Source organism: Myodes glareolus, chromosome 2, assembly GCF_982192425.1.
Source record: "Myodes glareolus chromosome 2, mMyoGla1.1, whole genome shotgun sequence".
Lineage (NCBI taxonomy): Eukaryota > Metazoa > Chordata > Mammalia > Rodentia > Cricetidae > Myodes > Myodes glareolus.
This window is the reverse complement of record NC_142027.1, coordinates 121137655-121209743: the sequence shown is the minus strand read 5'-3', so window position 1 is coordinate 121209743 and position 72089 is coordinate 121137655.

Here is a 72089-nt window from a genome sequence, read left to right as displayed (position 1 = left end):
GCTCCACTCAGTTCTCTACTTAAACCTAAAACTTATGAGTACCCTAAAGATGGGTTACTAACCTGGAGTCACCTTGCCCTCCTCAAATTGCCTAATTGATGAAATTCCTGAAATGTCTTTCACTGATACTTTTCCTATTTTGGTTTATGGGGTGAACAGCCAGATCTAATTTGTTGGGACTCTCTAACATCAGGCTCTTATAGCTGAGGGCTCCTGCAGCAACTCTTGCAAGGCAGATATGGATTGACTTCTCGAGAGCATCTCCAGTGCTGTCAAGGACACAGCTTCATGGTTGGTTTCCTACATAGTATTTGACAAGAGGGTATTTCTTCACTAGCTTTTGACAAAAGGATTCATTTTGTTTTGTGTGTTTCAGCTCCAAGGGCTACTGTGGTGCTTTCCTGTTCTCCAGAGAAAGTGCTAGAGAGGGAGGGAAGCAGAGGGGGGAGGGGATAAAAGGAGGGTAAGAAGGAGAGAGAAATGGAGAATGAGAGAGTGGAAGGGAGGGAGGAGAGAGAGCAAGTACAATTGGGGAAGGAGCAAGAGGCAGGAGAGAGGTATCTGTCCATGTTTCCCTTAGCCTCAAAATGGACTGTCGATGTTTTCCTTGGCTATTGTGGAAGAACTAGAAAGCTTTGAAGAATCTTCAGCCTGCATATATCATAATAGAAGAAAAAAGGACAAAGTCCGTTTCCCTTCTTGGTGGACCCAGGAAAGGCATTTGATAAGATCCAAAACCCCTTTAATATAAAAGCAGTCAATGCAGGGGCCTGGAGAGATGGCTCAGCAATTAAGAGCACTTGGTGCTCTTCTAATGTACTCCAGCTCATTCCCAGCACCCAGCTCCTGTAGACCCTTGCTGTGATTTGAATGAAAATGGCCTTCACACACTCAAGTGTTTGAACATGTGATCCACAGCCAGTAGAACTGTTTGAGAAAGATTTGGAAGTGTGCCTTTGTTGAAGGAAGTGTGTCATTGGGGGTGGGCTTTGAGGCTTCAAAAGGTCTTGTCATTGCCAATTTGCATGTCATTGCTCCCTGTTTGTGGACTGGGATGTGAACTCTCAGCTGCTGACCAGTGTCATGCCCACATGCCTGCTGCCATGTTGCCCACCATAATGGAGAAGGCTCCTTCTCCTCTGGAACCATAAGCTCACTTGAATTCTTCTATAAATTGCCTTGGTCATGTTATTGAATTACCTGCAATAGAAAAGTAACTTGGCAGTTTGCTGTTGACCCTTCCCAGTCAGAAGTGGGATGAGAGGCAAAGTCATGACAGTGGATATCAGCCTCATTAAGTCACCCTCTGGCATGGAGCCCTGATGGGTGCAGAGTTGGGAGATAAGATTAGTCCTACCTTCAGATCAGACACCAACACTTGAATTTCCTGTTTTTCTTTGTTGGATGTCTGGGCTAAAGAGATCTGCTCCAGTGATTAATCACATCCATATATCCTTGGATTTTATGTCCCTTCTTCTGGAACGACCTAGGAAAGTTATATCTAAGAAGAGAACATTCTAACTCAGAAAGTGTGAACCCTACACTGAGGCTATAGGTGTTCTTGTCAGATCTCTGGACCTTGAGGGCAGCAGCTACGCACATGTTGGGTAGCCAGTTCCCGTCCTGTGTACTTGAAAGCTGGTTCCATGAACAAATTCTATATATTGAAATTTCAATGTCTGGTAGTGATGTCCAATTTATTCACTGTTAGATTTCTTCAGTTGTATTGAATGACTTTTTAAATATGGCTTTTGCTGACCAGACATGGTGGTATCCGCATATAATCCCAGCAGGCAGGATGCTGAGGTAGGAGGACTACTATTTTGAGGGCCATCCTGGTCTATATAGCAAGCCCTAAGCCAACCTCATTACCTCAAAAGGGCCATGGCTGAGGTTGTAGCTTGCTTTGCCTTTTTTTCAAACCATTTGCTGAGTTTGATTCTCAGCAAGAGAATGGAAAAAAGGGCTGTTTTATTATGTGACTGATTAAAGAATGAACTAAATAGTTCTAGAAAACATAAGGAATCTTATACACACAATCCATTCAACTGCGGCTCACTTAAAAACCTATTACTTAAGAATAATGAACTTACACAAAACGCTTTCTAGGTTGCTATGGTGACTACAGAGGTGTGAGCAGTAGGTGAGATGGAATCTGTGGGTTTTAATTAATTGGCACAAGGGGACTTTGTGTTTCTAAGAGGAAAGTCACTTATTTAAAGAGATTTATTCACACCGGCACTTCAAGAGCTCACAAACCTCTTTCCTTAAAATCCCTCCAAAGTCTGAATGGAAGGGCGCATCACAAAACATCTGACTTGATTTGTGGCTAAAAGCAAATTTAGAACTTTACTGAGTATATGAGTCACTTAAACTTCTGTGCCAGGGTGTCTGGTCCTTTATGGGGAAGCCCTGATCACACTCTTTGGTTCTCCATAAGTACAATGCACACTGGCTTTTGTCCTCAGCTTTGTGCCATCAGAAGAGGAGAGAATGGCAAGAGGTCTGCTGCATGCTTGCTTCCTTGATTTTATTTCACATTTCTGCACTTTGTCATTGGAGGTAGTTCTGAGGCTCATGAGCTCTAGGGATCTTGGAATACTTCTTGCATTGCTTGCATTACTTCTTTGATTACTTCTCTGATTGGAAAAGGCTGATGTTCAATGCCATTGGTGACAAGCAGTTTTCATTTTCCTCACTAATGTGTGACCTTCCATTCATTGGCAAGGCTATCTGCCTTTAGCTAGTGATGCTCTGATGCTAGCCTTTCTTGTGTGTATCTGCAGTAAGTTCTTTCCTTCTATAATTTTCATCATTTACCTGGTAAGATTAACCATTTTTTAAATAAACAAAGATATTTCAAGTACTAATTTACTTAGAGGGTGCTTAGGGACAGAATAGTTTCCACCTCAAGACATTACAGAGAATGCCTCGGCTCAGTAGATCTCCTGGGTGAGCCCAGACTCTACAAAATAAAGTGACTCTGGACCCAAGGGAGGACCTGGATCCCTCAGCGCTCCAGGAGATGATCATCTCAGAAATGACAGTTACAAATGGGATAAATATCATGCTTTGCTCCCTGAGAATCTATACAGCATGGGTTTGTCACTTAGTCTTCTCAAGAGAGAAGGAAATGGAGTCAGAAAGCCCTACCACTCTCCCTCCCAAACAGATATCTCCTATGCCATGAAGAATGATGGAGGAAGATAAGTAGACAAATACACAAATTAGAACTTATAGGTGTCACCAGCAGAGAACATGGAGTAAATTAGGGGAAGCCAAGAAGCAAGCGTAAGAGAGATCAGTTTCCAGGAGCCAAAATACCAAATAGGGAGTTGAGGGGAGGTGACTGTGAACAGAATGGTCCAGAGATTAAGGACAGGTAAGGGCGAGTCTTCAAAGGCACAGAATGGGTCTCTTTGAGCTTTGAGAAAGCAAAGAGGTGTTACAGTGAGGGACTGCACTCTCACAATCGAAAGCCATTTACGTATTCATTCCTTCATTCATCCAAGATACACCCATCTATGTGCTCTGTTCTAGCCCTCCCTAGGTCCTGGAGACAAAACCTTTGCTATGACAAAAATGTGTGTCTTCGTGATGATTATGATTTAGCAGGAGAAATAGAAGATAAGGTGATACATAGGCCTTTCCTTAAATAAGAAGTGTCAAGTGTGCCTGGGAAACTTGAGGCAGAGAAGGGAGAGAGGTGCTGCTCCAATGAGTGGCAGGTTCCTGTCAGGCCATCAGGGAAACTTTCAGGTAGCATGTGACTTACGAGAGATATTCTAAAGGAAAGCCAGAGATGACAGTGTGGGTCTGTGTTCTTGCAGAGTAAGCATTTTATGAACAAATTCATCTACCCTGTCCCTCAGTTACCAGAAGTTAACTCAAAACTCAAACATTCTAAATATTTTACTGAAAATAGTAATGTGGCAAATAAGAGAAAACCTGGACTCCAATACACTCTTATAGGCAGGAAATAATGTACAAATACTCTCACAGTTAAAGGGAGTAAGGAGCATAATGAAATTTAAACCCATCATTTGCAAAAATAAATAATAATGATAAAAACAAAAAAAATCAATGACCTTTATAATAGAAAAGAGAAAATAAATGGGACCCTAACCTCATTGTTTGGAAGGATCAATAATGTTGATGAATGAGCCAGGCAGTGCCGTAATAGAAGACTCGAATCATCAACACCAGGAAAGGGTTAGGTAACCTCACTAATGGGCTGAGGATGTTAATGTGTTGACGGGAGCTATTATAAATGACTGTATAATTGAACACTTGACATCTGGCTGAGGCAGATGTATCTCTGACAGACATAAATCACCGAGCCCATTCAGAAGAAATACATTAACTAAGGAGTCACATATTTGAATTAAAACCATGGTGTTCAACCCTGTGAACAAGAGACAAATCCAGGGTCAGAAACCTTCACCCTCCACGCTGCTATTGTCATCTTCCTGAGCCAGTTTCATCTCTCTCCGTTCTAGACTATCCTTATACACACAGGTAAATGTAGCTCTCATTCTTCATTAAAGAAGCTTCCTTTGGTAGCAGATAAGGGCTACTATGGAGATGTAATTGGTCAAAATACAGAGGATAAGTGAAGGTTTAAGGAAAACATGATATCTGCCCACATGAACCCTTATAGACAGCAGAAAGGGGGGAAGCAAACACCTGGCACATTGTTTTGTGAGAATGAGGCACCCTGATGGTAACCGTGAAGGTAGACCCTTCAAGAAGAGAAGCTTCATTCAGGGGGCTTTAGGGTGATTGGGAAAATACTCTACAAAGCTATATCAAAGTCGGTCTGGCAAAAAATTTTAGAATCATGCCAGATTTATTTCAGGAAGCCAAGACTGGTTCAATATTCATACATCAATGAACATGATTAACAATCTCTGTAGATTAAAGAAGAAAAACACACAACATTTCAATAGATGCCCTAATAGCTCCTGACAGATGCTAATATCAATTTATGACCAAACACAACTTAAAAACTAGAAATAAAACAAAGTACTTTATTTTGCAAAAAATCCACAAAAATCTTAGGCTTCCTATCATAATGAAGGGCAAAATGATGAAAATTTTTTCAGTTAGAATGGAAAAAATGCTGAGTTATTATTTCTAACTCTATTTTCAAACTGTATTTAAAAATCTTACCCAAAGTATGAGGGAATAAAAAAATCAAAGACACATAAATTATAAAGAAAAGTAAAATTCTTATTCTTAGATAACAAAGGAAGTCATATGAATCAACAAAAGGGGAGAAACTGGTGAGACTTTACCAAGGATATTGTACCAAATATCAATATATGTAAGTTAGATTTTATTCCCGTATGGTGGTAGTGAGCTAATTGTGTTACAAATATAAAATAAGTATTGTTACTGTACTACCCAAAACATAAACTACAGAGGCACAGACTTACCAGGATGAGTATGGAATCCATGTTCTGAACATCAGAGGATGCTGATGAGAGAAATTAAATTCTGTCTTGTGTGTTACAAGGCTCCAATAACAAGCCACCATATCTGCCCAGGTGCATTACAGACCAAAGCCCATCTCCATCTAAATCCCAAGAGTTCATGTAGATACCAGGCAGACAATAAAATCACAGAGAGAAGGACTGGAGAGGCGATGCAGCAGTTAATAAGGACCCAGTTCAATTCTAAGCACCCACATGGCAGCTCACAACCACCTGTAACTCCAGTTCCAGGGTATCTGATGCCATCTTTGTCCTCCTGAAGTACTGAATATTAAAATACATCCTCTCTCTCTCTCTCTCTCTCTCTCTCTCTCTCTCTCTCTCTCTCTCTCTCACACACACACACACACACACACACACACACACACACACCCTTAGGCACTAGGTTCACACCCGGAAGTGACACTCTCATGGTGTGGAGAGCCCCAGAACACTGACGCTGCGTACAGGAGCACCACACCCTCATCTTCTCATCTTCTTCTGACTCATTCCAAGACCACACATTTTGCTATAGTTGTGACCAGTCTTTTAAAACTGTTTTTATTTTAAATTCCACCTTCTTTCCTTTTCTCCCTCTTTTCATTTTCTGTTGTCTCATTTCTTTCTTTTGTAGACTCTTACATTGTCCCATGAGCAGCTTTAAGTCAGTTTCCCTCTTTGGGTACTAACTGTCTTACTTTGCTTTTCTGCTATCATAACAAACACCAGAACCAAAAACCATCTCAAGAGAAAAGGGTTTGTTTCATCTTACAAGTCTAGGCCACAGCCTGTCAACAAAAGCAGGGATTTGAGTAGGAGCAGAGGAAGGAACCATGGAAGAAACTGTTGCTGGCTTCATCCCCGGCTTCTGCTCTTTGCTAGCTTGTGTGTATGTGAGTAAGTGTGTGTGTGTGTGTGTGTGTGTGTGTGTGTGTATTTACAAGTGTTTTACCAGAATGAATACCTGTGTACCACATGCATAAAGTGCCTGAACAAGCCAGAAGAATGTGACAGGTCAAGATTATGTGGGACAAGAGTTCTAGATCCTTGTAAACTGTCATGCGAACATGGAGACTACATCTTAGGATCCCTGTAAGAGCATCCAGTGCTCTTAATTGCTGAGACATCTCTCCAGCTCCTCAACTAGCTTCTTCATACAGTTCAAGCCCAACTACCTAAGGATGGTACTACATACAGTGGGCTGGGTCATTTCTCATCAATCACCAATTAAGACAATGTAACCCAAGACTGTTCTTTCATTTCCTGGCCACTCCAGACCTAAGTAATCACATAGAAATTATACTAATTATTACACTCTTTGGCCAATAGCTTAGGCATATTCCTATCTGGCTCTTACATCTTAAATAATTCCATTTATATTAATCAGTATATTGCCACAAGGCTGTGGCTTACCAGAAAGGTTCTGGCATCCTTCTCCTTCGGCAGCTACATGACTCCACCTTCTTTCCCTGCCTAGCTCTATTCTGCCCTGCCATAGACCAAAGCAGTTTCTTTATTAACTGACGTTAATGAAACATATTTCTTGCATACAGAGAGGAATCCCACATCAAGACAAGACAGACAAGACTACAAGATTCTCTCACTTATTCTAGGGTGTATCAAAATGATAGCTGAAGTTAATTATGATAAATATCAAATAAAATCAACAAATGGTGCAGGGCCAATAAAAAGATGTCTAGAACTCCAGATCCCTTCTTACCTCACCCTCCCTTCTCACTCTGCTTATGTTGCCCTTTGCTATGAGTTCTTTCCTTCTGATCACTTCCTATATTAATAACCAGATGGATGTATCCAAGTGCAGAAATCAGAGGTTTAGAATGCAAGACCACTCCTCATTTCCAAATTCAGGGAGTGGGCAGTGTGGGCAAGGCTTGACGAGGCTGTCCCAGTAGCCCAATCTCAGACATCCTTGTGGGGAACCAAAGATACCTAAGAGAAAAACATTCCTCTAAAGAACACAGTAGGACTCCTCTTGGGTTTCCTAGAGAAAAATCTTGTCAGCGTGACCCCTTTGCAGAGACAAGGCTGGGTGTGTCCTGAGATGAGGGAGGGCATCTAATTCTTTTCTACCCGTTTTTTATCCATCCTGTCTTGAAAATCAGCCAGTGTGCATTGGAGGGCCATTCCAGTGGGGCTTTCAACACTTGGTATTGTATTTACTTTTCATAGAAGTGGATTTTCTTCCCTCATAAATGTTCTGTTCTCTACTTTGAGAAGAGATATAGGCATCCGAGTTGTTACCGCTCTACCCCAAAATCTTGTTCTTAAGGTGCACACGCATACCCATAAACTCAAACTCCTAAACATGCTCCCATTGCACAGACGAAAAGCCTAGTAGCAGACATAATGTTCTCAGTTCATCAAAGCACATTGGTAATGCCTAAAGTGTGAGCACTTTCTAAATCTAAAAGACTTATAAAAGATAGAGCAGGAACAGAAAATAATTAATATTTATAGACTCAATTATATAGAAATGGACTTTCTGTGGGCGTGCCAGCTGCCAAACGTTATGAGGTCTCTTCCCTTCAGCTCCTAGAATGTAACTTAGAAAATACATAAAAGTAATTCAAATCTAATTTGATTGTCTTCCTGCACTGGGCTTGGCAGATTCTCACAGCTGGCTTCACCTGAGAAGTCAGACAGAAGATCCAACAGTATGGGTTTAGCCGGATTAAATAATCATTTTTCAAAAGTCGTGCTCTGTTGCATTTCTTGCTGGATTTTTCACAGATCTGGAGCCCAATGGCCTTTGGAAACATCCCTCTCTCTTCATTATTAGAACCTGTCAATGAGAAAGCCAACCACCCGCTTTCAGTTCACAGCGGTGATGGGAGTTTTCCCATAATAGCACATTGAGACCATGTTTCAGATTTTCACCTATGCATATTCTCTTACCACCCTTCCCCAAGCATGCATTTTATTTCCTTTAAGAAGATTAAGGATTAAAACCATTTAAATAATTATTTTGCACATGACAGCTAAGCCCATTTCAAGATGATGGAATGAATGCAAACTGTTAGCTCCTGGACCTGGCTCCCTCAGCCTGGGACCCTTGAGTTGTCTTTCTCTTTCATCTGCCCCCTCTGTTGTACTCCAGAAAGCCACCATTTCTGTCACCCCAACTCCCAACCTTCAATTGTTTGAATTATTTGTTGCACCATATGGCTAATTAGAAATGACACAGTCAGCACATGTGTGAGAGCTGGGATAATGGTGATGTAGTACGAAATTACATATGAAGTTGTCACATGCCCAGAGCCCTTGCATGTTATCACACATGCCTGTGTATCAGGCGCAAGAGAGATGGTTGTGCAGAGTGACTTCAGCAAGTGTGGATGTCCCTCTAATAGAACAGGGTCTTGTCTTTCCTAAAGACCTCAAGTGATTAGCTCACCCTAAGGGCTTTTGAAGGGGACCCTCCAGATTATGAATTGCTCACCTTATGTTTTGCCTAGCTGGAGTCAACTGTACTCATTCTCAGTGTGAGGGAACAATATGAGAGTGTATTTCATGCCAGTTAATACTGGTTTATTAATTTCTGTCTTGAGGCAATTTATTTATGTGTTTCTCTTCAGAACCAAATTCACATCCTTGGCTTGGGATTGCGCTGCTTAGAAATTCTTACTCTTTTGTAAGATTGACCTTTGGCTGTGTTGAATGTGTGAATTCTTGGAAATATGGTTCAGTAGTAGAGCCCTTGACAGCAAGCAAGAAGTTCCCTAACCAATAATAGTGGACATGGTGCCTCTACTGTTAGACATCAGGTTTCCTTTTGGGAGTCTGGGAACAGGGTATGGGTAAAACATCTGTTGATCACTAACCCACATGGAAGACAGCCCATGAGTAATGGATGGTCTTCCTTGGACATACATTATATAAATCTTGCATTTTTTACAGTGTTAGATAGGAAACCCAGGGCCCTGTGTAACATGACGGGCCAGCTCATTGATGTATCTGTCCCGCCCAGCACCCCACAACCGGCAAGTCCCAAAGAAAATCATACAAAGTCTACATTAGGTTATAAACTTATTGGCCCATTAGCTCAGTCTTCTTATTAACTAATTCTTACATCTTACAGTAACCATAATTCTTGTCTTTGTTAGTTATGTGGCTCAGTACCTTTTCCAGTGGGGCAGGTTACATCTTGCTTCTCTGTGGTCAGGGCAAGAATGGAGGAATGGTCTTCCTCCTTCCTAGCCTTCTCCTATTCTCATTGCCCCGCCTCTACTTCCTTTTTGATTGACCTGCCTATTCTTCCTGCCTGGACAATCAGAGTTTTATTAAAATACATGATTGACAGAATACAGATAATTCTCCTTCACCAGCCCTGCACATCATAGGCAGAATGTACTACAATTGAGTTACATTCTGGGAACGAATGTTGTAATTAAAAAAAAAAAAACAGAATGTCAAAGAGAAAGATGCCATATGACAGAGCTCATGTGGAGGAGTTTTTACTAGGGAAAAGGGAATGAGAAAATGAGAAAAGGGGGAGGGGAGAGGGAGACTAGACTCTGGAACAGGAGCATCAGAAGAAAAGAAAGATGCAAAAGGGTGGAAGGGAGAGACAGAGAGACATGCAGAAAAGCAGAAAGAGAGCAACAGAGACAGAGAGAAAAAGAGAGAGGGGAGAGAGATAAGAAAGAGATGGGAGGTGGAGAAGGCCCACCTTCCAAAAGGGAATGTAGCAAATGTACACAGGAGGTGCTCTTAGTGGCTGCAGTTGAGGACTATCTCGTCAGAACCTCAAGGGCAGGACAGTACAGATGCCTGAATACTAAGAGTCAGTCCTTGGTTTTCTACACACACAGCCTTGCTTTGTAGCTCATGCTCACCTTGAGTTATGGCTTGTGGCTGTAGTAGAAGATTTGCCAACAGGCAACATTTTGAATTATAGGGTTAAAAGTTTTAAGGTTCAATGGGGCTCAGAGTTTAGTAACATTAACATTTATAGGTGGTGAGGATTGTGGCTTCAAGAAAGAAGACAGCTTCCACTGCCCTCAAACCTCTGGTGGTGAGTCAACCCCACCAGTAAGGCACATCCTCCATCTTCAGTGCAAACTCATCAAAATCCCCATATCAGACATGTAGCTGCAAGCAACAAGAAATTCTTCCTGCCAGTAATGTCAATGTCATTGGATCATTTTACAAAGAGAACAAGGTTCAGTAGTTAGTATAGAAGACAGGCAGACATCATAGTAGAATAATGTGAGACACTCAAGGGTCAAGGTAGGAAATGACCAAAAGGAACCATTGTCTTGATTTACCTTACCTGATTTACCTCAGACTTTACATTTCAAATTACACTTCAAAGTTTCCTTGAGTTTCTGGGGTGCATGACTGAGAGGCAGACAGATTGTGAACACCATTGCTATGAGTCCCCTGGGACAGTACCATGATCATACTACCCTTGAGGAAGAATGTGAGGAAAGCCCGGGCTCAGAGGTCTGTGGAGTTTGTCAGAGGGTCTTGAACGTTATGGAATCAAACATTCAGAACTATGTGGGGGCTTAAATAATATCACCTCAAGAGCTATGTCTAGGGTGACCTCAAAATGCAGCCCATCAACTATTGCTCCAGCCTTTGCCTGCCTGGCTTTGTCCTTTGCTCAGGGTCATATCCAAGTGTCTCCTGCAGGAGGCTGAGTCTGCATGGCCGTTTGCACTCCCGAGATAGCTTCTGTGCAGCAGGGGTAGGTAACTTGACCAGGTACAACTAGGTACAACTATATATTTATTTTGATTTGTTTTTTATTTTTAATAGCTGAGACTGATATTCACATCACTATGCAGCTGGGGCTGACCTAGCACCTCTAATATTCCTGCCTCTACCTCCAAGTACCTAGATTACCTGTGCGCACTACTGTGCCTTGTTTGTTGCAGGGTGGTTGATGGGACCCAAGGATTCATACCTACTACGCAAGCAATCTATCAATTGTGTTAAATTTCCAGCCCCAAGAACTAGGTTCTTATCTATGTGAAGGTTATCTGTGTTTAATCAGTACTCTGTATATACCCCTGGAGATACTGCCTGTGAAACTTCTCCCACAGCAACCCAGTGGCTTGTTTGGGAATATGTGCCCATAAGGGGCCTGTGTGCCATTTAATACTTGGTTTACGATATAAACCCCAGGCAGAAAGCATATCTCTGTTTTCTTATGAGTCAAATGACCAAAGTGTTTTGCACATAACAAACCTTGGTCCCACAGAAATGCTTGTAGAGCTAAGAAGACTACTTATATAATATCAGAGAGAACTTATGCCCATTGGGTGATCTCCCACAAATGACCAGAAAATATCTATGCCCAAACAGATTAAACACTACAGGTTCTCTGAATGTTCCTTCACAGGGGGACCCAAATGGACAGAAGTGTTTCTAATGGTACTGGGGAAATGCAGTGACCCAGGGTTAAGTATTTTTGAAGTGTTCACAGAATAGTTAGATTTCTTTCTTTGTTTTGCTTTGTTTTTAACACCCTTCTAAGTAAAAAATCCTAAAAAGGATAGATCTTGGAATATGAACTGGAGTCATCTAAGTAGTAAAGAAATTGAACAAAAATCATGAAGGTTGTGTTGACCTGCCAATATTATCACAAAATTCATCACCTGCATTTTCTGAAAAAATAAGTCAGCTACATGAAATTGGGAGTTGTTTGCTGGTATCAGTAGGAGGCAACATGTGGGTCTCTCTCCCTCTCTGTCTCTCTGTTTCTCTCTGCTTCTGTCTCTCTGTCTCTGTCTCTCTCTCTCTCTCTCTCGTGTGTGTGTGTGTGTGTGTGTGTGTGTGTGTGTGTGTGTATGTGTGCATACATGTGTTCCTAAGTGCACACATGAGCATGAAGACCCCAGAGGTTGACCTTGAATGCATGTCTCCATCTTATTTTCTCAGGGAAGATGTCCCACAGAACAGAGAGCTCACAGATTTGGCTCCAGGGATCCACATGCCCCCCCACCTCCTCAGTGCTACAGTCATCACTACCCCTGACTTTTCATGTGAGCACTTGGGACTTGAATTTGGGTCCTTACTGAGAAATCTCCCCCAGCTGATTCCCAGTGTTTCCATGCTCAGAATGTAGCATGACAAACTTTCAAAGACCACGTCAGTATCCTAGGAATTAATGACATGCTTACGTAAACAGCTCTTTTTGGCTTTTTCATAGATTCTTGTTTAAGGTTTTGTTTCCACTCTGCCTGGCTCACATGTCTCCATACTGCCATTGTTCTTTTCTCTATGCCACAGCACTGGGTCACTGGAGCAGAGCTCATTGGGGTCACATGTCAGAAATATTTATCATCTAGACCTTTACAATGTGCTGAGTGGGCTGTTTATCCTTTGAAGCCAGTATTCAAATTGCAGTTTCTTTCAACCGAAACGCCTTGAGTTCACTTACACTGTCTGTTCCAAGACTGAGTTCCGGTTTGGAGGTTCTAGCCTTCCTCTCCTTCCTTTGCCTCTCCTTCCCATTCTTTGCATTTTTATTACTAGATACTCCAGCAAGCTCTCGGTGCTTCCATTTGTCACACCTCAGTCCCATACAGAGACTCTGCTGCCAGCATTGTCATCAGCCAAAGTCCCGTCTCCTTTCCGATTTCAGAGGCATGAGCAGCATGTTCTTTGTCTTCTGAGACTCAGTACCATGACCCCGGCAATCATCACTGAGAGAAACTTTCATATCAGTGTTTCAATGTCAATGTGATCTGGGACTAAAAAGGAGACTGGACCATGTATTCCATCTACTGTATTGGGCTGGACATCTCTACATGCCCTTCTCTCCCCTGGCATCCTCTCCTCTCCCCTCCCCTCCTTTTCCCTATTCGTTCTTTTTCTTCTCCCCGCTTCCCTTTGTCTCTTCCACTCTACCCCCTCCCACTTTTCTGGAACAAGGTCTCAGGTAGTCCAGGTTGGCCTTGAACTTTAATAAGTAACCAAGGATGACCTTGAACTTCGAATTTTCTTCCCTCTGCTTCCTGAGGGCTAGAATTACAAGCTTGCTCCACTGTGCCCAGTTTTGTGCTGTGTTGGGGATGGCATCCAGGGCTTTGTGCATGTTGGTCAATCACTCTACCACTGAGCTACATCCCTAGCCCTCAACATGTTTTCCAAAAGCCAGATACTCTAGCAGGGAGTGCTAGTTTGCTCCTGTAATACTAACATTGTGAGGCAGAAGCAGGAGGGGTTACCATATAAGGCTAGCCTGGGTTATATGTGGCCTGTCTGCACTACACATTGAGACTCTGTCTTGGAATCAAACAAAACAAAATCTGTCAACAGCAAAACAAAAGAAGAAAATTAAGTTGTTTCATAATTACACACGATTTCTATCCAATCCTGTGTTCAATGAGTTTTGATAGGTGGTATGTGTATGTGTCTGGCCCTGGAATTGGAGCTGGGGCCAGAAGAGGGTTTGATCTCAGCTGTTGGCACCCATGAGCTCATTAAGAGCCTGGGAAGCATTTTTATTCTTTTGCACAGTAACAGAATTCTACTTTCTGGTAGAATTTCCTCTAATAAGACATGAAAGATTATCTCATAATTAAAGATTGAAGTTAAGACTCTGATAGCCTCAGGGGAAGTAACTGTGGCTTCATTTGTTTTGAGTCGGGCGCAGCCATGCTGGATTCTCTCCGGAGTGGAGAATGCAGATGAGAAGGGTGGGGGACAAGGCAAAAGGAGAGAAACATGGCCGAGAATGGGTGTGTTGGTTTGCACCTCATCTCGGTCTTATAGAAACCAGTCTTCCTCTGCTGAATGTTTTCCTTCCTCTATTGAGAAGCTCATCTGCTGGTGGTAATAATAAAACTTCGTTAATTCTCCAGGGAGAGGAGCTAGGAGGGAGGGATGATCGCTCGGCACAATGAGCAGCCCAGTTGGTAAGAACCCAGCAGACTTGAACTGGGGCTAATTCCCGGGAGCGCTGAAGAGATGCTCTGTAATTTTATAACCATGTAGACTTTTTTTCTGAGCTGTAGGCTTCTCCAGTGGAGAATCCCTGAAACCCCTGTGAAACCCAAGCAGGGTCTGGGAAAAAAGGACTTGCCTTTTTGCATGCCAGGGGTCTGTCTGGACCATGCTATGTTCCTGGGAGCTGTCAAGCAAGGAGAGAAAATGTTCCTACCGGATGTCAGGCTCTAACTCTCTGAAGAGATCTTTTGTATACAGGTGATCACACAGTTAGAGACCAAAATTAGGATGATCATTTCCTAAGGGGAATGACACTGGTCAGAGTGTTCACAGTCTAAAATACAGGTACAGGCTGGAGAGACAGCTCAGTTTAAAAGCTTGCACTGTTCTTGCAGAAGACCTGAGTTTGGCTCCCAGCACTGATATGAAGCAGCTGACAACTTCCTGTAACCCCAGTACCAGGGGATCTGACTGCCTGTTCTGATCTCTAAAGGCACCTGCATCCATTTTGGGTTCTCATCCCCCCTTATACACACACACACACACACACACACACACACACACACACACACACACACACATACACACAGAGTGAGAGAGAGAAAAGAGAGAGAGAGAGAGAGAGAGAGACATATATTCTAAAGAGAAAACATAATCTCAGAAAAAGAAGACTGAAATGGGTGGCTGGAGAGATGTCTCAGCAGTTAAGAGCGCTTACTACTCTTCCAGAAGATCCACATCCATCAATTCACAACCATGTATAACTTTAACCCTCTCCTGATCCCCAAGGGTGCCTTCTACATATGTGGGATACACTCATACGGAACCATTGGCTCCAACAGACTGTCCCCTTGATCCCGGGTCTCTGAGTTTCACTCCTTGTGTCCCTAGCCACCTTGCCATTTCTGCACATCTGCTGTAAGATCTCAGCATCCCCTCTGCCCATTCTCCCACACAGCGGGGCATTCCATGGGCAGTGAGGACAATAACAATTTTCTACCAATATAGCCCCATTCTTTTCTCATGCTGCACCTGAAAATCCTCGTTCACATTTCCTCCCCCAGTTGTTACTATTATTATTCTCTACCTTGGATACCTAGGCCTTGGTCCATTGATGTTGACTGAATCTAGAGCAAGCCAATTTACCTAACCTGAATGACCAGCAAGTGCCAAGGTTCCTGTCTCTGAATCCCTGATACTAGATTTACAGGCCTGCCTTACCATACTCGGTATTTGTGTGGGTCCTGGTGATCAGAGGAGGTGCATTGATATATGAGCCATCTCCCTAGAAATTAATGAAACATTTAAAAAAAATTTTTTAAAAATTAAATAATTTTGGTGCCTCCCCACACGTGTGTGTGTGTGTGTGTGTGTGTGTGTGTGTGTGTGTGTGTGTGTGTGTTTCACTGTCCCAGGAGGCCAGAAGACAGCATCAAATCCCCAGGAGTTGAGTTACAGTGGCTGAGCATTTCCTGTCGTGGGTGCTGGGAACTGAAGTTGGGCCTCGGCGAGAGCAATATGACCTCTTAACCACTCTCTGGTTCCATCATAGATTAAATTGCTGTGCCGAAAGAGTGCATCCAGCCTCTGCTCCTTCTCCAGAGTTCTGTCTCCTAAAGGCAGACTCAAGGACACCTGCATGAAGTGGGGCTCCTTCTCCCACGGTCTCCTGGGCAAACTCATTGGTCCAGCATCTGCTGCCTCTTCTGACCACAGTGTCAAGTGGCCTTTAGGGCTAGTACACTGTCCTGCTGTGTCCCGGGACTTGTGTTTCTCTACTCACACTCATCTCTCACTGACCTCTCTCCTGTCACGCTTTCTGTCACCAGGCGTTAAGTGAAGCTGAGATAAAGGAAACCGCTGTCCAGTATCCTCCACTGTGGATTTGTGCATGGGAAAGAATGCTAAGCTACTGTCATGTTGGGGCACTAAAAGCAGGGCCAGTTTGGATTAGGTTGCCAAGCATTCTCCTTCATCCAGCAACACACAGGTAACCTGGATGAGACTAACAACAAGCCCTGCCCTGTGACTGGGGAAACCCTGTAAGGCAGACTTTGGCAGATGCTGTGACATATATTTGTATCATTGTGGATCTTAAGATAAAGATGTTCATCATGATGAGGCACAACCTGTTCAAACAGCTGCCAGAAACACTCAGGGCTGTCTCTTTCCTGCGTGAGGACAAATGTCCCTGCAGCTGCTTATCTCCAGGGCTCTGCGGCAGGGATCTCCCCTCATGCCTGCAACCCAGCCAATAACCTCATAGCAAACCTTGCAAAAAAACACATTTTCTGAATTCTAGAGTGAGAATGGACAGACAAGAGAGAGAATGTAAGCCACAGAAGTAGTGACATATGAACCTATACACATACTGTGTGGGGTTGGTCTTGAACTCTCTCGAAAATTCTAACAGTGCTAATTTATATGTTTCAATTTAGACAAATACCTATAACTTTAGTAACCACTATTTTGGTCATTTTAAAAAAATTTGTGCAAATACATACTCTATATTAAACATTTTCCCAGATCTCACTTCCCCTGTGCTCACCCTTCCCCCACCCACTAGTATTTTGTTTCCTAGAGTTTCATTTCTGCTTTCATCTAATAACCTCCATGTTTTAATAAATAAAGAAACAATATTCTTTCAATTTGGTTAATTGCAGCTGGAGAGATTGCTCAGTAGTTAACAACACTGTCTTCTCTTCCAGAGAACCTGGGTTCAGTTCCAATATCTACATGGTGGCTCACAACCATCTGTGACTCCAGTTTCAGGGGATGTGATCACCATCTTCTGGCCTCTATGGGCACTGCACATACATGGTGCATAGACATACATGAAGATAAAATATGTATGAAAGTAAATAAATGTGCTTTTTAAACTTACAATGTTAAAAACACTTACAAGAGACAACATTCTATTCAGAAAAACTTGTTAGTTGGTATTTTTCAGAGGTGAATGGATCATGGTGAAGGGTACTGATCTTGGATTTCAGTTTCTCACTGCCAATATCTAGAGAGCAACTTAAAAGACATGGGTGTCTTTGAGCCTATTGCAGGATTAAAGTTCCTCAGATGATTGTGATGTGGGGTGGAGCTGGGGAGGCTCCCAGAACACACTATGAGAATAATTTAGACGGAGCAATGGCCGGTGTCTATTCGTAACACTGTTTAGGTCTTTGTCCTCATCTTGAGTCTCCACAGCTCACTTTGAATTTCAGGCAGGTTTCAGGGGAGAGAGCAAGGCCCCAGCAATGGACTCCAAGCTCCAAACTCTTTCCCTGAGAGAGCCTTCTGTGCCTTTCTCCATGTGAAAGAGGTGACTTCACATCTTTCTCTTTCAGTGAAAGGTCTTGCCACAGTATGTGTGAACACACAGCTTATTTAAAACACCACCAAATGAGAGTCTACTAACTGTCTTAACTGACAGTGTTAGGGTCTGAGAATTTGGGGATAATACAACACAAAATGACGGGTTTGAACAAACCAAAAATTTATTTAGAAAAAACTGGTATCAGCAAGGTGGTAGGGTTCAGGCTTCAAACCTCATCCCTGAGGCAAGGGCGCCAGATGGTTTTAATGGAAAAACCACAAAGAGACAGCTCCTGAAATTCATCCAGTCATAATGTAATGCAGGGAGAAGTGGTTAGGGACTTTCCATGGTGACACACTTCTAACCTGTCAGGGAGTTCTGTGGTTTGGTGATTCAAACTGGCTCTGGGTCAACCAATCAGAAGACGGTGGAATGCTTGTGATTTATACCTGCGTGAGGGGTTTGGAGAGTTTTGGCCTATCCTCAGGAAACTGTGGCAGAGTGGCAGACTGGGACAAGATAGAGTTTCGGCTGCTAACAAGGATCTTACTCATAAAAGGAATCATAATTACAATCTCTATATCACATGACACATCAAAGGAAACCCATGGAGAGTCCATATGTGCTGGAAGAGAAGAGGGTTCGTGAGTAAACCAGTTTTAGGAAGGTAGTCAGAGGTCACAGAATGCCAGCTTCCAGTCAAGTAAGTACCCCACCAAGTATACTTGAGTCTACATATGTGTAGAGATACTGAGAACACATGGGAATTTGGGTCTGGAACATGTATTGTGTAATACAATTCCTGGGAAGACGTAACCAAGCATCTACTCACCCCAGATAGACAACCAATAATATACCAAAGTCAGAGTATCATCAAAGTCCACCTTGATGAGCCAATGGGCTTTACTGGGGTTACTTATGGGAGCAGAAATGACTCACAAAAACTGGAAACCTAGAGAACTTCAGAGGAAACTGCTGCAGAACAACATGGTGTCAAATCTGAGTGGCGTCTTTTACATCTTAGGCTGTAGATCTAGATATTCAGGACTCTAACAGCAGATGCCAGTCAGGTAATTCCAGATGCATAATTTAAGCTGATTCTCAGTGGCAGGGCTATCTTATGGGCATTAAAACGTTAAAAAGCTATTAGTGCTGGAGAGAGGATGGAATATTTTCTAATTTCATGGAACTGAATTTCATAAGTGTTTTCTGAATGACTATTATGTGCTAGCAAATGGTAAAACTCTGGAAGAGAGCTCAAAGCAAAGCAACAGAAGACAAAGAAAGCTAGAAGACACTTGGTCTGTGAATGCATCAAGGGCAAGGGGATTAAAAATCACAAAGGACCAAATGGTCATCATGTGAGTCATGTGTACACAAGGGAGAGGGGCCAAGCTCCTCTGTTTGATGTGGGGGCTCTGATCTCAAAGGGGAAGATAGTGCTAGAAGTCCCAAGGTGACACCTGTTATGGACGGTATTCCTTAGTTACGCATTGAACTGACCTTTAGCAATCCCATACTTTTGAATTTGTATTTAAACACTAAAGATGCTGAATTCTTGGCTTCTTGATGAGAAGATGTTAAGCTTACACTCTGATCTCTTGGCCCTATATAACTGCAGTAGTCTTGAAATCCAACCTGAGAGGGTTAACAGGAAGTGTGTGCATGCATTGTTGGAACTGTGTTCTTTGGTTTCAGAGAAATGGAAACATAAAGTGATAATGTAAGCATTTTTTGAAGACAATGCTCTAAAGCAGTGCTTCTTAACCTGTGGGTCACGACCCCTTTGGCAAACCTCTATCTCCCAAAGTATTTACATTACAATTTATAACAGTAGCAAAATTATAGTTATGAAGTAGCAATGAAAATAACTTTATGGTTGGGGCATCACCACAACATGAGAAGCTGGATTAAAGGGTCACAGCATTAGGAAGGTTGAGAACCACTGCTCTAAACAGGGGAGATAAAAGGCAGAGAGTGGGTGACTATGAAGACTCTAGCTCCAGCTCGGGCATCTGTTGCACTTAGATACAGTATAATCTTTTTTTGATGCCTGATGTCTTCTCTTAGATAAGGAGTATCAGAGGGAAGGCACTAGGAGGGAATCATAAAGGTAGGAATCCAGATAAACACTGAGAATCCAGGCAGCTCATGGAGAAAAGGCGTAGCGGGTCTAAGCAGCTTGAAATCACGCACAGGCTATGGACTCTGGCTTCTGAGATGACCAGGGTTGATTCAAAGACTGGGTAGTGTGCAGATGTAGAACCTACTGGGGATTGGTACTCAATAATGCTGCATCTTCTTTATGAGAGTGATGGAAGGAAGATGTTTTTCCTTCTCAGTGCTCACAGATGGTTTATGTATCTCTGCAGTCACACACATACATACCATACACACATGTTCCCTTCTGATCTACCTGAACCTGTTCAGCAGGGCTTTTCTCACACTTTGGAGTTGGCTTCAGAAGCTGTTCGAAAATTCTTGGAGTGTCTGGTGACCTGAGGTGTGCGTTTGATCTCTTTTCACCTGCTCTGCTACCTGAAACGTGATGATCAGAGCTGTTCCTTCTGCTCTTCCAAAGGGGTGACAGGTGAGTCTCCAACTCAGAAAAACATGTGTTTCTACATCAAATCTCTGATGTCGTTAGAACTACACAAGCTGGCCCAAGGCAGAATGGGCTTTCAGGAGATAAACAAGATTTAAGATTGTTCTGACAGGGGAATTTCAGCAAGCGATTTGAGTCTAGCTTAGGTGGGGATAAGCACTGGAGGACTACCCATCTGTAGACTGTTTGGGCCTCTTAGTCACTGTTAAAAACATGTTCTTGGAGTCAGAATTTTGTGCAGCATAAAATGAATAGACAAGTTCTAAGCTTACAGCCAGCATATAATAGGTACGGTCCAGATTGTGGCTGTTGGTTTATTGAACTACTGGGAAGGCTGTCAAAAGGAATATCTGTTTTTGCATACATATTGTTAATCTTAAGTTTTATCATAGGACTCCATCCCACTCCTCTTCACCAAGGATGAGAGAGGGAAAGATGCTTGGTTGTCCTTACTAAATATGATTAGAAGATGGACATTGCTGGTCTAAAGTACTCTGTTGGAAAATTCTGGTGTCAACAACAAATGATTACAGCCATCAATGTTTCAATCAGTCAGTTACTTGGTTCACAAATTGATCTATTTGTCTATCCATCCATCAACTTATATGTCCATCCATTTCTCCACATACTTGTGCATGCATCCCCCCATCATCTACAAGCCCATGTGTGCATGCATCCACCCATCATCCATGTATCCATGTGTGCATGCATCCATCAACCAACTCATGACATAGTTCACTGAATTTTAAGTATTACTACCCTGATGAACATTCTCTTAAGAACAAATAATGCAATAGTCTTGAGTCTTTCTTCCAGAAAAAAACGAAAAGGTAGAAAAATGAGTAAAGGCAGCACATAAACAAATGAGATAGTTTTGTCTAGTAATAATAAGAAAAATTGAGGAAGAGGAGGAATAAAAAATGATAGAAAAGAAGACTTTTCATAGTAAATGGCAGTTTGTTTGGTGAGAATAGGGAAGAAGCCAGGAAGATACCGTCTGAATGATGAGAAAATCAAGACCCAAATGAAGAAAGTCAGCCATGTCATAACTGATGACTTATAATCTGTTGTGGTTTGAATGAGAAATGTCTCCCACAGGACCCGCGGCTTTGAGCACTTTGTCTCTAGCAGGTGGTGTTGTTTGGGGAGGTTATGGAACCTTTAGTAGGTGGAGAGAGTCTTACTGAAGGAAGTATATCACTTGGGATTGGTTTTGAGTGTTTATAGCCTCATCTTAATTCCTATTCCATTTCTGTTTTCTGTGTATGTATCTGACCTCTCGGCTTCCTGCTTCAGGCACCTTCTGTCATGCTTTCCTCCTCATCATGGACTCTCCCTGAGAAACTGTGAGCCCTCAAACCCTTCTTTGTGTAAGTTGCTTTTCATTGTGATGTTTTGTCCCAGCAGCAGAAAAGTAACTAATACAGAGACCATTGCAGGTTGTGCAAATAACTAGACCAAACATCCTCTCTTCATTTAATATGAGGTGAGCATCCATGGGATGCAATGTGGCTGTGGCAGAGGATGGTGAGTCAGAATTTGAAGAAAGTGAGATGGGCAGGGGATATATCTCACAGCATTTTATAGGTTATGGTAATGAACCCACATTTCAACAAAAGGATCTTTTGGGGAAGTCCCAATAAATAAAGAACTCAGCATCTCTCTCATGCTTTTCTGCAAGACTTCAATGGCCAAGTGAGACCCCTGTAGTATGTACAGGGGTCAATGCTATGTGATGCTTCACCCTAGCTCAGCACCAGGATGGTGGTGGTAAGGCTAGATCTCTCTCTCTCTCTCTCTCTGTGTAAAGGCTCATTTCAGCTCTGGGGAGACACCTGTTTTGTGACAGATTTTTTTTCGAATACCATTGGCCTTGCCTTGGATGGGAACACAGGATAGATGATTCTGTTCTCTTGGTCATCACTCCAATATCTTGATTCCTGGATATACCCAAGCCCCAAAGAACGTACTTGTTTAGAAAGTTATTTCCTGGATCATGGGAGGGATAAGTGGGGAGACAGAGCTTTTAAATCTTTAAGACTCTGATTTTGGCATTTCAGATTCTGTATCAAAAGTGTTCATGCTTAACTCGCTAGAGCACTTATGACTGGGGAGGACTGTGTGCCAACCATAGGAAAACACATGGAATCAGAAAGCCTCTGTGGAAGCTGCTGACGGAGACGCACACTACGGATGCAGCATGATGTGGGAGGGCCATATAATGAGAGAAAGGAAAGTACACAGGGAGAGATAATGAGTAGCCAGCATGTTTCTACCTTGGCCTATATGACTCTGTGACAGCCATTATATGAACCTCGGTGTATTCATGTGGCAAATGATAATGCCATGGTCCCTTCCCTTTCCAGGGTCACTGATGCATCCATAAACTTAACAGTGGTTTGAAGGATGTGTTATATATTGGAAATGAAGGCAGGGTTTTTTTCTCACTACAGGGGTTTGAATGCAAGTCCTCGTGCATGCTAGGCAAGGACTTTATCATTGATATATCAACCCCCAAATGCAGGTGTGTTTTTAATTTTCATTTTAAAAACCATTTTTTGTGTATGGGTTGTATTGCCTACATATATTTCTGTGCACTACATGTGTGCTCACACAGGTCAGAAGAGGGCTTAAGATGCCTGTAGTTACGAACAGTTGTGAGTCACCTTGTAGGTGCTGGAGTCAAACCCTCATCTTTGTAAGCAGACAGAGCTCTTAATGCTGAGCCATCTCCCCACCTCCCAAAGGCGGGATTACACCAGGTGGGAGGTGAGTGACAGCACAATGAAGTGAGGAAAGGGGTCATGACCCCTGTGCTTGCAGACATGGCAACTGAAACCAGGGTGCCCAGAGATGTGTTCCTGCTCCTCAGTGAAGTGAGTGAAGTGAAGCTGAAGCTCAGTGAAGGCTGTTTCCATCTTGTCTTAGGAAGAGACTCAACTGTCACCAGAGTTTATTAAATGATTCCTTGTATACTGGCAAACTGGGAAGGAAGGAGACATTTGTTTCCCTGGGTATTTAGAACCATTGTAAACAGTGAGGCACGTTAGAAGCTCGGGGGGTGAATTCCAGCCTTCCTACTCTGTGGGTGTCTGCTGTTAGGAGACACAGTAGCTCCGATTGCAGCATTTTTGCCCATGAATGTGGGTGTGAGATTGAGAGTAGAGAGCAGAGAGAAGGAGAGGGCATGAGTGCAAGCCTGTGTGTCAGTCACAGTGCTGGAAAGGGCGGGGCATGCACAGCTTCTTCCACCTGATTAGCTTGAGTTCTTTGTCAGTCATTGGAATTGGGTAATCTAAGGCATTGACTGAGTGTATTTCCTCCACTCCACTTTCAGAGCTTGGTGGTTGTAGACAATTGGTGATGGGGCTTGGGAATCAGTCAGGTCATCTCTGGGGACAGACTTAACTGGGTTTCAGGGAGGAAATTGTTTTATTTCTTGTTATATTTATCTGCTTAGATTTTAATTGAAAGCTTTTTAACTTTATCCTATTGTGGTTAAAAAGCTGTTAGAATATAATCTGTTTTCTTAACTTATTTTCAAGAGTGCCTTGCAGTGCTATAGGCTGTAAGTACCACGTTGTATTTTCCATACCTGGGGATTTTTCATCTTGTTTAACTGGATTATTGTTCCCTGGCCAAGAACACCCTTGCGTCCTTCTTCTTGACTCCTGTGAAGGAGAATTCCAGACTCTGTTTTTATGAGTTTTAACTATTTTATGTAGTTAACATGAGCGGGTGCATAACTAACTTCATATATAGCAGGGGGCGGTGGGAGAGTAGAGAGATGGTTCAGCAGTTTAAGACCATTGATTGCTCTTGCAGAAAACCCGAGTTCAGTTCTCAGAAACCACATGGTGGCTGTCTTGGTTATTTTTCTACTGCTGTGAAGAGACACCATGGCCCAGGCCACTTAGAAAAGAAAGCATTCAATTGAGGTCTTGCTTACAGTTTCAGAGGGTGAGTCCATGGTCACCATGGCAGGCAGGCATGATGCTGGAGCAGTAGTTGAGACTTACATTTGAAGTGTAAGTTGGAGGCAAAAAGAGATGGGAACTGGTATGGGCTTTTGAAATCTCAAAGTCCACCCCCTGGTGACACACCAACAAGGCAATGACTCCAAATCCTTCCCAAATAAGTCCACCTATGAGGGATCAACATATTCTAACATTGTGAGCCTATGGGATCTAATCACATTCAGCTACCGCAGGGGCTCTCAACATTCATAACTGCAATAGGGGATCTATTGTACTCTTTGACCTCTTTGCACACAAGGCATTCACATGCTACATATACATAGACACAGCAAAAAGATTCATATACATACAGTACAACAAATAAATCTAAAACTATTTTTACACAGGGTTAAGAGTTTGTTCTGCTTTTGAAGAGGACCCAAATTAAATTTTTAGTATGCACATCTGGTGACTTATAACTAGTTATCCTAGATGCAAAGGACGCCACATCCCTGGTCCTCATGGATACCTGTACACGTGTGCAAATTTCCACACACAGACATACACACATATACCTAATTAAAACTACATGAATTTTAAAACCATCTTCCATTGCATGGAGGTACCACATCATCTTTATCCACTTACCAACTAGTGGTTAATAGGTTGTCTTCTCTTTGCTGTTGTAAATAGCTATGACTATGGAAGTCCTGCTGCCTCTCTGAGGTTCTAGTTTTAATTCTTTTGGTAAAAACCAGAAGCAAAATTCCTGAATTATATACTAGTCTTATTTTTAATGTCTTTCAGTAATTTCCATACTCTTTACCACAATCACCGGATGGTTTTTGTTTTGTTTTGTTTTGTTGTTTTATATTCCCAACAGTGTGAAAATATTTTGGTCTCTCCATCTCATCAGCAAACATTACTGTTAATTTAAAAATCTATTAATAAGTTTATATGTGTGTGTGTATATCATAAGTCTAACAATCACAAAGTGGCATATACTGTGAGTTTGACTTGCATTTTCCTGTTTTCTGATGACACTGAACTTTTTCTTACAAACCTGTTAACCATTGCTATGTCATTTTAGGAAATAGATTTATTTGGGTACTTTGCTTCTTTTCTGAAATGTGAATTATTACTTTTTTGAGTGTTGCAATTAAATTGTCATGTAACTCATAGTTTGGGTATGTTTCCAGGCTTCCACAGATTCCATACAGAAAAGTTAATTCCTATCTCACAGCTGTTATTGGCAACTTAGATTCCATGATCCTATATCTTTCCTCCAGAGCATTCATCTCAGGGTGCCGGGTAATGAGGTTTAAGATTTAATTAAGCAGCTGTCATTTCCTAGCTAATTCAGTGGCAATGTGATGTTATATTAAATTTTAATTTACTCTAGATTGAGTAAGGAGGTATTTTGTTCTTTCTTTTTTTCTCTCTTTCAGACAACAAACAAACACCATTAACAGGTCATAGGTGTAATTTAGAAGAGAGACTCTCAAATGCTGAAGAGATTCATGTACAAGGGAGGAAGACATTTGGGTTAAATACAAAATCATTACTCAGTGTTGCATGCCTGTTGTAAAGATGACAGAACCTGGCTGAGTTGTAAGAAGCTTCGGAGAAAAAAATTACTAGATGTTTTCAATTTTTTAAAAAAATCTGTTATATTTCTTTTATCTCCCTCTCCTTGTCCAAAATTATGAAATTGCTTATAAGTTAAGATGTTTGAAATTGTAACAAAACTTAACAAAGTTCTCCTCTACTTCCTCTCCCTTTTTCTCTTTTTCCTCCTCTGCTCCCTCTTCCTTCTCTTTCTCTTCCCATCCCCCTCCTCCTCTTTCCTTCTCCCCTTCCTCCTCTACTGCCTACTTTTACACTCCTCCTGTTGTTTCTCCTTTGCTTTATTATCTCCTTCCTCTTCTTCTCTCTCTTCTTTCTTTCTCTGTTTTGCTCTTCCACCCCCAATTTCTTTTCCAGCATGTTTTTCTGCTTAATATTGAACAGCTTATTTGCCCTTTTAATAGAGGAATTTCCTCCAAAACATAATCTTCCATCACGGGGATCTCATCAAGGTACAGGAGGCTCTAAAGGGATCAAGCATCGCATTCCAAACTGGAGCTTGTGAAACTGGGGAAATGAACACTCCAGGAACTTTTGGGGTGAACTTAGGTTACCTGGGAGCAGTCTTTCATGTGGGTCTTGTTTTACAATTTGTTAAGTTAAACAGAAACCAGATTTTAGTCTAAGGATACCTGTTGCTCATCACTAAGAATCTATTGATCATGTCACCAAATGCCTCGTGTGTCATGTGGCTGAGCCTTAGTCTTTACTGACTCATCTTTTCTCTGTGTTGCTCAACAATATCTAGTAAGGAAAAACATAATATTGTCGTCTGCAGTCTCTAGTAAGTACTGCAGTACTTCTGTATGGAGTTTAATAGTCAAAAACTCTTACCTACAAATGAGAGAAAATTCAATTCATAGTAATTTAAACAAATCCTCTCATACTCCTGACATTCCAAAGTCAACTAGGTAAGGAGGCTCATCTCAGTGAGGACTCTGAGCATTGCAAGGAAAAAAATGACTCTCTCCACTGTTCCTTCGTGGTTTCCACTACCTGAAGGCCCCTGTCAAGAAAGCTTTCTCCATCAAGGTCTCTTAGCATCACCAAGTCTGTGTCTTTATTGCTTTTAACTCTCATTGAAAATATCCTTCTATATGTACTTATCCAAAACAATTCTCACCAGAGTTCTAGTGATAAACATGAATAATATATGCATGACCACACAACTGAACCAATCACTGAAGTCAAAGAACTAAAATATCCTGACTTGTGATTCATCAGAGGTGAGTCATGAGCCCAATCTATAACTTTTCTGGATGGCATGGGCCAGCCCTGCAGACAATATATGCATAATAGTAGAAGAAAAGTTTAAGTCAGTCTTGCTATGATGGTTTGCACACATGTAGCAGAATAGAATTTAAACCCTTTGTTAGAAATCTATTGTGGCATCCTTGGGGAAACCTGCCTAGGTTGCTTGTTCCCCAACCATAGTTTTTGCCAAGCAAGTGTCGCATCCCCCTCTTTCCTCTTTTCAACTTCCAACACAGTGCACATCTGTGTGCTGGTACATGGTCACAATAATGCATGTGAAGACCAGAGGCTAATCGTTACTGTCATTTCTAAGGAGTTGTTCATTTTCAGTTTTGACAGAAGCTCTTATTGAAACCTGGGCTGCCCTGTCTTCCCTGTTCCTCGAGGCCAAAGCACAGGATGCAAGAAATGTTTACACTAACCAGCTTAGCTCCCTCTGCTCAATTCTGGCAGCCAAGGGGATTAGTTCAGAACCTTGTTTCTGTCTTTGCTATGGTAATTTCACCTGCTAAGGAAGGTTCTCACAGGTGCCCTGAATCTCCTCCTATCTGTCTGTCAGGGTTCCCAGCTTGGTACCCCCCTGTTGAAAGCTCCTGTCATTGGTGCCAGGCGCTTAACACCTTGATCTCACACCTGGCTGGGAGGGGCTCCCTCTCTCCTCTGGGGAACAGTATTTAACCTGACAAATTCTAAATAAAATTGGGCATTCTCCTCTTAAGAATGACTCGAACTCTGTATCTGTGTGTGAATCTTGTGTTTTAACCCCTAGGACATTATAGAGCTCGTGAGAAGTATGGAGTCACAGTCTATACTGGGTGGGTGGTGATGCAGACCCAGTGGCATGGAATGCCCACCACATGGGCTTGCCAATTAGACCAGGCAGATTGACTACTAAGCCCCCATGGATCCACCTGTCTCAATCTCATAAGCACTGAAATCATAAATCTATGCTACCATGCTTGCATTTTTATGTGGGTGCTGGATCTTCATGCTGTGTGTATCAAGTACTTTAGCAACTAAGCTATTTCTCCAGTCCCTTGTATTTCTTTTCAGTTTATAATTTTGCTGCCCAAGAGGGACCCATGAAAAGCACATAAAATGAGAGAACAATTGCTAAGTGAAAGATTGATATGACTTTCACGTGTTCATAGATGTCAGCGACCCTCCCTCTGAGATTGATTGCAGCTATTGTCAGATACTGATTCCAAAATTGCTATTTACTGTTGACAATGTGAGTTCAGAATCAACCAAAAGACAAATCATCTGTAAAATTAGAGAATGATAGTATTTACTTAATCAAGGTACTTGTGAGATTATAAGAACCTAAAAATATCCAACAGTGAATGACATAAATCCACAATAACTTAAGAATGTCAAACTAGCAGTAAAAAATAAAACATTTGGATATGTTCTGGTCATGTGACATTTTATATTTTGGGTAATATGAATGGCTATGTTATGGGAACGTCATGCTCCGTCTTTGTAGATTAAGAATAAGAAAATTGAGATTTGGGAACTCAAAGGTGGGAAATAGGTTATCAATGGGCTAAGGTAAGAACTCAATAAAATATTAAAAATAGTACCTGTTTGGTAGAACTTATTAAAAAAAAATGATGCTGGTTGGTGATTTGCATGTTTGTTTTTGTTTTGCTTTTGTCAAGTATGATATAAGCTGGAATCATCTGGAAAGACAAAGATTCAGTTGAAGAATTATCTCTATCAGATTAGTTTATGAGCCTTGTTTTCTCATTCCCAAGTCTGCTTCAAAAATCCCAACAGTCAAGAAGCCTGAATCGGACCAACCTAGACCCTCTGCATGTGTGTGGCAATTGTGTCGCTTGGTCTCTTAGTAAGGCTTCTAACAGTGAGAGCAGGACCTCTCTCTGGCACTTAGCTGACTTTTGGTAACCTGTTCCCCATATTGAATTACCTGTCCCTTCCTGGACATAAGAGGAGGAGTTCGGTTTGGCCTCAACTGCCATGCTTTGTGCAAGTCCATGGGAGGCCTGCCCCTTTCTGAATGGAGATGGAGGAGGGATGGATTGGGAAGGGTTAGATGGGAAAGGGGTGGGGACACGAGGAAAGGAAACTGCTTGGTATGTAAAAGAAATCAAAATGTTATTTAAATAAAAGAAAGAAAATCCCATCTGTTGAAGAGATCAGATCAGGAAGATTATATAGAGGACCCCATGACTAAAAGCAGAGATTCTCCTAGGATCTGAAGGACAAACAGTGATATGTTTTCCCTCTGGATGAATGGACCGCTGTCCTTGCCTCTTGGGTAGAAATCTCTTTGCAAACCATCCTAATTATGAGAGTTAAACTGTCAACTTGACATGACCAAGAATCATGTGGGAAGACAGACTCAATGAGGAATTGCCTAGATCAAGCTGGCCTGTTGGAATGTCTGTAGAGTGTTGTATTGATTACTTTAATCAATTGGGAAGATCCAGTCCCCTGTGGGCAGCATCATTCCCTGTTTCAAGCCATGGACTAATAAGATTAGAGACAAGTAGCTAGCTGCCCATGCACTTCTTTCTCTCTGATTTTGACCATGAATGCAGTGTGACTAGCTGCTTCCAATTGCTGCTTGACTTGACCACAGTGTGTTGGAGTAAAGCAGCTAATTAGTTCCCAACCACTTAACCCTGAAATAATCACACTGTATTAATTAAAACACTGCTTGGCCCATTAGCTCTAGCTTCTTATTGGCTAACTCTTACATATTAACTTAACCCATTTCTATTAATCTGTGTATCTCCACATGGCTGTGGCTTACTGGTTAAAGTTTTGGCATCTGTCACCAGCAGGGCTACATGACTTCTCTCTGACTTTGCCCTTGCCCTTATTTTTCCCAGCATTTAGTTCTGTCTTCCCTGCCTACCTAAGTTCTGCTTTGCTATAGGTTCAAGCAGTTTCTTTATTCATTAATGGTATTCAAGCAAAAAGAGGGAAATCCCACATCATCTCCCCTTTTCTGTTTAAATAAAAAAGAAGGCTTTAACTTTAACATAGTAAAGCTACACATAACAAAACAGGTATCAAGCAAGAATTACAGTTATAATATATATGTACTTTATCTATTATCATGGCTAAAAATATAACTATAACTATAAATTTTTAACTGCATCAAATACTCCAGAAGGATATAATATTACCTCAGTAAACAGTAAGTAGATTGTAAGCAACATCCAAAACTCTAGAAATGACAGAGACATCTCGTTGCCTGGACAGTCACCCAAAGTTCTTCTGTACCTTGGGGCATCCATCTTCAGCCTACAGGTCCATAGTATCTGGCAGACTTTTCCATGAAGCAGGAAATTTCAAAGGAAATTTGAAGCAGGAAATTTCAAACAATATTGACAGCTTGTCAGTAACTTTCTTCTGTGCCCTGCAGAATGTCTAGCAGACTCTTTTATGAAGCAGGAACTGCAAAGGACCTTCTCAACTTTAGGCAAGCTCAGCAGTCATTTTTCTGTGGAGCCTGCATGTCCAGGTCATTAAGTAGTCCAGGCAAGAGCAGTTTCTTGCCCAAATGGCTAGCCAACTCCATAAGGAGCCTCTTCAATGCCCATCTTCCTCTTGAAGTAGACTGGTGGTGCCAGGAGCAGATGTGTCTCATGTAATGAAAAGTCCTAAGTTCTTAAAACATTTTAAATGCCATATTTCATAGGTCTTTGAAAGATTTGAAGATTATTTAACTGAAATATATCTCTATATATCAGGAAACCTAACTAGCATGACTACAAGCTTGACTATTATAGATGATTATCTATTTACCTTTATTTCTTTATTATACATTACATTTTTAAATGAACTACACAATCATAATACCTTAATCAAGAACATATATATATGTATATATATATATACAGTATAACAAAATTGACTTTAAATTTGTATCAATAAACAAGATTCATACCAATGTAAATCTCTATAGTAACAGTGATAAACCACAATCTGTACCTACAAACTAAAATAAACTTTTTTCCTACTAAGCTGGATTATTTTTATTTGTTTTGTTTTGGGGAGCAGTCAGGATATTTTTACCACAACAACATAAATGAAACTATATTATTACTAATCAAGAGAGATCTTTGTTTTCTTAAATAGAATTTTTTTTGAGAGTTTCTCTGTATATATCTCTGGCTGTCCTAGAACTTGCTCTGTAGATTAGACTGGCCTCAAATTCATAAAGATCCACCTGCCTCTGCCTCCCAAGTGCTGGGATTAAAAGCATGGGCCACCACTGCCTGGCTTAAATAGGATTCTTATACCATAGCTACATATTGGTTATTTCTCTGACTCACTTATTTCCTTTAAGCAAACTAGATTTTAAAGGCAAATATTACCTTAATCCCCAAATAATATTTATCAGACTGCTTATTTTTTAATGTTTATTAAAGTAAATGAGTTAGAGTAAATCATGGTGACATACACTGGTCATCAAGATTCTTGGGATACTGAGTCAGGAAGATGTAAGTTCAAGCCCAATCTCAGCTACATAATAAGACCAAAGAGAATAGAACAAGTAAATTTGAAATAAAGTGTTAGTGATATATCACGTGACAGAGATTAGCATACTAACATAGTTCCCTAAGGGCAAAAGAGCATTCTTCCTGTTTCTTCATTCTGCTCTGTGAGGTATATGTCTAAATTTATTGTTGTCCAGTTCACATTTCTCTCAATTCTTTTCTAAGGGTCCATTAAGAACCATGGTATTCTATGTTTATTTCTGGATTTTAAACACAGTGTTCCATTTTTCTTTTGTAGCAAAGACTTCAGACAATAGTACTTAGAAAACGCCATGTCTTCAGAAGTATACTTTCTCTTTTTAACTTGTCAAAAACTCCCATAGGTTATTCATTCATTTTAGAAAAAAAGAAAAAGAATAAAGAAAAATGGTTTGCTGAATTGCAGATCTCCTCACAGTTCATTTACTTTTGTACAAAGGTTGAATTTAAGTTTGTCCAGATCCTAAGCACTTCAGTGAAGCTGAGAAAGTCTTGAAGTTTCCTCCTCAGGCATAAAAGATGCCAAAAGAGTTCATTTATTATTTTAGTTTAAAATTAGTGTTTTCAACTTATAAAGGAGACTGTTCCTCAAGATGTAGATAGTTTTGGTACCAAAAATATTTCACGATAGTGAAAAATGTGCTTATTTGGAAAATCCATAGTAGAGGTCGGCATGTTCCTGATTGTAGAGCCCTTCTATTTCCATTTAATAGGTACTTGGAGTCCCAGGGTGATCTATGCTAGCTTGGAAAGGTAAGAAGATGCTGATGACCAACCATAGTTCAGGAAGCTCCCAGCCAAATCATCATCTACATGAAGGGTGGATGCATCAAGATGTCAAATCTTGGCTATCTCCAAGGATTATAATTACCTGTAATTTCTATGATCCTTTTTTAGAAGAGAGACAAGAATCTTGGTCTCTTTTGGGGAGCCCATGAATCACCATTAATCCGTGAGGGACTACTGGCAGTTAGTAGTTGCTGGGGGATCCATTGTTGTTTTCATAAGTGGTATAGCCACTAAAATGTACAATGCTTCAATAAAAAATTTTCTAATTATACTTGTGCAAGCAATACTAATTAAAATCAGTAGGTCATACAGAAATATAGGAAAGTAGGAAGGGGACTTTGGGGGAAAGAAAATAGAAAATATATATAACAAGAGAATCAAAAAGGAATGAGAGGATTAAAACTTAAAATTTATTATATTCATGCATAAACAAGTCAAAGAATAGAATAATTTTAAAAATAGAATAATGGCTTCTTGGAGTGATCTCTGAATGTATGTAACACATTGTAGACTTGCCTCATGTGTCCACTGAGATATCCATAGTTCCTGCAAAGAGTGTGGCATGGATAGATACCTATGAGACAAGCCCTCAATCTCATATTGAAGAGAGGAATTTGGGTGTATGCTGGGCTACATCTCTGTAGTGATTTGAATAAAAATGGTTCCCACAGGCTCATATGTTTGGCTACTTGGTTCCCAGTGGTAGAACTAAAGGATTAGGAGGTATGAGCTTCTTGAAGGTGGTGTGTCACTATAGGTAGGCTCTGAGGTTTCTAAAGTCCATACCACTCCCAGTTAGCCTCCTGCTTGAGGATCAAGATGTGAGTTCTCAGTTGCTGCTCCAGTGCTGTGCCTGCCTGTCTGCCTGCTATCATCGTGTCCTCCTATCATGATGCTTCCTATCATGATGGCCACAGACTTTAACTCTCTAATACTATAAACTCTGTATAAACTCTTTCTTCTGTTTATTGTCGGGGTCATGGTATCCTGTCAGAGCAACAACAAAATTAAGACACTCTGCATGTTGCATTCCTCCAGGTGTCCTTCTGTGATAGTAATTTTTTGTTTGTCAACCTGATGAAACCACAGGGCATCAAGATGCTTGGGTGAGCATTACTTCTTGATGTGTCCCTGAGGGTGTTTTCAGATGCAGTGGCCATTATAATCATGTACTCTGTAAAATAGATGACCCTCCTTAGGCTGGGTGGCAATCATCCAATGTTTTCTGGTCCAGATAGAAGAAAAAAAACATTTGCAGGAGAATGAATTGCATTCTCTGCTTGGATGGTTGATTCATGAAATAGCTTCTGTCTTTGAATTTCAATTCATACTATTTGAACTCTTCTTTGTTCTTCTTTAAACTTGGACTGAAATTCATAGCACCAGCTTCTTGGAACCTTCAGTGTGTAGATGGACCTAAAGCTATCTTGTGAGTTAATTCCCCATTATCAACCTAAGTTACACAATATACACACATACAAGCATGAGGAAACGGAGTCACAGAGAGGGTATGTAACTTACTTGAAGACACATCATTGTCTGTTGCCGCGCTGCCTGTCTGAAGCGTCAACACTTAATCAGGGACATAAGACGGGGCATTCATAATGATGGTGTAGACCCCAAGGCCAATTCTTACAAAATAATAGCAAGTAGTTCAGAGGAGCTACTCTCAGGATGATTGACTTTCTTCAACCATATCAAGGATTGACTCTTGTCCGTGATAAGTTTCTTCAAGTGTGCACGGGAAAGGAGGCCATGGCTATGACCTCCCTTCCCAGATCGGGATGTGTAGTCAGGATGAGGCATATGAGAATGGAGAGTTGTAGATATGTGTCATCATGCATTAGAAATTGTACTGCTTCTCAGACATCATTAGCCAAGAATGCTGCCCCTCCCAAACTCTAACTGTATTTGTCCTCACCCCCAGGATAGTGTCTGCCAACTTATCTCTGTAGTAACTCACTTTCTTGGCTTTGGGGATGGCTGGACCAGGCAGGCACTAAAGAGATGCTAAAGGACTCCTGAACAGCCACTAGTGTTTTACATCCATTCCAGCCCCTGAGAATCATCTCTTTTGTAGTTGAGTCTGTGATGGGTACAGTAAGACAGGTGTTTTGTGGTGGATGTACTGTCACGGGAGAAACACTTGCCAGGAAATAGAACCTGATGTAGAAAAAAGTATTCCTGGCTCTTAAGTAACATGGAATTTACTGAACTGGCATACACTATAAAAAGGAGTTCTGCTACCACAATTTTCTAAAAATGCTGGATCTAGGGAGAGGAGAGTGATGTCCAAAATAGGTTAGAATACAGATGTATGTGACCTGTAGCATTCTACTGCTCTGGGATGATTGGTGTGCTAGCTAGTCTATGTCAACTTGACACATGAGCTAGAGTTATCTGAAAGGAAGGAACGTCAGTTTAGAAAATACCTCCATAAGATCTGACTGTAAGGCATTTTCTTAATTAGTGATTGATAGGAGAGGGTCCAGCCAATCGTGGGTGGTGCTATCCCTGGGCTGGTGGTTCTGGACTCAATAAGAAAGTGGGCTAAGCAAGCCAGGGGAAGCAAGCCAGTAAGCACCACTCCTCCATGGCTTCTGCATCAGCTTCTGCCTCCAGGATCCTGCCCTGCTTGAGTTCCCGTCCTGACTTTCTTCAGTGATGAACAGTGCTGTGGCAGTGTAAGCTGAATAAACCCTCTCCTCCACAACCTATTTATTTTGGTCGTGATTTTTTGTTGCAGCAATAAAAACCCTAAGACAGATGGTACCATCTTCAGGTATCACCAACAAAGCACAGGAGCTCTTTTGGGAAAAGGATATGCTTACACTTTTCCCTTTGGCTACACTTACATGTAAGGAAGACAGTGCCAGGGAGAGCAGTGTTTGATGTAGATTGACAAGCTTCACTGGTCTGCATTTTTAAGACCAACAGAGAGGACTGAGCAAGCTCTGACATTCATTTGGGTCTGAAAACTCAATTCTATCTTGTAGATAGAATGCTCTTAGAAAAATGAACACTGGGTAGAACTGAGTAGAATAAAGTAGAAGCTAAAGAAGGGCTGGCACAAACTGAACTCCTGCAGCATTTTATTCTGGCCAGACAGAATCACATCCATTTCTTCCTTCAGAGAACATTTATTAAGAACATGCTGTTTGGAAGACAGACACTGTAAGAAGAATGGAATATAGAAACATAGATGAAATGTGATTCCCACAACCAGTCCAAGTATTTTCCTAAGTCAATGCTGTGTTCTTTGGGTGGTCATTATTGCCAAGTAACTAATGATATTTAAGGTTCATCTTTAAGAGAAATCTGTGAGCAATATTCACTTTTGGCACAAATGAGAAGATGAATAAAGGAAATAAGGGTCTCAAATTCTCCTCACAAATTTTCTTGATGCATTGAAAGAAGGGGAGGAAGCATAAGTGCATCTCGTGGTTAGGGCTGAATGAACTTAGCAGACATGGGGCAGCCAGGCATCAGATGGCCAGGAACACACTCTGGTTAAGAGATGGTCAAAAGAAAAACATGTGTATTGGAAGCTTAGCCTAATGTTCAAAATTATTTTCACAAAACTAAGGGATGTGAATATAAGATGTTTATAGAAAAGAGGAGGATGGACAGAGGGACATAGACGTCCTTTGCATTTATATTTGAAGTTCTCTAAGAATATTTAATTAATAAAAACTGAACTCCACCATCAGCCTTAGATATCAGGAGGTCTGTTTCTTTGACTGCACTCAGCTTAACTGACCTATAGACACCACCAATCCTACAGATAAAAATACTGTTGAGTTATACCTAAAACCTGTTCCAGAGACTCCCCAAACATGCTGTAAACCTCTTAAATGAGGCCCTTGGCAATTTTGTCTATAGTTAATTGATTTATGATTTTCTTATCTTCTAAGACTATAAAGGCTGAAGTCATCCTTACCAGGGTATAGACATGTTATTGGCAACAGCTTGAGCCTTGAACCACATGGTCATTCGTATTTGGCTCAGGATGAGCTGTTGACTTGTTTCCTTCATGAATGCATTGTGTTTTATTAACATTGTTTCATGACAAAAGCTGTTCTTGACACTTCTCCCTCTATTTCACACTTGTGAATCAATCTATGGGTTAGACACTAACATTATTCATATTTCACACATCAAATCAATGACTGAGCTAAGAAATTTTAAGTAGCTCTGAAGGTCAGAGGTCTAAAATTAATCACTGGGTTCAAATTAAGCTGTCTATAGCAATGTTTTTCTTCAGACTATTTGGGAGTCTTTTGTGAGGTTATCATGGTTGCCCACATTTCTAAGCTCAGAGCCTATTCATTCCCCTATCTCCAAATTCAACAAAATCTGGTCAAATTTCACTCATGCCTCTGTTTCTCTAATTCAGCTCCTTATGCCTCTGTGTTCCTCTTAGAAGAACTCTATGACTGTATTGAGCCCATCTGAAAAGTCATGGGCATATACCCTTCTCAACTTCTCATGAGTAACCTTAATTCAGTCAACATGGAAATTCATATGTTCACAGTAATGCAGCACATGGAGATTGGAATCTGAAGCCTTTGCAGAGGTGTGTGTGTGTGTGTGTGTGTGTGTGTGTGTGTGTGTGTGTGTTCCTCATACTGGAAGCAGATAGTAAACCTTAAGAGCTTTTGCAACGTCAAGGGGCAAGCATGCAGGAGAGGTCACAATTAAAATTATAAAAATGTGCAAATGAGCCCGCCTGAACTTCCAGGCTGAGCACTTTGAGGTGGGGGACTGGCAATTGCATCCTGGACTCAGGAAGCAGGTTTGCACTTTCCAAAGAATGGGCCACTGCATCATCAACTGTCAGTTGAAGGATGGGTGATTCTTGAGTCTGGAAGGTGGGGGTGCCCGAATGTCATACAAGTGCGACCTGTTTTTGCCTCTGCAGAAGCACTGCTTAACTGGAAATAATAGTTCCCTAAAACACAGCCCAAACAGTGGGAACCTTCAGCTCTTGTATGCAGCTACCCTGAAGGTCAGTCTAACTCCTCTTCTTCTGGTGAAATAAGTGCTGGCGAGCCTCCCTCAGAATGTCTTTGTGTCATTTTATCACAACGAAATTGTCAGGGGTGGACATCCTGTACAAACATAAAAAGAGCACCTCATGAAACTTAGAAAAAGGTTTGTTGATGGCTAAAAACCCCTAACCCATTGCTCGTGCAGGAAGTGATGAGAAACAAATGCTTGTTGATGTCTTCCAATACTTTAGAACTATTCTTCTCGGTCAGAGAACTGACCTTTGCAGATGACGGCTGGGCAGTCTGTACAGCTACACTTCCTAGGAACAAGGGGGGAATTCATAGTCTTAGATTTTATTCCATCATGCACATTACAAACAACATTTTCCTCCTCTGCCTTGCCTGTCTTTGGCATCCTGGGTCAGTTCACACCACATTTATTGATCAACTCTGTAAATGCTGTAAATGAGTCTTTAGCAGTCTCATGGGATTGGATAAGAAGTTGTTCTCCTCTATCCTAAAAGGGCCCTGGGATTGAGTGACTGACTTGATGGATGTTCCAGGGTAGTTAGCTGGAGTCAGAGCTGGGGAGCTTGCACTCAGGGCATCAGCAGTGGGGGTGCAGTTTCTGCACAGTGATGCAGGGTCCAATACAGTTCTTCATCCACTGTGTCCAAGATTGAATCAGAGGATGAATTTAGAAATCCAACTTTCTGCCGGTAGTCAGCTCCTCGTTTCTGTTAAATGTCTTTTACTTGGTTCCTTAAAAAAAAATCACTCTTTGGGGCCAGCAAGACGTCTTAGCAGGTAAGGGTGCTTGCTTCAAGCCTGAAGATATGAATCTGACTCTCAGGACCCACATAATAGAAGAAAAACCCAATTCCTGCAAGTTGTCCTGTGGCCTCCACACAAAATGGCTTGTACACACACATACACACACACACATATGCACACACATATATACATACATGCATGTACATGCATGCATACACACACTTGTAATTTTTTTTAATTTAAAGAACTCTTTTGGAAAACACAAATCCTAAAGGTCTTCTTGTTGACTGGTTTCCCATGAAAATCCTGAAGACCTAAGCTTGTTGTCCCAACATATGAGCCAATGGTTCAGTGATTCTGAGCTGTACAAAGCTACATGGCACCATATGGCAGGCTTTAACCAGGCAAATAGGTCTTAATCCCTTTTGGGGCAATCATTTGATGAATCAGGAGTGCCTGGATTCTTTCCTAAGACAACATGTGTTGGTGCCATTTCTGTAATCTGCAAGAGGCAGGGGAAATGTTTACAAGGAAAGAGCTTGCAAGATGGGATCTGTGTCTGTCTAAGCTGGAGTGACAGAACCCAAAGTCCCTCCCAAGTGAAATGACTTAAGATGAGCTAAACATAGAAAATAGTATTTTTTCCAACTCCGAGGGCAATCAGGGCAGTGTATCAGTCTCTAAAGTAGGGAAAGAATATTAATTTGTGCTTCTTAGATTAATTGCCTGTGGTTTACTTCCCAAAGTACAGTCCAGGGCACAGCACAGGAAGGAAAATCTGAGCAGAATATCACAGCTTCCAGAGTTGAGAGTATACAGATAAAAATCTAAGCAGATTCAGGTAGTGATTGTTCTTGAGACAGAGCAGAGAAAATTTAATCTGTTCATGGGTAGAGAACTTAGGAGATTTGCACAGGGTCCTCTCCCAGCCTGATGCTGAATGCTGAAGTTATCACCTGAAACTGTAAGGAGAACCCCAAAGTGGGAAATGCTCCATGTTTCAATAAGGGGTAGCTCTGGGTCCACCAACCAGAGTGGAGAAACTATTTAATTCTCAGGACAAAATATTGAAATTTAGAATAAGCTCATCTACCAAATTCCTTCAAAGGCTCTCACTGTGGAAGGAGTTAGTTGTGCATGCATTAAACAGATCAAAAAATTTAATTAATAATAAAAAATAACAACAGTATATTATTAGTGGAGCTATTCACCTATGGCAATTGCTTGAGTCTTTACTAACAAAACGTAAATATGTGTGTTGGAAAAATCAAATAAACTCAGTCATGCTTGACAACATTGTTTTCAGTTTTTATTTTTATTTTGACCAATGAGTACCATTTGTACAAATATATGGGGATACCACATGATTTTTGTGACATGTACACCCCATGTGATAAAGAATCAAATTAGAGGTCAAAAATCAATGTAAATGTCATCATTGGGGGCATCAAGAATATCACAGATGATAGAATGAATGAACAAAGGCATTGAAACAATGTTAATACATGTGTATTTAAGAGGTAATATGGAGTTATTGACATCCCCAAGATATTTTACAAGACGTGGTGCATTGTTTTAGAGATGAACATAAGAGATGAACATAATAGCTGATAAAAAAGGTCAGTGGTTAGGCTTTTCTACTAGGTCTATATTACAGAATTAAATACTAGCAAGCTTGAATGCAGAGCAATACAATGCATCCAAAATGAAGAACACAGAAGAAAAGAAGGCTGGAAAAAACAAAGCAGAGAGGAAAATCTACAGCTTTAGTCTCACTATCAACTTCATGGTAGAAGGTTCCAGAAACACTCTAGAATGTTGTGTGTATGTATACACACACACAAACACACATACACATACATGTACATATATACATACATATATATGGGTATATATATACATACATACACCCTTCTGGAGAGATATTTTTAGAACTGCAAGTGGACTGAGAATAGCTTTGCTGAGTTAGAAGTCCTGCAAAAATCCATGGATAACTTCAACTAAAACACAATACACTGATATTTTGCAAGATCTATGTTAACACACTGGTGACTGGCTGCAGAAGGATGAGAAGAGGGAGTAGCAAGTGGGTGAGTATCTAGCATGGAGCAGTTTCTGAGACATCTTTAAGCACTGTTTCCTAACCTTGATCAGTGTATGGGAGCCTTTGCTCACATTCTTCGAAACCTCTCCTGTCACTCCCCACTGATGTCTGTAGCAGGCAGCACACATTTTATGACACAGAAGAAATCCTCTCACTCTGCCTCAGACCTCAGACATGAACTTGTCATAACTACTCCTTTTCCTAGAGTCAAATGATAGCCACATGATACATTTGACAATTGAGATGTGGGGAAAGTTCTAGAAATCACTGAGATATTTTTGTTTCTGGGTAATATGAGCTTTTGGAGAAATGTGTCTCTAAGTCATCTATCTAGAAAAGTACCTTAGAACTGTGGAAGAAGCTAACAGACACCAAGTAACAAACTCGGTATCACAGGTCAGGAGCTCTGAAGCTCTGATCTTTTCTTCCCTGGCAGCTGGAGGTTCAACTACCAGCACAAATGGTACAGTAACTATCTAAGCCAGTATGTTGATGACCAACTATCTACTTCAGAAGAAAGGAGGGTCATTGTTGTCCTTCATCCTGGGAAAGCAACAGAGGCAAAACCAGAAATTTGGAGAACGCTGACAAAATGTACAAGAGCATACAAGATGCCATCATTACATTTGGATGCAGAACTCATTTTGATGGTGGCTTTGGCATGATTTATGTTTTCTTGAATTGTACAAAGAAGCCCAGACACAAATTTTTGTGATAAGAAAAGGACCTCAAGAAAAGAGAAATGTAAAAGCTTAAAAAATTAAAAAGTATGTTCCAAAGGTGGTTGCAATATAAAGACAGGAAGTGACATCAGCTAACTACTCAACCAATTAGGAGCTGTCCATGGTTTTGCTCTATGAGTCAGTTGGATACCATCAGTGGGTATTCCGCAGTTGCTACATGAAAGAGAAACAGAAACTAATCGTAGTAGAGAAACAACAGAAGTCTTGATGATCCTTATTGACCAAGAATAGACTTGTATGAACCAAGAGTAGATGACTTATATATGAGAGAAATCAAAAACAAAAGAATATAGGGTTCAACTACCAAGGTTTGGATGGGAGACAAGACAACCTGCAATGAGGAATCCATGATTAAGGTCCAGATGAGGAGAGTGGTTATATGGAGGTGTTGCTTTGGGACAGACACACAGCACACCCAGAATCTTCCATAAAACAGTCTTCAAACTGCAAAGAGAAGCAAGATGCCCACCGAGGCTCAGTGTCTGGTGCTGTTTATCCATGAAGGCTGATGTGACAGCCAATGCCCTTCAAGACAACCCAGTGACTCGAATGGAGAAAGAGGCTGCTCGTTGCTTTGGAGATGCGACTTTCACCTCCTCACTTGCTCAAAAATTCTTTTCAGCATCATCAATTCAGTTTTCAACAGAGATTTTATTATTTTACAGTTTCTTGCATTTGTATTAAAATTGTAGTTATTCTCACCCCTAGTCTGTCTCATCCCCTCCTACTACTAAACCAGCTTTCTTCTTCTCAGTAACTCCCTTCCCTTGTTCATGTCTTCTCTTTATCTGGGACCCATGGAGTTTAATTAGAGTTTCTTGTCCAAGAAAGGAAGGGACAAATATCAATACCGACTGAAGGAAACCCTACCCCCAACAGTCATTACCTGCCAAAAATGCTTTATGGGACACTCCCCTAACCATGATGAAGTATTTCGAAACCCAATCAAGTACAGGTTTGTGCAATGACCATGGAGACAGTGTCTTCATGAATGCAGTGGCCATGTGGCTTTTAGAAGACATCCTTCATCTCCCCCACTTTCCATGCATTATCCCTTGCATTAGTTCTTGCATTATCTCTCCCTTTCTATGATGCTCCTTGATTCTTGGAGGAAATGTGATAGCTTTTGCATTTGGGGCTGAATAACCCATGGTCACTTATTCTCAGCACTTGGTCCGGTTATGAAAATACAGACTGCTCTGTGAGTTTCTGTGCCATCCCTGCACAGAAACCTTCCTGCTCTCCTCTGTATTTTCTCCATTTTGTCACATTTTCTGTGGCTGTGAGAACCAATTTGCCTTTTATGGTAGTATAATAGCATAGCTATTGTTTCACCGAGATTATTAAAGAGAGATACATTATAAACACACTGGGAGAGGAGGAAAAGATGATTTAAAAGTTTCCTCTGATAGTATAAAGAGGTAAGTGATGAGTGACTTTTCTTTTCCTTAGACTTTAGAAATAGCTATCAGTCCCAGATACAGAATATTTTAAGTTAGTTCACTCTTAAGCATGTGTGCATAATGACAGAGATGGAAACAATCACTGCCTGAGGGCTGAATATCTGATTTTTCAAGACAGAAGCTCATAGAAAGGCATGGGACAATACCCATCGTGTTGTGGGAACCGAGAGAATGAGAAACTACAGAGCTCACGTCATATAAAGTCATTAGCTCCCGAGGACACATCACAGTCTAAGAACACATGGCTTGAAATTGATGGTTGCTATACTCATCTTCCCGTTGGGAAGCTTGTTAGAGGTTTTTTTTAAAGCAACAACAGGATCTATTTATGTACACTATATGTGTGCCTAGTACTTGTGAATATCAGAAAAGGGCACTGAATCACCAAGAACTGGAGTTACCAATGATTGTGAGCCAATTTGTGGGTGCTGGGAGTCAAACATGGAACCTCTGGTAGAGTAGCAAGTGCTCTTAACCACTGAACCAACTCATTAGCCCTGCCTACTTTAATATCCAATGCCCAAATGTACAATGATTTTGAAAAAATTAATTATCTCCACTAAATTAATGGCAATCTCTTTTAAACAGTACACAATTGTTACAACCTGAATCAAAGACAGAAAACACAGTAAGCTGTTCTTCTCTGAAATCCCTCGGTTGGCAGGTGAAATCTCACGCCTATGAAATGCTTTCATATCCCTCCTCAGAAATTTCATAATTACGAAATGCTTTAATAAACCTGGCCACCCTCTGCCTTCTTTTGTCAGCCAATTAGGAAAATATTTTGGTATCCACATCCATTCTGAAGTTTAAGTGGATTTGTTAGCATTGTGATGGAAAAAAAAGTGCTTCTGATTTTTCTTGTGGCTCTCTTTCCCTTATCTGTTGTAACTTCCTGATTTTAGTTAGGTCCTCCTACTGAGGAGATTGGGGCTTTAGCTAGGACTTTCTCAACTTTCCTTTAGTAGCATCTTGACTGAAAAGGCAGGGATTCTCTGAGGTGAGTGATTTCCCTCACTCAGCAGCTACATGGGTATCTGGGACTGGCTTCTCTCTCTCCCCCACTTGGGACTCCAATCTGGAGATAAGACAACAAGTCTCTGGGATATCACCATGTTTCTCAGAATAAGTGATTATCAGAAACTTTTCAGGCCTTGGTAAATGGAGACATCTCATCCTCCAGTTTTTATGTCCCAGGATGAGGATTGGCACAGGACACTAGTACCCTAGCTGGCAATTGTACAAGTTTTGCACTACTTCATATCACTCTGTCTCACTCATTAATGGAGCATGGCCATAGAACAGGTAATGTGGGGTTTTTTTCAGGTGTTTGTCAAGTAGCTATCATGGGTTCTTTCTCATGGTTATCAGAGTGACTGACAATCTACTGGTAGACCTTGACAGGAGGATTATATTTATTCTATTTGTACAAACACAGGCAGTTAGTGGAACTCAGGAATTCCATTTCAGATGTTCTAAGTAGGCAGCAGATTGCTGAATACACTACAATCATGATCAGTTCTAAAACTTTCTCACATTTTTAGTAATTAACTCAATCATTAGAGGGACATTATGAGCACTGTGTCATCCTAGCAGGATGGAACTAGAATGATCCTTTCTTCCCCAATAGCATAGGCCAGAATTCATTGGCCTTGTCTACATTTTCTTCCTAATATTCAGTCATTCAAAGGGTGATAGACAGTCCTATCGGATGACTTGGGAATGATTTGGATGCTGTTATATAATCTTTCTGTGACTCAGAGAAGGGAGGTTGATCTTAGCTTACACTTTAAAGGTCCAGTTGGTCACAGTGGGGAAGGTATGATGACAGGATCATGGAGCAGCTGTCACGTAGCATTCACAGTCAGGAAGCAGAGAGACATGAGTACTGGTGCTCGGCTCACTTTCTCCTTTTTATTCAGGACCCCTGCCTAGGAAATGGTGCACATTCATGGTGGATCTTCCCACCTCAGTTACCCTAATACAGAAATGCTCTCTTTGGAACAGCCAGAGATTTGACTCCCAGGTGATTTTTAAGTCCTGTCAAATTGACATCACAAATGCACTTACAAATTTCCAAAATATTTAAGAAGATCTAAAAAAAATTAATAGTAGAAATGCAATAAATTGATTTCACTCACTGAAATATTTTCCTTCATATGAATGGGGTATGCATTAATTATTATTGATAATAAACTATTGATATTGAACATTGCTTGATAATAATTCAAGCAATGTTAAGAACATTTTGAGGTTGCAGAGCACTGAGATTTATTGTTGTCGACACTCAGATAGTTTTTACATGATTCTAAATTGGAAGGGTAGATGGATAACAATAACAAATATTTATGGGGTTTTTTTGAAATTTTATTCAGCTCAGTGATAAAATTTAGACCTCTATAAACCCAAAAGTTTACTGGTGACTGACTTGAATCATCTTTGGATGGATAGATCAGTGATGTCCATCCCGATAAAACTTCAGTCCAAGTGACTGGATGTGGTTAAAGAGGGTGAAGGACAAGTGGGAAAACACTTGCCTGGCACCAGTGACATCCTGGAAACAGCCATTTTTCTCCTTCATCCTCCTTCCTCCCCTCTCCTTTCTTTTCCCATCCTTCCCCCTCCTTTCCACTCCCATTTATCTCCCTGTCTCTCTCTTTCCCTCTCTTGCCTTTGTCTTTATCTCCCGTCTTCTATCTCCTCTTTCCTCCATCTCTTTCCCTCTCCATGTTTCTGTACTCCTCAACCTTCCCTTCCCTCCCCTCTGCTTTCTCTTCTCTCTTTCTGATTCTGTTTCCATTTCTGAAAATCAGAAAACAGTTTCTGAACAGCAGATCTCAGTGTGTGCATTCTACAACGCTTAGGGATTTTGGATCCCTCTACTTCTACCTGGGATCCATTCAGTTTAAATAAATTGAAACAAGCAGAACTTTGATTGGTGTCCTTTCTGAAAAGAAGGACATGCCTCCCTACTAGCCCTTCCACATTGTGCTTCAGGACTTTTGAGTGTTGGGTATTTTTGTGGATTACTCCTCAGAGGGATTGCTGGCCTTTCTTTTGTAACTTCTGACTGGGGGTTCTGTGCCTCCTGTTCAACTGGACTATATTCCCAGGATTGAGCCGATGGAATGGGAGGACTGGGGATGAGAAATGAAAACCATAAAGAAGATCAATGCAACAGTTGGGACCGGAAGGTCTTGGACAAGCTGATGACTTATGCTGAGCAAGTTTGTTGAGGAGTACAGCATCCTATATACTATTAGCAGGGTGACAATGGCCAAGGTCAGCAGAGGGCTAAATCAGACAATGTTAGCAAGAAATCTTGACCCTAGGCCTGCTACACTGGCCCCTGAGCAGACAGTTCTGTTACAATGCAGCCTTGTTAGCACTCTTGGCAATGCTAAGGAATGGACATTTCATCTCTCGTTGCTGTGCCAAGTTAACAACATGATAAACATCTGTTGCTTATCATGGCACTGTTGATACAGCTGTAATTGATAGGTTTCTATTAATTCCATTCAAAATCCTAAAATTTGGCTTCTCCAGAGGAAGAGGAAACTTACATGAGAATGTTGCTCTAAAATTTGACAAAAAGAAGACAAGTTGCCTGAACAACATAACAACAATGATTTTTGAGAGGGGAGAGAGATCTCAGTGGGAAAAGAAAAGTTCAGAGTGATAGATGTGGTTTAAGGGAAGCAAAGCATAACCTTTAGCAGAGCTCAACAGGATAAGAAGGCAGTCACAAATTTGTTAAGAAGAAAAGAAGGGGCTGGAGAGCTTGCTCAGTGGTTATGAGCACACACTACTCTTGCAAAGGACCTGAGTTCAGTTCCCTGCATCAACACTGGGCTATGACTTTGAACTTCTGATTCCTATGCCTCTCAGGTACTGGGATTGCAAGCATGAACCCCCATGTCCAGCTAAAATGACTGCTTTGCAATCCAAGGTTGAATACTCAGTCTGATCAAGCTGACACGTCCTTGGGTCTTACGTCCTACTTGTTCTTTGTAAATGGCATCAGTCATGAAAACTGCTCCGGTCTTGTACGATAAAATAGAACTGATTGTACCGGGTTATTGCCTGACATGCAGCCTCCTCATCCTGGACACATTCTCTTCCAGGACATGCCGTTTTACAGCGTCACTTTTAAACCTGACATCCAATTACAGTTGCTATTAGTTACAAACACAATTTTCTACTAATTAACTGCCAAATCATCACTAACCAATCTAGTTAAATAGCATAAATGCCATCTTGTTACACATAACCATGACCTATGAAGGACAATGAGGATATTTTAAATAAGTTTTCATGTGTTTCTCCTGTGGGACAAACAATGAGCTCTTCCAGTAGATGAAAACCTTTGGCCTGAGAAGGAAGACATTGCTGATTTATTATACTTACCTAAATGGTTAATTTAATTCCTTTTTTCTTATTAAAAAACTGTTAAGGATCCCATTTCAGCTTCTATAAAACTTCTTTATGGAAGTTTGAGTGGTTTGAATAGTCTTGAATACACAGGTGTTAGGGGGATGTTTTTGTTTGCTTGTTTTGTTTGATATTTTGAAAAGTTAGTTTGAGAGCAGACATATATTTATTTGGACAGATCTGAGAGTGTGATGGATTAGGCAAAAGGTTTCATCAGAATGAGAATCTGATAAGAACCAAGATTTTAGATATATCTATGGCTGGTGTGCTAGTTAGTTTTACATCAGCTTGACACAAACTAGAGTCATCTGAGAGGAGGGAGCCTCAATTAAGAAAATGCCTCCAAAAGATTGCCTATAGATAAGCCTGTGGATCGTTTTCTTAACTAGTGATTGATGTGGGTGATACGAGCATATTGTGGATGGGGACACCCCTGTTCTGGTAGTTCTGGGTTCTCTAGGAAAACAGACCGAATAAGCCATAAGAAGAAAGCCACTAAACAGCACCCCACCATGGCCTCTGCATCAGCTCCAGCCTCTAGGTTCCTGTTCTGCTTTGGTTTCTGCTTTGACTTCTCTCAACAGACTGTGATCCAGAATATGTATGTCAAATAAACCCTTTCTGCCCCAAATTTCTTTTGGTCATAGTGTTTCATCAATAATGACTCCAAGAGATCTGGGAACCTGCTTCAAATGTCAAATGTGCTCATCATTTTCTGGTAAGAAGTGCACTGTGTTTTGTTTTAGGTGAAGAGAACACATTTTTAAGATCTTTAAAGAGCATATGTATGTCCGTATGTCCATGTGTGCTCAAGAGTGCAGTGACGGCAGAAGTCAGAAGAGGGCGCCAGATCCCCTGTAACTGAAGTCAGAGGTGGCTGTGAGTGCCGGGAATGGAACCCATGACCCTCGAGAGTGTTTTTAGCCATGCAGCCATCTCTCCACTCCATGAACAGAAGATATTTTAAAAGTAAAAACTGAGCCAGGTATGATGGTACAGGCCATAAATTCCAGCACTCAGAGGCAGCTGGATCTCTGAGTTCGAGGACAATCTGGTCTACAAAGTGAGTTTCAGGACAGTAAGAGCTATTAAACAAAGAAACCCTGTCTTGAACCCCCCCATACACATACAAAAGAAAAACAAAGAAAAAGACAAAAAGAGAAAAAATTTCAGTCGTTGGGAAGGATGCAAAGAATCTGCCCCCAGAGTATACCCAGGAGACATGCACACATGCTCTGAATCTGGTGTAGGATGGTCTTATTTCTATGTGTTGCTTTCATTGGTCAAATAAAGAAACTGCCTTGGCTTTTTGATAGGGCAGAATTTAGATAGGTGGAGTAGACCAAACAGAATGCTGGGAGAAAGAAAGCGAAGTCAGGCAGATGCCATGGCTCTCCTCTCTGAGACGAACGTAGGTTAGACTTATCCCAGTAAGCCACAGTCACGTAGTGATATACAGATTATTAGAAGTGGGTTAATTAAGATGTAAGAATTAGCCAAGAAGAGGCTAGATATAATGGGCCAGGCAGTGTTTAAATGAATACAGTTTCTGTGTAATTATTTCTGGCATAAGCTAGCCAGGCAGCCAGGAGGCGGGAAGCAGCCTGTCTATTACTACATGGATCTGCTTACAAATATTGGCTTTTACCTCTATAGACACAGAGTATTATCTGCTGAGGATCTTTTTCTGCCTCATTGGTCTCATGTACTTGATTAAAGTCCACATTGGAGTGAATACATAGGGGTAGATGGGAAGGATCAAATTGGGCTTTTGACAAGGTTCATTCAAAGACATTTCCTCACATGATTTCCTGAAAGCCAGAAGAATATCTTCAGCATAGAAATATTTAAGCAATAACATTACCTGGATTCAATAAGAAACAGGGAGACATGTGACTCTCCTTCCCACTCAGACAGGACAAATCACTTGCAAAGAATAATTATTTTGAGAAAGACGTGGAACATTTACTCATGGGACGTCCATAGGTAGTTCTGACATGCTCTGTGACTCATGTGGTTCATCAGAAAAATGTTCTCGGGGAATAAAGGAGGGGTGATATTTGGCCCTCAGACCTGTCATGCACTGAAAACAGCTACATAGTCTTCCCAATCCTTTCCATAGAAGTGACGTCTAAGTTGTCTTTCTCCTTTTTCCACACAAAAACGCAGCTCTCAGCTCAGAGGGAAAAATAAGAGTTTATTCTGGAGCCCAAAATGAGTAACTGGGACTTGGGATCACAGACTCGGGTTGCCTCAAATTCCGTGTTCTGATCTAGCAACAGTTTGGTGAACTTTTTATGGGGAACAGAACCAAGAAAAGTCATAAACTAAGGCGCTTTTCAAATACATTGGTGGACATTTAGTTTGGCTGGCTCCAGCAAAGCAGGAATATCTCAGCCCTAGGCTTGGCCTTCTGGTTTATGGACACTAGGCTTTGTTAATACATTCTGAAAGGTCCTGTCAGTTAGTCTCAGGGTGTTCAGTCAGACTCGGAGGTGCACGAAGAATTTGAGGGGATAAAAATGTCAGCAGGCTCTGGACAGTCAGCATTCCAACCTCTGCTAATCATCAATGTTCTACTCAGCAAATTAGTCTTTCAGAGGCTCAGTAGGAAGTACAGCTTCTATCTGGGAGATTTTCTTCACACCTTGAGTGAAGGTCTTTGCAAAATTTTTATTGTATGTGTTTTATTTTACTTTATTTGACTGCATGTACATACATGTGCCAGGTGTGTGCTTGTAACCACAGAGTCAGAGGACAGTATGTGATCTCCTGGAATTGGAGTTACAGGTTGTTGTGAGCTTTCATGTGATGCTGGGAACTGAACCTGGATCCTTAGCAAGCGCAGTAAGTGCTCTTAACTACCGAGCCATCCCTCCAATCTCTGAATGTAGGTTACTTCTAATGATTAATTTTTCCACATAAAATGCTCACAGGTAAGTTTGTTGGAGCCATAAACCACACCTAGACCAACTCCATGAGGGCTTTGGTTATTCAATATGGGGTCATGATTGTCAAACCCCAGCGTCCACTGCTGTAGTTCCAAAGCCCTATCTTGGATATTCTTTGCCATTAATAGAAAAGAATTAGAAGGTCAATGTTCAGGGCTAAGGAGATTTAGCACTTGCTGTATTGCAGAGACTACCATTCCAAAGCCTGTTATCTGCTTGCTTGATGACATTTAACAGTTTTGCATCTTGCAGTGGCATTTCCCTGTGAGTGTGAAAATCAGAGGGTGGGTTATTAGTATCCAGAGAACAACTGGAGAAGTGGACTGGAAATGCCAATCTCAGGAAAAGGTCAGTCATTAAACTAGTCTGTAAATCTTTGCAGGACCTGAAGGAGAGTGGCATTGTGGAGCTCACACTTCCTACTCTAATTAGACAAACCATTTACCATGCCTTTTTTTATCAGTGATATTAGGATGAATGACACTTTAGGGATTTGTTTTGAATTTTCTTAGTTTAACACAGTAAAATAAATGGCCCACAATGAAGAATATATATATATATATGTATATGTATGTGTATATATACATATATATCTTTCAATCAAAAAGCTTTAAATATGCTAGCAATATAGTATCTATTAGAGCATTATTTGAGGAGGAATTTATTTTATTTTCTTGATGCGATTGTTGCACAGTTTTTATGAGCATTTGATTTAGGAAACAGTCAAGATTTGATTACCTTCAATTGTGTAGCTGGGTTTCCGATCAAAATGTGAGGGGCACAGTAAAGAACAAACCCCATAGACTCTGACATTGGTTAGGTAATTGGTTCTTTTTCTCCATCAATTAAAGAACTAAAAGGGAGGAAAATAGCCCAGAGTCAAAAGAAGCAAAGCTTATTGGAAACATCATAGATCACTCGGGCAGAGAAGGCAGACTTGGAGCTGGGCAACTCCAAGGGGGTCTGCGCTTTACCTTGACTCAAATGACCCTGTTTTTTTCTTCTCTTGGGCCTCGAATGTTCATACACCTTTTCTGGCATGGGGATTGGATCTCTGTTTCTGTACACGCCCACCCGCCCTTGTGTGTGGAAACAGTAGCAGGTGATGTGGAGTCCATAGCCTTGAAGCAGGGGTGCAGAAACAGTTGTGTTGTTGGGAGAAGACTGGACCCCAAATCTTCCTTTCCTTTGTGTTACAACTGGAAAGAGAAATGCACTCAGGTGAGGGGAATGGCTTACTTTTTGGGGAAATGAAAACTTACATCCAGGGCCAGAAATATCAGACGGGGTCATTTTGTTCCCTTTGTCATGTCCTAGGAGCTCGTGGGCACCACGCCACCAGGCCTGAGTGATCAAGCGTGAAGTCATCCTTGAAATGGTTTGAAACTGTTTTGTGCCTCTTTGGGGGTTATAGCTTTAATTTTACATGATTATTTTGAGCATCATGTCTTATGTTCATTAAAGCAAATTTAGGAGCCATAACATATAAACTCACGGCACCCATCAACATCCAGAGAGGAAGCTTGCTTGCTCTGTTCCACACATGGTTTCGCATTCCTTGTTGACAGCATCTCTGAGACCCCTAAAGCATTATCTGGCTTCTATGCCAGAGGCCAGCAGATTAAAAAAAAAATAAAGGAATTTTAGGAAGGTTGCATGGGTTACTAGAGAAATACACATGGCTGTGTCACATGGGGAGTTGGTCCATATCTCACTAATTAGAACTAATTCAGTAAGTCATCTGCTATGATAGAATCTGGGGTCTAGCTGGCTGCATGCCTGGAGGGAAAAGAATAGGAAGAGAGCAGTCTGATCTGTTTGGCATTTTTGATAAATGTTGCTTCTTTGAAGTTAAAGTTTGCATGCGTCTAATTAGGTTGTGTTATCAACACTGCACTTGGGGCTGCAAGGTTGAAGCTCGTCATGCTGACTCCATGTTACTGTCATGTTTCTTGACTATCCCATTACCAGGGGCACTTCAGCTCCCATTTCTAATAAAATGCACAAGAATTTAGCCCTTACAGTTCATGTCCCCATGAAGGCATCTGGCATAGGAAAAGCAACAAAGGTGGAGAAGGATGAAGAAATTGAGCCAGGCTTGATGGTGCATGCCTGCAACTCAGGAGGCTGAGGCAGGAGGACCGTCATGAGCTTGAGGTAAGCCTGCTTTACATAGCGAGGCACTTTCTGGAAAAGAAATAATGCAAAAAATATTAAAATCTGTTAATTTACCATATAGTTGTCTAGAGTTACCCAGTTCCCCGATCCAGGAGTCATCAGTGCTCTGGACCCCTCCCGACAGTCTATCCTGAATCCATATCATATATAATGTTCCTCCTGAAGTGCTACAGAGCACAAGAAAAGGGCCCACATATGCTCTCTGGGAGCACTTTGGCTTCTAAAATCATGTTTCTGGAATGGATTATATGCCAAGAGGTGTTAACAGGCCTAATCTCCAGGTCTTCATGTGTTACACTGTATCATGATTAATGGTCCTGGAAAACAGTAGTAATGTTTGCATTCTGTATAAACCATCAACCCAGCAGGGAATCCAGAGGGAGCTTGTGTTGCTTTGCTTACCCAGTGAATGAAAGATCTTTTGCGCTCTCTAAATGAAAATAATTATTGTATCTCTTGCTCCCTTTCATGTTTTTCTTACTACTGTTGTCATCTTCACTGTATAAAAAACAAAGCATTCTCTACAATATAAAAATGTTATAATTTTCAAGACTCAGATTTAATTATCAGAGTAGAGCATGAGATTTTGACAATACTGAAATCATTCTGAACAAAATCTTGCTCCTCCACATTCTTTAACTCCTCTCTCTTTTTTATCTCCGTTATTTTCCCTTTCTCCCCCTCTTAGTTCATTTATGCCTTAGTGTTCTTTGAGTGGGAAGGGAAGAAGAAAGAAATAACAAAAAGGAGGAAATACTCAATTAGCTGTAGTCAGCTCACTTCCAGCTAGTATAAACCAGACTCTGTTTTATTTTTTTATCTAGTTCTTGGAATTCATAATCCCAGTTTATTTAACCCATCTGCCTTGACTCTCCTTCATAGCTTTCATTTATTCGCTAAGAGTCACTCTTTATAATACAGTGGGAAATTAGATTTTAGTTTTTTTTCAATTTTTTATTTTAAATTTTGTAGGGGTGAAGCTTTGCGCAATGTGAGTGCAGTGTCTTCAGAGGCCAGAAGAGGGCACCAGATCCGTCTGATGTGGGTACTAGGAACTGAACTCAGATCCGATGGAAGAGCACTATACACCCTTAATGGCTGAGCCAAGCCTCCTCAGACATTAATTTTACAGTTATCAGGTTATTAGTCAGGGTCCTCTAGAGGAACAGAACAGATAAACTGAATATATATTAGAGGGCCATACATTAGAGTGGCTTACAAGATAAGAACTGCATAGCCTAACACTGGCTCTACCTAGAGATACTAAGAATCCAACAGTCAGTCTGTCTAGAAAGCTGGATTGTTTGGTAGTCCCAACCTGGCACTGCAGACCTGGAGAATTCCTGAGGAGCCATTGACCTTCGTCTACATTGGAAGGCTAAAGAACCTGAATCCTTTGTCAGCAAACACATAGTAGCCATAGCAACCAAGTCAGTGAATTCAGAAACATGGTAGGTAAATTCGCCAGCAAAACACAAAGGCAAAAACAAAGCTTTTCCTCTAAGATTTTTTTTTAATCAATTTTGTGTGTGTGTGTACGTGAATATTCCTGGGTGAATGCATGTACTCCATGTACAAGCAGTGCCTGTGGAGGCCAGAAGAGGGCATTGGATCCCCTGGAAATGGAGATCGAGATGGTTGTGATTCACCATATGGGTGCTGGGACTCAAACCTTGGTCCTCTACAAGAGGAACGAGTCATCTTATGCACTGAGTCATCTCTCCAGCTCCCCTCAGATCTCTTCTACTCTGGCTGCTCCTGGAAGGGGCTTCCCATGTTTTCAGTGAGCCTTCACACTTCAAAATCCCTGATGAAGAAAATCTCTTTCAAGTACACTTAATGACTTATTCCCTTGTTGATTTCAAATCCAGTCAAGTTGATGTCTGAAAAGAACTGTAACAAACATGACCGTTGTCTTCCTCCCTAATGACAAAGAATGGGAGAAGCTGGTCCAAATCCTCCCACAGGATACTGATTGATTTCACCTTCCTGGAGCTGGGATTAAAGAGCTATCCTCAGCAGAAGGCAGAGACAATGCAAGCATTTGGGCATCTGTTTGAATGCCGCCTGACAAGGGATGAGTTTATGCCTCATGCTGATTCTTTAAGTCTCAGAAAAAGAACGGTCATCCCTGCTCACTTCTGCACATTTTAGAAGCAAGAAATGACACAGAAAATTGAAGACATTTTATAATTTCCACTGGGGCAAACGGGGCTCTTTTCTGCTCATTAACTACTCTATGCGTGTAATTCCACGGTATCTTTCTGAATGTCAACTTTGATATTTTACTCAACCAAGCATAAGAGTTTGCTCTGAACCACTCACTTAGTAAAAAAATAACAGTTCTGAATATATAACTGCCCTGTGAGGTATATGATTCAGGATAGTTTCCTGGCTGCCACAAACTCTTAAGTGCCTAATGTTTCCACTCTGGAGAATCCATTTCTGGTAATGAGTCTGACCAGATTAGTGTCCTTTTCAAAATTATGCTCTGAGAGACACCAGCTCTGCACAACTCCTTTCTCAATGTGTCTGCTCTGGTCCTAGGAGACCTTGGAGAACATTGAGGAAGATCTTATGGAGAAGGAATTCTCTATGGATGGAAGCAGAGACTTCCATCTCCATATGTGGTTTTTTAATCTTTGAATTTGTGTTTCCAACAACATGCCCTAAAAGTCAACCTTAGTTTGTGAATTACCTTAGCTGCTCATGACAACTCTGCATCTAAATTATTCTTTTTCTTTTGCATTTTATGTATTTAGTTTTATGTTTATGGGTATGTTGCCTGCATGCGTGTCTGTGCACCTCAGGAATCCCTGATAACTCTGGAAGCCAGAGATCCCTGTAACAGGAGTTACAAAAGGTTGTGAGCTGCCATGTAGGGGATGGGAATCAAAACTAGGTTCTTTAGAAGAGCAATCAGTGCTCTTAACCACTGAGCCATCTCTCTAGCTCTCTGTTTAAATGCTTGATTGCTTGTTCAGATTCCATTAGTGGAATTTCAGGGCCCTGTTTTGTCCTGCATGACTGACAGCAGTTTGGACAATAAATGTCTCCAAGGAAGGTGTGCCTAACTTGTCTTACTGTAACTACAAAGGTGGCCTAAACCATTTGCAGACGTTGTCATATTTCAGTGTCAAAGGGCTGGACACTCAGATATAGAATTCTGCAGAAAATTAAACCAAAAAGTTGCCAGATTAAACCTAAGAAAATTCATGTTGTCTATGTTATCAGCAATGCTTGATCCTTTGTGCTTTTTGTTTGTTTAAAATTCAAGTTAATTAAAACACCAACATATAATTAAATTGTCGTGCTGTCAACCTGCCTTCCAAGTATTTCTATTTATCGTAGATTTGTTTTCCTCTCGAGCTTGGAAAGGAAACCTTATTTCTGCAGTGGGTGGTGGGTAATGTGACACTCAGAGTTGGCTGAAGTGTTGAGTATAAGTAGCGCTGAGTGCACAGCTGTAGATGAGTCCTGTGTATTATTAACCTTTCCCTATCCAAGGCTCATGGGACATCACACAAGAGTGCACGGAAAGAGTGTAAGACCCGGAGAGGATGGGGATGCTGTCTTCCAACAAGACAGGACTGACGCACACATCAAATATGTTCAAAATTAAAGAATAAATGAGAATATAAACACAGATGTATATAGTTATACAAATTCATCATTCTCACTAACAAAAGTTGACTTAAGCTGTTTTGAAGATCAATCTGAAATGACAGAGCTACAACACAGTGTTTGCGGGCCCATGAGGTAGAGAATGTCTATGCGTTAATGGTGACCACAAACTCTGCCTGTCCTGTGGGTAGCACTTACAGATGATGCTTTCTGGAGCTATCCGTCACATCCTGAGTTCCTTCATTAAACAGTCCAGACAGCAAGCTTCCCAGGTCTTTTGCTTGAATTTCTGTATTTTCACTTCCCAGTCTGTCACTTTTCATTTTTGTCACCATGCTTTCTCCTAACAAGCTGAACACATGCAAATTTGATTTTTCTTAACAGCTTTTGCCTATGGAAATGTTATTTTCTGTACTACAAATTTCACTATGGAAGGACCTCATTTCTCATTTGACTCATACCTGGTCCAACCTAGCCTCTGTCTCACCCATTACCCACTGAGAGAATTTAAACAATTCTACTCATTTTTATATTTTGTAAGAATCGATGGCTCTGAGAATCCAACAGCTGAAGTATATCCATGCTGTTCCTGGCTCAGTACAGAGACTTCGGGGTCTCTCAGTTTCCAAGGGGCTTTTGGACAGTCTCCCTGCAGCTGCTGTGTGTTGGCAGCTGTATTTTCTTGCTATTCTTTCTACTCACTATCCCACTCTTTTTGCCTACCTCTGGGGAATTATTTTTTTCTCTGCTTATGTGGTCCTGGATCTATCTTTAATGGATAATCTCTCCAGCTCCTTAATCAAGGACTCATGGGAGCTTTTCTGTGTAGCCAGTTTGAAGAAGAGAGCCTCCAAAAAGCTTGGACACTCACACATTTGCATATTTTTTGTTACCCTTGACTTTAATTACCTCACCCTTCTTCAAATCCCCTGAGAGTCGGCTGACTTATGGACAGCTGTTTGCACCCACTCAAGTCCCTTCACATCAGCAAAGTCACTTGTTATCTTCCGGTAATTTACTAACCCAGATGTTACTTTACGGACTCAAAGTTCTTGCCAGTTAATTCAGGGTGTAGTGTGCACGCACGTCTGCCTACCAGATGTATCTGTTCTTCTAAGACACAAAGCGATGTTCTCACATTTTGGGAGGAAAGTTAACAAGGGTGTTTTGTGTTGGCCCTGTCTATTTTATTGGAGCAACTATATTTTATGTTACCGATGTCACGACAGAGAATGAACAGAAACTTCGATGTGACTATACTATGTCACATGACAGAAATTCCCATCATTAAAAATATCAGTCATCTTACTCCAAGCAGGACTCAGTGTACCACATTACCAACAGAGATGTGCACACTAGAGTGATAATGTTCACAGAGCAACCAACCAGTCTCTTGACTAGACTTGAGGCCTGATCCAAGGGGAGGGATTCACGCCTGTTGCTGCAAACATGATTAGAACCCATGACTAGGAAGATCAGAGGCTCTACCAGAGGACCAGTTATTAGTGATTTGCTAAATGGACATTCCACACTGCTGTCTACATATTTGTGTCTGTATCTATACACCTGTGTTTCTCCCAACCTTGGTCAGAGAAGTTCCTATTGCAGTGGATCATGGTTAATGCAGAAACTCAGAGTGCTGAGAACCAGTGACTGTGTGTGCTCAACTGTAGAAGGGACATTCATATCAAATTCCAATTTCCAAGGCTCAGAGATCATCTAGAAAGAGGGGTAGGAAGAATGTAAGGACCGGAGGTTGGGAAGGAGAGCTGTGAAATGCCCTCTAAACAAAAAATGGCTCCTCGGCATGTCAACTCTCAGCTGCTGTGGTTACCTGCCTAAGGCCTGTGCAGGATCAGTCCAAAGGCCCCGCTCCTAGCTAAGGAGTTGGTGATAGTATGGAGGTAGAGTCACTTTTCTTTGGAGCCTGAGGACACTGGTAGGTTTTCCATGATTCGGTGGTTGACCCCATACCCATGAGCATATGAGCAGCACTAATTGGGCTCAATGGGAGATTTCAAAACAAGAGGATATGAAATTGGAAGGGAGATGCATTAGGGGGTGAAGGGCGTTGGAGGGAGGAAGAAAGAAATGACATGAGCAAGATACACTGTGTGTGTGTGAGTTTTCAAAGACTAACTTTAAAGGAGGATGTGGGTTAGGGAAAGCTAGGCTGATAAACCACTTGTCATGAAAGCACAAAAACCCTCGTTTGATCCCCAGAACCTATGTATAAACCTATGTGTGGTGGTGCGTGTCTGTAACTGTAGTGCTGGGAAGGTCAGAGGGAGAAGGATCCTACGGGTTTGCTAGTCAGCTCATCTAGCATAATCAAAAAATCAATGAACTCCAGATTCAGTGAGAGGCACTACCTCAATAAAGTTAAGTAGAGAAAGACCAAGGAAGATGCCCAACATTGACTTCTGTTCTACAAATGCCCATGCCCAACACACACACTCACATGAAAACTTAGGCTCAACACACACACACACACACACACACACACACACATATTTACAAACACACATATACACACACATACATACATACACATACACATGCACTTACACATATTTACAAACACACATACACACACACATACACACAAGGGTATTTTTAGTAAAGCTTATCTCCATCTTATTTTTCTTTCTTTATCTAAAAATATAGAGTAAGCATATCACAAATTTTATTAGACGGGCACCTTTATGAATTATTGCTGATAAAAGTATTGTTCTAGGGGCTAGAGAAATGACACAGCATTTTAAAGCAAGAAGGGTAACTAACAAGTCTGTGAGATGGAAACCTTTTCTGTGATATTGTTGAAGTGCATTGATTTCCTGCTCAAGTTCTTGGGTAGGGACCAGGAGATGGTTTGAATTTCATTGATGATTCTCCTACAGTGGAGATGCTCAGTGTGTGTCCAGTTCTTTCCATACCACCCGAGGCAGAGTAATCACATGCACATTCTCAGTTACTAACTTTTCTGGACTTCTATTAATCTGTGGCTACGTGGATTCAGCTCTGCCCACAATATTTCTGTATTCAGGTTATCCATTCAATAAAATGTTACATTTTTTAATACAAAGGTTTATTTGAAATTGAAACTGTGGAAACAAACAAGCACATAGCACAATGCTGTCTTAATCTGAAATATTTTCTTTCTTCAAAGGTTTGTTGTTGCTGTTGTTTATCTTTCTGAGTGTCGTGATGGATGGTGTGGTTTCCCCAGTGAGATGGGAAAACTTGAAGCTATGCTATTTTCATATAAATGTTGATAAACATACAGTAGCAGTGTGTGTGTGTGTGTGTGTGTGTGTGTCACACACACACACACACACACACACACACACACACACACACACACAGAGAGAGAGAGAGAGAGAGAGAGAGATTCCTGAAATAGCAGAGTTACAGATGGTTCTAAGCCATTATGTGGGTGCTAGGAATTGAGCCTGGGTTCTCTTAAACAGAAGTCAGTTCTCTTAACCTCTAAGTCATTACTGCATCCCCAAATACAACAAAATATAATTTCTCCTTAGTTTAGTATAAGTTAGGTTCTTATATCATCTTTATAGAGCAATTAAAAATCTACCATGTTCTCCGGTGGAGTTCGGCGTTGCTTTGTCACTTTGGGGGTGGGAAAAAGCAGTTCAGTATTTTACTGCAGATATCTCAGTCAAATAAAAGTCAAAGCTTTTTGGTTTGCATTTTTTTGCAAATGAATGGGGAGAGAGGCATTTGTGCTTCTCATAAATAAATTATCATATTGTGCTTACATTAGGGACAAAGAAAACAGGTGACACATGCTTGGAGCTTTGCATAGCTAGTGTCACTAGATTTCTGCTATAGGAAAAAACCTGAAAAATTACAAAACTTCCACTTTCCCATAATGCAATCTGTCTTTAAAGAGGTAGCTGCCAACATGGAACTGAGTTACCATATCATACTCAGAATCATACGTTTACATTAATAATGAATGATGAATCTGTGCATTTGGCTGAGTTTACTGCTTTGCTTGAATTTGTCTGGATGAATGCCAAGGAAACAAAAATTAGGACTAATTGGAAGGCTAACAATGAGTTATGTGGCTGTAGAAGAAAGCCCCAAGGCCTCGTTGCATATGATTGTTCGACAGAAAGTACAGATGGTCTTGGCACACAGTGGAGTGGTCAGCTCTAAGTGAGACATCCATGTCACTTTCTGGAGGAGGGAGCAACTGTCCTGGGGTTACAAAGTGGTGGAGAGCTGGATAGGCCAACAGCATTGGAGACCTGTGAGCATGGGCTCACATTTCCGAGCTCACCTGACCTAGTTTGATGGCTGTTGCTGTGGTCAAACACTGAACAGAACAACTTGGGGGGGGGGGCGCATTCTTTTGTAGTCCATTCTTGATGGAAGTCAGGGCAGGAACTGGAGGCAGGAGCTAAAGCAGAGTCCACGGAGGATTGATGCTATCTGACTTGTTTCTCATGGTTTGCTCACCTGCTTTCTTATACACCCCGGGACCACCTGCCCATGGGTGGCACCACCCACAGTGGACTGGGCCCTCCCACATCAGTCATCAACCAGGAAGATGCACTTCATACATCCCTACAGGGCAATCAGATGGAGGCATTTTCTCAACTGAGGTTCTTCTTAACAGGTAACTCTAGGTTTTGTCAAGTTGGTAAAAAAAAATAACAAAATAAAAAACAAACAATAAAATAACCAGCCCAACACCCAATATTCAATATTCGCTGGAGTAAACGCATCTGCTGCTAAAGCTTCAAGTATGATTTCCAGGACTCACAGGGTGGAAGGAAAGAATTGACACCAATGAGTTGTCCTCTGACCTCTATATGTATACAGTGAAATGTGTATGAACACACAAACATGCAATAATAAATACAAAAATAAATGTAATTATGTCTTTAAAAGACAAAGTGGCAAATTGGCTTTGCATGTGATCTCAAATTTTGACACTTACCTGAAAAGATTGTTGATCCTTTTTTTCAACTATAGCATATCAGCATATTATTTGAATCAGTCTGGATGTTTTTTAATACACCTCAATAGAAGCAACACATTATCATATAATGAATGCACAATCATATCTGAGAATCCAGCTGTTTTCTACAAAGCTAGACATTGGTATTATTTGCCAAATAAATAAATATCACTGAGTCTTGTAATAAAGTCTGGTTTTGAAAAATATAACTATTTTCATAAATATTTATAGTCACCTGTTATAAATTGAAATAGCTATTTTAAATGATTTTAATTTTTGATATAGCAACTGTAACTCTAAGGCTAAAAACACCTCCTTAGAGGTATCAATCATTTTTAAATTCATGAAGTGATCTAGCTATAGAGACCTGAAAACAGTTTATCATAATGTCAGAGACCACGTTTTCTTTGTGGTCCTTGGTATTATACCAAGCACACAGTAGGGTTTCAATAACCATTTGCTGAATAAGTGAAGTAAATATGTATTCCATGCTATGAAGTTATACAAACACAAAAACTTCTACATCTCTCTCTGCCCACCCCAGTATTTAAGGCCCTAAACTTGATAGAAATTCATTTCCCTATTTCCTAATACCAGGTGTGATCAACCCTAATCACACACAATCTCATACAGGTGGCATTCATGAGCTCAACCTTCCCCCCACTTTGATTCTGTCATCGCTAGCTTGTACCTTCCCCACAGTTTCACTTGCCTGAGTCAAGACAAGAAGGCATGATCAGGAGCCAAAGACAAGTCATTGTGACATTGTGACCTCTCTGTCCCAGCATCATATGTGCCACTTCTGCTCACACTGAAATGGAAGGACCCAAGTCACAGTCTCAGCAAATCATAACCAGATCCAGTAGGCCATGTTTCACAGCTGACTCATACCTAGGAAGAGAGGAGTTCCCTTAGTGGACAGCCCAGTTTCTCTATCAGCATTTAAATTAAATTCAGGAATTGGGGTTCAGATATAGTAGCCCTCTATTTGATGATATGAGATTTGTGTAATGGATTGCAGTCAAGAATCTTTTCTTTTGTAATTTTAAAGATGCATATGTTCTTGAAGCTAAAGAACAGTTGGCAACAACATAACTAATTATGTGAGGTTAGATAACTTTTAGGAAAATCATTTATACAACGGACACTTGGAGAGAACATTCATTAGAGCATGTTAGCACAGTGGTTTTCACATATTTAAAACTCCCAGGTAGACTCTAGTATTTCACAGACACACACATCTGTAAACATTTTATGAGACTGAGTCTCAAACTTACTGTGTAAGTTGAGGATGATCTTGAACTCATAATTCTCTGCCTCCAGGTTTTGAGTATTGGGATTACAGGCTCCCACCTTCATGTTTTGCCTGAAGATTTAACTTTCATTAAATTCAATTCTTGATTGACTCAAAAATAAAACAGCATCTTCTGGTTTAAGCAAGAGGTAATGTATCAAGTGAATGCTAGAAACTTCCAGAATCAACAGGAAATTGAATAGAGTGACCTATAAGTGAACAGCCTGAGACCTACAGGAGGGCAGTAATCAGGAGACACAACTGTGATTTTCCATCAAGTGCAATCTGGGGAAAAGTATGCTTTTTGGAGAGAGGGAGGAAACAAAACAAAAACATTTTCAACATTTTCAGTGTGTGTGCCTGTGTGCTCAGAAAGCACTGCTGGAATAATGTGGGGTTTTGACCACTTTTCAGATTCCCACACTGGGTACATTTAGAAAGGGGAAAGGGATGCATAAAAAAAAGTCAGAGTTGTGGCAAAAATGACAGGGATAGTCACAATGTCTAATAATCCACTTTGTGATTTATTTTTAATTGTGTGTGTGTGTGTGTGTGTGTGTGTGTGTGTGTGTGTGCACGTAGTGTCCACAGAAGTCAGAAGAGGACATCAGATAGCATGGAACTGGAGTTATAGGTGTTGGTCAGCAACCACGTGGGTGAAGGAAATTGAACCCAGGTCCTCAGGAAGAGCAGCAAGTGCTCTTAACCACTGAGCCATCTCTTCAGTCCCATCGCTATCCTCGAGTCAAAGCACATGGTTCTTTTACCCATCCATGTAGCACAACCACATTTATCTTGGTCCCTCTGCTAAATCACTAATACTGTTGATTATTAAACATATTTGTACATTTCACTGGTTCTTAATCACAGGAGTGATTATTTTATCAGTACTATTGCCTTACAATCAATTGTTCTGCTTTTGGGGTTTTTTTTTTCCAAGGAATAAATTGAATCAAATAGATTTAGTCACTTGTTACAAGGATCTGAGAGCTTCTGCTGCTGGTTTTATTAGTGATATATTGGAACTCACGAAATGCCCATGAATACAAATAAAACATATTTTAGTTTTTTAGTATTCTCATTTTCAATATAAATACTACTTGTTTGTTACAAATCAGAGCCTAGAAAAAGAGAGTCACGAGAATAACCATTGTCAGTAAATCAACTAGGTGAGGGTTTTTTTTAATCTTCCCCCATCTGCATACATTTTGTTGAAAGACTGGCCTAGAGAACATGAGTGGTAAGATTCCATAGGTTTGATCTCATAACAAAAGGAACAGTGGTGTCCTAGTTTGCTCTCTCTTGCTGCGACAAAACACTGTGACCAAAGTAACTTGGGAATGAGAAGGTTTATTTGATTTATATGCCAGGTCACAGTGCATCATTGACGGAGGTCACAATAGGAACTCAAGCAAGAGCTTGAAGCAAGGATGACTCTAGGTGAGAAAAGATGAAGTTCCCATGATGGGTTGTGTTGTGTGACGGCCAAAGCCTCTCAGTCCACACAGGTGTCAGGAGCACAGAACACTGCTGAGTCAGATATCAGTCAGAAAGGCTAAAATGTCAAACTGTCCAAAGCTGTGACCAAGGACTGAGGATGCCCGCAACACATGCCACATAGCATGGGGCAAATTAAGTCTCACCTGCATGGCTCACAAATTCAAAAGCACCTTCCAGGAGCCTGCCTCTGGAGTACAGCTTATGGTCTGAGACCATGTTAGAATTGCCTTATACCTGCTCCACTGAAATACTTAAGGGACAATAAAATATATCTATAAACCTGTGAGTGAGTTCCCCTTAACTAGAGAGAGATTGGTGCCCCCTGACGTAAGGTCTGCTCTTTCCAAATACACACACACACACACACACACACACACACACACACACACACACACAAATTAAAATGTAGTCTTCAATGCTAAGCAGTTTTTTAAGGATAATTTTTAACATTGACTATTGAATTGTGGCATTGCTTTTATGTCCATAGAGATGATATGATTTCTGGGGTCTAAGGAATTAATTGAGTAGAATAGCTAATGGCTTCTGATCATGAATTTTTTTATATAAAAGATGGTTGTTATTTGGTTCCATTTGCATGTGAATGTGCATTCTGATTTTCGCTGCAGTCTCCATGACTAAATAACAACAGCCCTAAAACATAATACTCCAGCAGTCAGCATTCTGGGTTGTAAAGAGGAATCATTGATTTTAATGTCAGTTTTTCCCAAAGAAAGCAGTGTAGCATTGGCTGGGGCTTAAATAAATGTGTTCCTTTCAGTCAATAAAAAAGACAAATAAATACTTTCATTTTAAGATACATTTATACACCACCTTGGAAGCTCAACCTTCCCTCATGAATGCCATATGCACTCAGCCTTTGAGTTAAAATAATTCTGGATATTGCTCATAGCACTGAAAGATGGTTTGAGTGTTCCTTGATATTAAGAGGTCTAGGAATCAAATACCCCATTTATGTAGATGTCACGCCCTGTAAAAACATTAAATAAATCACAGTTTCCACCTTCCTTCCACCCCTCTTCCTAGTTTTCACCTTCCTACAGGAATGCTGAATATAAACTGAAATTTTATTTTTGAATTTTAAACATGAATCCCTGTATTTCGATCAGATCCACCCCTACACTCCCCCTTGTACTCCTCTCTAGCCCATCCTCCTCCCACAATCATTTCTTCTTTTTTTCACTGAGTCCAATAACTGCTGCCCATATGACCATCTGTGTAAGAGCTCCCCTGAAACATGGGCAACCAACCAGGAACCAACCACTGAAGAAACCTGACTCTCTCACCTTCCCTTGGCAGCTATCACCTGCCAGCAGCTTCTCAGCTAGGGGTGTGGTTTCTTGTGCCCTCCTGCCTCCATCATGAGGTGTTCACTGGCTCTATCTTGTACGGGCAACCACAGCTGCTGTGTCTTCATGACTGAAACAATAAGGCCAGGTTTCGAGGACTCTGGCTGCGGTCTTGTTGACCTCTTGCTCTTTCAATCTCTTAACCCCCTCTTCCTCAATGCTCATCAAGCCTTGGAGGGGAGAAGGAACCCATATATATGTCTACTAAAGGCTGAGCACTCCACATTCACTTATTCCTTGAACTCTGGCCAGCCATGAGTCTTCGTGTTGAACCATCATGCACTGTACAATGAAGTTTGTCTGATGAGGGGTGAGATACACTAATCGATGGGCATAGAAATACTCATTCAGGAGGTGGTTTGATATTCCGCTCTTTTAGCTATACAATAGTAGTAAACTCTCTCCTAGGTCTATGACCTCCATAAAGCACTACTGTGCTAAGGAATGCACAACCAACAGTCAAAAAAAATTTACACTAAAACTTTGTGCTGCTTTCAGATTGGTAATGTCTTCACACGTCTTTCTGCAACTTTAATGCACATTCTTCTGTGGTAGTACCAAGGAGCTCCACAACAGCCCAGAATGGAGCTTAACAATGGTTTATTTATTTCGGGATAACTCACAGGATGGGTAGTGATCCTCAGTCCTCTGCCTGCACTGGGAACTGGAACTGAATCCAGCAGCAAAGAGCATCAAGCACATTTTTTGTCAGCACTCACAGTCCATGGGACCAGGCCCAACATGGACCAATATCTTAAAGGCTATTGACTGAAGGAGTTCCCACATCATCTCCCCACTAAGGGATAGAGAGAGAGTAGGCAGACTCAAGGAAATGCCTTGTAACTGCCGAAGGAGAAAGACGCCAGGATGCCGGAACCTACCGATAGGCCACAACCTCATGGTAAAATATAAATTAGTAGAAATGGGTTAATTTAAGATGTAAGAGCTATGCTTGAGTCATTGGTCAAACAGTGTTGTAATTAATATAGTTTCTGTGTGATTATTCTGGTCTGGGCAGCTGGAATATGAAAGAGCAGTCTCCTATTACATTCTTTTTTATTGTTGTTTCTGTATTTGGCTTTTCCCCATCTGCTGGATATCTTTGGTTAAAAGTCCTCTTAGCACTGACCTGGCATTAGGGTAAAACTGAGTAAAGTTAGTGATCTCAGTATCTACAATTACAGGGAATTAAACTTGTTTTGTATCCATGCAGAATTTGTCATTTAACACAATCAACTACCTGTCACGATTTTGCCTACATTAATTGTGAATTATGGGGCGTTTACAATACTACAACAGAAAAGTAGCTCCCGGGCCTATTTCCAAAGTTGGAGTCAATTTATGGCACATTTGATATTGACCAATTATTTATAAAGTGTATTAAATCCAACAGTACTGCTGGTAGGAATAGATTTATTACAACAACTAATGTAAAATGTAATGAAATAGATTAAGTCTCCTTATGAAATATTAATATCCCCTAAATCTGGTCATTGTAAGTCTATAATTGCAATTTTTCATTTGTGGGTATTTCTAATGCAAACTATAGGTGAAGCGGACCAGGAGCATCCAATGTGAGAATGGCAGATAGCAAATTCAGGGTTGCTGCACCCCTATGAGAGATAATTTGGGACTGAAGGTTGGATAAGCTTCAAGTCAACTTATAATGCATGTGTATACGCGCACATTCCTGAAGGTGATGTTGAGTGTCAGGGTGTTTCTGTGTCTGACTTACTCCCAGAAGAGGCTGTGAGAGAGACTAGGATGAGGATGATGTTCCTCTTCCAAAGTGATTGATAATAAAGACTGTTCAAGGAAACCATGAGTACATCAAAAGGAGAGAGAGGATGGGCTTAAGTTTAGATACTGAGTAAGAATTGCTTTAGACACTGATGTGTGGTCCAGCCACACAATGTGGACTTGCATGGATGCCCCTTTCTTGTTATTCATCAAGCAGATGATCCAGGTTTTTCTCCAGTCACCATGCACTAGGGGCAGACACTGGGGCAGAGTCAACTGCAATTAGATTCTTTGAAGAGATCTACTAAGAAAGTACTATTGATGGGGGAGGTAGAGAGACAGCTCAGATAGTACTGGCTGCTCTTGCAGAGAGCCTGGGTCCGATTTCCAACATCTATATTGTGGCTCACAATGCTCTCTTCTCACCTATATGGGTATTTCATGCATGTGGTGCACAGACATGCAAAGGCAAAAAACTCATGTACATAAAATAAAATACATTAATCTTTTTAAATTTTTTTCCCTTTTATTTTTTATTTATTTATTAAAAATTTCCACCTCCTCCCCACCTCCCATTTCCCTCCAACTCCCCCACTCCCCATCCCTCTCCAGTCCTAAGAGCAGTCAGGGTTCCCTGTGCTGTGGGAAGTCCAAGGTCCTCCCCCCTCCATCCAGGTCTAGGAAGGTGAGCATCCAAACAAACCAGGCTCCCACAAAGCCAGTCCATGCAGTAGAATAAAAACCCACTGCCATTGTTCTTGGCATCTCAGTCAGCCTTCATTGTCAGCCACATTCAGAGTGTCTGGTTTGATAACATGCTCCGTCAGTCCCAGTCCAGCTGACCTTGGTGAGCTCCCATTAGATCTGTCCCACCGTCTCAGTGGGTGGACGCACCCTTCGCCGTCCTGACTTCCTTGCTCATGTTCTTCCTCCTTCTGCTCCTCATTTGGACCTTGGGAGCTCAGTCCTGTGCTCCAATGTGGGTCTCTGTCTCTATCTCCATCCATCGCCATATGAAGGTTCTATGGTGATATGCAAGATATTCATAAGTGTGGCTATGGGACAAGACCAGTTCAAGCACCCTCTCCTCTGCTGCCCAAGGAACAAGCTGGGGACCTCTCCTTGGACCTGGGAACCCCTCCAGAGTCAAGTCTCTTGCCAACCCTAAAATGGCTCCCTTAATTAAGATATCTGCTTCCCTGCTCCCAGAGTGTCTAGAAAATAAAGACCATGTCTATATAGAAACAGTAGCTGGAATACTGTTGAGAATCTGAGGCAACTGCATAGATCTGACATTAGAATGGGTGTTATTTCCTGTACATGTACATTCTCTTCTCTTTTTTTTGTAATTTTATTAAATTATAAAAGTTTCCATTTCCGCCCCTCCTCCCACCACCCTCCCACTCCCCCCACTCCCTCTCCTCCTCCCTCTCCATCCCTAAGAGCAGAACCCCAGGAGCGCAGACAATAAGAGAAGCAATGAATAAATGGGACCCACTGGGCAGGAAACCCTGACTGCTCTTTTTAAATTTTTAAGAAAGAGAATACTGTTTGATGAGTGGAGGGGAGTCTTAGAGGAGGGAGGAAGCATGTAAAACATTAATATTCCTCAAATCTGTCTACCAATGGATAGCTACTGACTATAACTCACATCCTTTCTATGTGACTTGCTTATTACTTACTACTATTCCTAACATATCACTATTAATCATCATTTTTTTTATCTAGCATTAAACCACTGCTGTTAATTTCCCTTGTGATCACTGGTTCCACTCCATGTCATTTCCTCTCATTTTCTAAAAGCTAGAACTCTTGGCTGACTGTCTGTTCCTAGAGCCCTCTCTGTCATCATTCCAAAGTCTTTTATTTTTCACAGAACAATCCTCCAAAATTCAGGTTCTCTCGGATCACTCATTTTTCCTACACCTCACATCACATATAGACTCTCAGACTCATATCCTAGATTTCAGTATTGCCAGGCTTCATGTCAGATGGAATGAGAGATCAGTTCCAATATTCTTCCATTGGAGAAAGACAGAGAAAGATATTTGGGGTAGCAGAGATTCTTCCCAAGTATCACTCAGTCCTGTTGCTGGGGTAACATCTGCAAATGAAACTCCATGCCCTCAACCACTGCAATATTCTGTATAATAGAAAACACCAATATAAGTTTTATTTGAGGCGAGCTGAAGAGATGGATCAGTGGTTGAAAGCCCTGGCTGCTCTTCCAGAGGACCCAAGTTTGGTTCCCAGTACCCACATCAGGTGACTCACAGCCTCTATAATTTCAGCTCCAAGGATCAGATGTCCTCTTCCGACCTCTGAAGACACCTGAAATCACACGCACACATATACACACATAGACATACATACAAATAAAAATAAACATTTTAACTTATATTTTGATACATATGGAAATCACATTCTCTACCAACTGTATTTTCTGGCCCCAAGCTCTGACATATTTTCTAAAAGTACTTATCAAAATATCAGCATCTAGCACTGTTTCTGAACAAATAACAGATGGGGTTAAAATTATGAAATTCAAATCCCCAAATCCTACAATATAAAGAAAATAGGTCTTATATATCATTACATCATACTGTAGTGCTTTGTAATTTATTAACAATATCTGAAAGGAGAGGAATAAATCTGTTGTAACAATATGTTTGGCTTGTTTTGTGAGAACAGGAAACTGGGTGGAAGCTGAACACACGGCTTTGTGTGAGATGGATGGTGTACAGTTTACCTTATGCCACAGAAGAGAAACGCTGAACCTTGCATATAATTAGTAAATGGGATTAAAGTCCATCTCTTCTCCTATTGATGATTTAACAGGATTATGTAGCCTAAGATTAATACACAAATTGATTTTCACACAAGGTAACCTAGACATGAATGTGATTGAAATGGGTTTTGCATAAGGTGTCTTTTCCATTATAAGACAGATTGTCCCCTAGTCAGAGTTGACACAGACATTTGGCAGTCTATGATCCTCATACTCTGGCAATTTCATTGGTTCTGTGTGTTAAATGGCGATGCCATAACAGATCACATGTGTTTGTCTGAAACACAAATCATCACTGTCATAAACAAACATGAGTTGGAAGAATGTGATACCCTCTAGATTATTTTCCTCAGATTTATATCACCAACAGTTTGTAACAGTGATCTATGTTGGATTGTTTAAATCAGTAGACTTTTGCTCCTAGGATTAAAATATCTTCTCTGTGTGTCTCTCTGTGTGTCTCTTTCTCTGTGCTTCTCTCTCTCTCTCTCTCTCTCTCTCTCTCTCTCTCTCTCTCTCTCTGTCTATGTCTCTCTCTCTTTCTCTCTCTCTCTCTCTCTCTCTCTCTCTCTCTCTCACACACACACACACACACACACACATACACATGCATAACACACATGCACACATGCATCCTTTGTATTGCATTGCAGAGACTGAGGTCAACCATTTACACACAGGGAATTCTCAAACTGTGGCTTTCACAGTAGCATCCACCCACCCCTCTCATTCTCTCAGCCCACTCTGTTCCCTTCATCCCACCATGTCTAGAATTCTTATGAGGAACAGAAATCTCAGTTTTTATGACCTAGGAATTCAGACTTTATGATTTCAAGTTTCTACAGTTATAAACTACAGATGTCTATGAGCCCTGCCTGCTATGTCTATTGATAATAAAACCCTACTGAGTTGAGAGTCCAGAAACTTTAAGCATTAATGAAACCATGAGGATTAGAGGGCACTTAAAAAAATGAAAATTGTTCCATGAATGTTTCAGGTTTTAATCCTGGAGAGCATTCTCTGATTTCCATGTATAAGCAGGGATGATTTTACAGCAGAGACACACAGCAATCCGTAACAGCCATGGCCCAATCAATCATAGCATCCTTTCTTTGCTGCCAATCTAGGAACATACAGGGCCTAAGAAACATTCTCAACATAGGGGTCTGGAGAGCTTCCATTAGAATTGATTAGTGCATTAGAATGAATTATAGCATCTAACGTCATTTCCATAGACCAAGAAGTCGAACAAGCAGATGGTGCTGAGTTGTTGAGTTCGATACTGTGCTCTCTGCAAGTTAGCGGTGTCAGTCATGACTAGAGATGAAGAATTATAGTAACTACCCCAAAGGGCACGTTAGTGGGTTAAATAAGCTTGTTAGTCTGAATTGAACAGCTCAGTAAGCAGATACCAGTTGGGCTTGTTAGTTTTTGCTAACTTGACACTAACTAGAATCATCTGACAAGAGGGAACCTTGATTGAGGAACTGCCTCCATCAGATTGACCTGTGAGGTACTTTGTTGACTGATGATTGATGTGGGAAGGCCAGCACCGACACTAGGGGCAGTGTCATTCCTGGGCAGATGGTACTAGGAGGTATATAATGCAGACTAAGGAAATTATGAGGAGCAAGCTAGTGAGCAGCTTTCTCCATTGTCATTGCTTCAGTTCCAGCCTCAAGGTCACTGCCTTGAGGTCTTTCTCTGGATTCCTTTGATGACTGATTATGACCAGTAAGTCAAATGAACACCTCTCTTCCAGTTTGTTTTTCGTTAATGACTTACCACAGCAACAGAGACCCTTACCTGGAACACACTTGCATATTAAACTGCTGTGGACTAATCCTTTTGTACACTGTGATTTTTTGCTGTGATTGGTTTAATAAAGAAGCTGACTCACCAATAGCTGAACAGAATAAGTTAGGCAGGAGAGTCAGACTTGAAGAATGCTGGGAGGAAGAAGGGCAGAGTCAGGAGTCACCAGCTAGATGCAGAGGAAGCAGGAGATGAACATGCCATGCTTACAAAGGTGCTACAACATGGCTGAGCATAAGTAAGGAATATGGATTAACTTAAAATGCAAGAAATAGTAATAAACCTGAGCTATTGACTGAACATTTACAATTAATATAATTTATAACTAATATAAACCTCTGCGTGGTGATTTGGAAGCAGCTCCTGGGATGGGAAACACCACCTGCACTAAGTTCCACCAGAACAGACAGGTTGTGTCTTACCACTTGCCCTTCATCTCCCCATTGTAAAACAAGATGTTCAATGTCTTATTTATTTACAAGATAGAATTTACCTCCTCCCTGAGTATCCATCCAATCTAGTATGGTGATTGTCCTGTGTCCAGTTCCTAGGGGTTCAGGTATTTGTGATTTGTTATTCTTATACCGCTGGGCCATTGCCACTATTAACATGGTTCAAAGGGGCGAATCGCTCATGAAGATACAGATGGCACAGGTGGAGTAGTGGAGGGGGCATTTTCCTTCAAATTGAATTCAAGTCTTAGAAAAAAACATGAATTACATTTTTCCATCTCATTCTCCACTGAAACCCATAATTACATCTAACTCTGATGGAGTTTCCAAATTATTTTTTTGTAAAGAAAGCCAGGTAAAAATTAGGTACCAGGGTGGGGATCTTTTATCCCTTGATACAAGGATGATGAGATAAAACATATAATAAGCTTTATGAT